At 34.6% G+C, this 72089-nt stretch overlaps 1 protein-coding gene across 10 annotated transcripts; it reads left to right on the top strand.

Moving 5' to 3' along the window:
• Positions 1-12017: 12017 nt before the first annotated feature.
• Positions 12018-69728, top strand: LOC136033189 (protein MON2 homolog). 10 transcript variants are annotated; one of them, XR_010618881.1, is made up of 7 exons: positions 12018-12139; positions 41080-41173; positions 43276-43474; positions 46012-46194; positions 47160-47404; positions 51992-52132; positions 69510-69727. XR_010618881.1 is itself a non-coding variant. In XM_065713895.1 (5 exons), the coding sequence occupies exons 3-5, from the start codon at positions 43370-43372 to the stop codon at positions 69549-69551; spliced, it is 330 nt and encodes a 109-aa protein (XP_065569967.1). In that variant the 5' UTR covers positions 12018-12139; positions 41080-41173; positions 43276-43369; the 3' UTR covers positions 69552-69728. The 10 variants fall into 10 exon arrangements, 2 of the variants coding, with proteins under 2 accessions (XP_065569967.1, XP_065569966.1); XR_010618882.1 differs by having other exon boundaries at positions 51992-52222; XR_010618880.1 differs by having other exon boundaries at positions 51992-52240.
• Positions 69729-72089: the final 2361 nt, after the last annotated feature.

Here is a 72089-nt window from a genome sequence, read left to right as displayed (position 1 = left end):
TTCAACAGTAAAATCTATAGGCTTGGGGGTTCCACTGCAACCACAGATATGAATTTTAACAATGATCTTGATGACATACTGGTTTTACTATGGAATTGCAGAACTGGCTCTTTATTCGTTTTCTTTTCATCTGATGCTGTTTTTCTCTTGGTGTTCTTTTCTAACTTCTTGAGTTGTAGATATACACTTAAAAAAAAAAATGGATTTCCAACAAGAAAATGTGTTGAACTATCAATTGCTTAAAAAAAAAATTATAATTGAATTTTCAGCAAAGGTGTAAAAAACGTTTAAAGTCCAGCGAAAAGTTTGATATTTCATGTTCTCTTGACTTTCCAATACCCAATTTTTCAAAGTCCAACCAATTAGTTTGGAATTCCAATGAAAGAATTTTATATTTTACACTCTGCTGACTTTCCAAAAAAAAAATTTGAAAATCCAACGAGAAAGCTAAATATTCTACGTTTTCCTGATTATTCTAGCAAATAATATTGAAAATAAGATACGAAATTATTTTTTAATAAGAGTTTTTTTTTCAATTTGCACCTCAAGGTACGAATAGGAATTGAATAAGAAACCGTCGGTTTAAAAAAAAAAGAAAAACGAATGTTGGAATTCTTCAGATTCTGTGAAATTAATATAAAAATGAGCCCCTTCAGTGGAGCCAAAACTAGGAATCTTCGGGTTGAAGCCTGATTGGTAAAAGAAATCGATTGATAAGCTGCATTTCAAAACCAAAATGCTGTATTACAAGATAATCAGCCTTTGATATGTATATTTTCCTAAGGTGATGACGCTGAAATTTTAGCTTGCAGTTAGCTTTTTTAAATCAAAAGTTCCTCGTGTTCGTTCAATATATTGGTATTTCAGCTGTTGTAGCATTTTTTTTTGTCAAAAGCTGTACATAGTATCTCATTTCTCAAAAATTATTTTTAACTTTTCTTACTTGAGGTACTAAGAAAATGTACCAAAAGTATTGAGAGTTTTCAATCTTTGCGTTTATTCTCTTGAAGCTTTTTTCCCTTGTATTATAAAATTTTAAGCTTCAATTATTTTCTTTTTTGCATTTTACCATTCTATCCAAAGAAGTAATTCAGCCTGTGTATTTCTTGTCGTGATAGTTTGGCCAAAATTCTGTTTTGTTCACAAAAATTATTTTGCTTATTGAAGAGATCTCATTGTGTTTTCTGTTACTTGTGAATTTTTTTTTTGTTGTATTATGAAGTCAATACATTAAGAAATAGCTGAGAACCGCGTCCATTAAAACTAGGTGACGAGAAAAAAAAAGGTTTTCAGTTAAAAGTCTTAACATCCGAAATAATCATAAAAGTTCAAAATATATAGCTGCCACTTAGCTTAAGGTAATTTTTAGATTAAATAATCTTGCTTCAAAATAGGTTTCTAAAGAGATAAACATAAAGAAAACATAATATTTAGTGACAAATTAAAAAAATATCACTTATTAGGGCAGTAGGGCATGGGGAAGTGGCTTTATTTGTGTATGGCTATAGCTTTCGGAAGGGCATGGAGAGGCGGCAACTCTGTTGAAAGGTGTAAATTCAGAGGGAAAACTGAAACTGTAAGGAATAATAACATATTAGGATTCGCCTCGAGGGCTCGGCTGGGAAATGGCCCCTTTGTCTTTTTTATCTAGCTTTCATCTAAAATAGCAGCAGTCACAATTAAATGGTCCAACTTTGATCCTAGGTCTGAACACATAATCTTTGATTCCAAAAGTCTCGAGTTTGAAAATTCTATGGACGAATTCGTTTCCAAGTAAACAGTTTTACTTCCGCACCATAAGTTTGTCAATGCAAAAGCTTAGCGTCAGAAAAAAAACATGAGTTCAAAATATTTAGCTGCCATACAGCTTAAAAAAGAAACGAAAGATTAACTCGATATTAGGAGAGGCCAGAGCTATGGGCTGCCATACAGCTTAAGGTATTTCTTTTATATTTCAAACTTAAAAGCAGAAAAAAATGTCAAGTATTCCCGCCTGCCGGGTAGGTTTATTCTTCTTCCCTGCAAATGTTGAGGGGAGATCAACAAAATTGAGACTCTTCCAGAAGTTTAAAGAAAAAACGATGAGAATAGCTTTGGACTGAAAATTCAGTATTAATTCTGCATCTAGATATAGCATTCTTCGTGAAACAAGCTTTCGTACGCGCTCACTATAAAGTGGAATCTCAAAAGTGGATTATTTCGGTAGAATTTTCTGGGGCTTGTTCGGGCTTGTTTTGAAAACCCCTGGGCGTTTTTCTGCGTTGACAATCTGGCAACAGTGTTAGCAGTCAACGGATAAACTTGTCTGACTGCTTTCCCCCGGATACAACGGTTGCTATGCCATGTTTAGACTTATGTTGTTATGTTGTTATGCCATGTAGTGAATGATAGCGTGATAATTGCTTAAATTAATTGTTACAATAAAATCTTGGATACAAAGGAGTGAGTTCTGCGTTCGAGCTAGTTCCTGAGGAATCCTGATGTGGGTGTTAGCCGTGGTCTTTTAACGGTTTATGCAAACTGCACGCTGTAAACTAGCGTGGGTAAAAAATAAGTTTTTGCAAATGTAGGTGACTTGTATTATTTTGATAAAGTCAGAATGGGAAAGAAAGCCAGACGCAACCGGACAGAAGCTGAGTTATCGGATCCTGTTATGAATTCTACTAGTAATTCGGATGCGAGTGTCAATGCGGACTGCCAGAAAACGAATGCAGAGAATATCATAAAATTTTGGAAATGGTCCAATCTATAAATGTGAACATGGAAACCCTAAAGCAGAGTGTAATTCAGAACGATTTGGGTGCAGTTAACAGTCGTGTTATGGTGCTAGAAAATAAAAGTAGTGCAACGGACAATGAAATTGCAACAGTGAAATCGGAATTTCTAGCTCTGCAAAGTATTGTAAAAGCCCAGTCACAGCTGATTAAGAAATGCAATGAGGAAATGAATGTGGTTGTGTCCCAGTCTCTTGTTGATGAAAATCGGGACAAGTTGCATAATTTGCTGTTTTGGGGCCTTAATGATGTACCCTTGAATGAGGCTGCATCTCGGGTTTCCGAGGTGATTGTAGCTGGTTTGTCACTCCCAACTGACAAGTTGCCACCATTCACTGTGGTTCACTGTTCCAAGAATTTTGTTAAAATTAGGGTGGACAGTGTCCAGGCACGTTTCTTGATTCTAAATAATGCGAAAAAAATTAAAAGGGAAAGAGTTCGGTGTTTATAAGTCTGTTTTTATTAGTGATGATGTCTCACCGCGTGTACGGGTTTTGCGTAAAGAATTACTTGGGTTACGTAAGCGTTTGGTGGATAAAGGTGTGGAATGCTGGGTACCTCCTACCCTACCACCCAGCATCTCTGTTTAAAAGGACAACCGTGTTATTAAAGTGCCTTGGTACAATGCTAAGAGTTTGTTGGATTCTTAATTTTTTTTTTGCTGTTGTTAAAATTAGTGAGTGTTTGTTTGTTATTGAAAAAATCAAATAAAAAAAAATACAAAAAAAATAAATAAAAAATAAAACTTGCTATTTTGTCGCGATAATTATGGTTGTGTGATTGTGGGAATTAGTAGCCGTTGTATTTGGTAACTTGTATATGGATTCGTTACGGGCAAACCAAATACGGCCTGTTTCTTTTTTTGTTGTTTTTTTTTCCGAGATGGAAAGTGTCATTCTTTTGTTGTTTGTTGTATTCTATTTTGTTCTTGTTTAGTTGTTTTTCTTTTCTTTTTTGTTTTGTTGTGGAGATGAGGCCATATTACTTTGTTGTAAAACTGTATGAATATGGTTGATGGTGATCGTGGCACCCCGGGCAACAGCCGTCTTAAAAATTTGGAAGCTTCATTTGTGGATTTTGGTAGTATGTTTACGGAGCAGCTCCACCGGAATTATGATATTGGGATTGCTGCTCAATATGTTTCTTGTAATTCAAAGTACCTATTTAAAGGTGGTTTGAGGTCCGGGAATAGTGGTGGTGATTCTGAAGATCTCAGAGTTTTCCATCTCAACTGCCAGGGTTTGAATTCATCTTTTAATTTTTTAAGCGAGATATGTGAACTTTCCATTTTTCAGGTTATTGGTCTCACAGAAACATGGCTAAATGAGCATAACTCTGCTCTCTTGGATATTCCAGGGTATACATTTTATCATAGGAATCGTCAATTTCGTCAACATGGAGGTATTGGAGCTTATATACGGGGCGATATCGAGGTTTTGGTAAGAAGTGATCTAGTGCTGTTTCACGAGATGTTATTTGAGCCACTTATCCTTCAGCTCAGGCTTAAGCCAAAAGATGTTTATGTCGTTGTACTATATAGACCGCCATCTGGGCCTATACGGCCTTTTTGGATATTTTGGAGGAACAGTTGGATAAACTACCTACTGGTTCGCACCCATTCTTCATGCTTGGGGACTTTAATATTGACCTTAACGATATGAATTCGAATACTCCTATGGACTTCCTACAGCTTTGCATGTCATATAGTTTATTTCCCACTATTAATATTTGTATGCGTGTTACCACTTTAACGGCAAAGCTACTTGATAATATTTTTTCTAATTATAAATTTTCAGATACAGGGGTTTTTGTTACTGATGTTTCTGACCATTTTGGGATTTCGGCAAGTTTTAAAGTTTGTTTCCCGAGGCAGCAAGGCCCTAGACTGAAAATGAATATGTTACCTGTGCTCAACCAGGGTAACTTAGAAAAGTTTAAACAAGAGGTTTCTAATGTTGATTGGAATAATAAAGTTGAAAATCTAGATGATATAAATATAAGTTTTCAGAGATTTTATGATGCATTGATCTCAATTTTGAGTAAAACTTGTGTAATGAATCGGACAAGGTCAAGGAAAAAGATGCCCAAAAAGCCGTGGTTGTCACCTAGTCTTCTGCGGTGCATAAATAAGAAAGACCAGTTATATAGGGATTCTATAAGGAATGAAAATGATCCAGTTTGCACAAGAGTTTATAAAAATTATAGAAATGCTCTTAATAAACTTTTGAGAAACGCGAAGAAAAAATATTTTGAGTGTAAATTTAAAGATGATTGTGGTAATCCAGCTAAAACTTGGAAAATTATTAAGAGTGTTATATCTTCAACATATCCGGTTCTGCCTGGTAAAGTTACTACAAGTGATGGGTTAAAATCGAATGAGCCTGATGTAATTTGTAATGCCCTTTCGGAACATTTTGCAACTGTTGGGGCTCGATTTTCTCGTACTACAGTAGCTTCTGATAATGATCCTCTGCTTGATACTTTTATGGGTACTGCTGTCGATGTATCAATGTATCTAAGACCTGTCACTCATGATGAAGTTCGTAAGATTATCTTTGAGATGAAAAGTTCTTCGGCTGGGAGTGATTCCATTAACATTCTTGTTTTAAAAGCCGCGTTTCCAAGCATTTCACATATATTAACGTCCCTTATTAATGCTTGTTTTAAGCAAGGGAAGTTCCCCAATTGTCTTAAAATTGCAAGAATATCCTATGTTTAAGGGTGGTAACAAGAATGATTTGGGGAATTATAGACCAATTTCATTATTACCTGTTGTTTCACGAGTTTTAGAAAAATGTATTAATATTAGAATTTATGAGAATTTGGAGCGTCATAAACTTCTACATCCAAATCAGTTTGGTTTCAGGAAGGGCAGAACAACAGAAATGGCGATTTCATTTATTACTACTATAATTAATGATGCTCTTGATAAAAAGCTGGTGTATTTTTAGACTTAATGAAGGCGTTTGACACTGTTGACCATCGAATATTATTAAAAAAAATGTGAATTTTATGGATTAAGGGGTGCTACATTGGGTTTGCTTTGCAGTTATCTTCAAAATAGACAGCAGTATGTCAATTGACAAGGATTTTTGTCTAGTAAAAATGTTGTTAATTGGGGGGTTCCCCAAGGATCCGTACTGGGTCCGACTCTGTTTTTAATTTTTATTAATGATCTACCGCATGTTGTGAAAGCTCTGCCCAGAATTGACGACTTTGTTGACAATGGTCTGAGTAAGACCCAGCTAACTATGCCCTTGTTTGCTGATGATACAACCTTGGTGTGTGTTGCCCCTACAGAACAACTGCTCATGTCAACGATAAATGCAGCAATGAGCAGTATATGTACATGGCTTAAAATAAACCACCTTGACCTGAATATAGATAAGTCAAATTTTGTTATTTTCTCCTGATCTCCGAATTTTTACCCTTGGTTTACGGAAATGATTTCGGAGCGGGGAATTATTAAACGAACAAGATTCACCAAATACCTCGGAATCAATGTTGATGAAACCCTATCATTTAAAGATCATGTGAAGTCTGTTTCGAAAATATTGTCACGTAACTTAGGTATCATGCGCAAATTAAAACATATTTCCCCCCAAATGTTCTACGATTGTTGTATTTTTCCCTGATTCACCCTTACATTTTGTATTGCTCGTCGATTTAGCTTGGTACTTTCCCTTCGATAGTTCGTCCAATCCGTGTGATCCAGAATAATGCTATCCGAGTTTCTTGTGGTGTTGGGAACCAGGAGTCTTTGAGGTCTGTGTATAGAGATTTAAATATAATGCCTGGAGCTGGATTACGTGATTTTTATATATAAGTATTACAGTGATAGCCTTCCTGATTGTTTTACAGGAATATTTTGTGAGAGGTCTGATGTTCACCACACATTACTCGGATACGAGGTAATACTGAGGTTCCTCGATTAGTTTCAAGTAGGTCTTCTTTTTCACTTATTTACAGAGCTTCAAAATTTTGGAGTAAACTGAGTATAGATATCAAGGAAATAGGTAGCCTTGGCCAGTTTAAATCTGATTTACGTGTGGAGTTGCTCGGTAGGTTTCATCCAGATCTCTCCACTCTAAGCGTTTTCCATGATTTCCACCACCACCCCCTCCAGCTCCCCCTAATGACACTGGATCCAGTCGGGATTTAAAATAAGGGATCTGAGTTACAAGGTATTTCTAAATATCAAATTTCATTAAAATCCAATCACTCCTTTGTAAGTTTAAAATGCCTCATTTTTTCTGTTATGGATCCGTTTTTTTTTGTTTTTCCAGTTCGGATCCGTTCTGGTTATGTCAATCATGCATCTAGTACTTGTGCTTATTTTTCACTCCAAGTTTCATCCCAATCCCTCCACTCTAAGCGTTTTCCCCGAAAGTCAACAAAACACAAAAAGAGCCAAAGGAATAATTTACAGACTGCAAAGTTCAGAAAGTTTATATTGACCTCATATAACACTAACTAAAAAGAAGCAAAATGACTTACCTCTCACGTACTGTTGCTTCAAAATTTCGATCTGACTGACCTTGCTCAGGATTCACGGTTACAGTATACGAAAGGTTGAGCTTTGAATAAAACATAAGCTTTGATATCGGCCAGCGTATGATTTAGTTTGGTAAGTACAGCCAAATTCCTTCTAAGCGAAGCCGAATCACTTTAAGTCATCTACCGCACTCTTGTTTACACTGTTTGAAGTTTTATATGATACAATTCAAAAGAGAGAGGCAAAACTTGTAATACACAAGGATATGACTTGGAAAAAGCAAGAAAATAATTAATTACAGAAGGGATTTTTTTCTTTTATATTCACTTCAAATCCCAATAGACACCTAAACTTGACAAATAAACAAGCAATATTTTCAACTAAAGAAAGTTTTCAAGCAACCACCAAACCCCCTTGGCAATAATTATTGGGCTCATCCCTAGAAGATCTTAGAATTTCCATTGTAGTTTAGGGGGATCCCTAAGCTTGAATCAGTTTCTGGCATCAATATCTAATGAACATTAAAACACTTTACCTCTTTTGATCAAAAATATATCCACAAGTCTTGTATAAACCATTTTTTCCTCTGAAGTACCATTTCTGATGCAATTAACCTTCAAGAAAGTTTTCGACCATGAAGGGATAGTGGGCGTGAAGAGGGGACAGCCCTCGCCCCCCTCTTGTACGGTATAAATTCTACTCATTTTGCGGTTTAATCTTACCCTTTACTTTCATAGTAACAGCCTAGACCAGGAATATTTCCATGAGTCAAAACTGATGAAATATCAATTTCATCCGTTTTCCAATGTGTCCATAAAGTTTCTATTGTACTCCTCCATAATAACCCCCCCCCCCAAAAAAAAAACAAAAAACAAATGTCCTGGTTATTTTCCTGTGGATTATATATCAATTTCTACCTCTGTCTTCCCCTCGTCATTGCCTTAGAACTAATTCTGTTTTTATATGAAGGCTCAATGAGAGCTGGGATGTTTTGGCATTAAAATACACCCTTTGATGAATATTTATCCCTCCCTAAGTGTAAAAGAATTAGGGAACCCTTTTATTCCTTGAAATCTAGACATTTTAATTTTCAACCAAATGAGCCTTCTTTAAACTTAAACATCAATCCCTTCCAAAATAATCTTAAATACCCACCGGGCGTAACTTAAAATCCTTGCCCTCAAGCTCTGGGGGTGTGTTCCAGCCCCAAAACATTTTTGTATGATATTTGGACTGTTTTGAACAAAATGGCTATCTCAAAATGTCTTTTAGTTGTATTTCGAAAAAAAAGATGTGTGCAAATTGGGGAAGGGAGGATAGCTGACCTGGATCTCTTTGACTCTCAAAAAGGACTGTGAGGGATGGGAGTCATCCTCAAAGACATAATTTCCAGACATTTCAACTGCGCTGAACAAAATTGCTATCTCAAGATTTTGATTGGAGGCGTCTGGGGAAATGATGGTCGTGGGAGGGGAGATGAATTCTTCCTCCAGTCACTTTTGACTATTAGAATGGACACTAACCCTCTCAATTTTAAATTGAATGAGCCATTCAATATTTCTACGACAACTTATATACGACTTGCCTTGGTCTAAAAAAAAAAAAAAATAATAATAATAAAAATGATACATTATGCCATGGCCAACATCGTTCTTTACTAAGGCAGCGTTATTGCGATGCACTGCCTATGACAGTCACTCTAATGGATAAAGTTTACATCTTTTTTGTTTCTGTTTTATTAGACTCCATCATGTTCCATTTTCTTATATACTCCATGGAAGGGGGGGGGTGTTGTCCGATGGGTACTTTCCGCGAGGGGGTTCGGGTAAACACTGGCCACAACTATTAAGAACCATGCAGATGTTTTTTACGAGGGAGTTTTATGCAGGGGAGGGGGAGATTGCCTAGGGTATTTTCAGTGGGAAGAATTACCATGAATTCCTCTCCCGAATTCTTTTTTTGTCAAAATTCCTCCTTACATACGGAGAGAGTGTTGAAGTGGAATTGTCCCGAGGAAAGTTTCAGCAGGAAAAAAGTTTAATGGCAAGATTATCCCTTGGGAAGCGTTTTTAATATAAGTTTCAATGGTATAAGTTTTCTCAGGGGTAATTCCATCAAAACGAAGGTCCATAAGATCGAGAGAGGTTTCATTGGAACAAAAATTTTAAACACCTTTTTAAGCCACCACTACTAGGGCTACTACTTGCCCCCTTCCACACTAGGACAAATAATAAAGCTGTAACCTGAAAGTGTACGCGGAAACTAAGAAGAATTAGACAAGTCCCAAAGACTCAATTAGATTTTATCAATAGGCGGATTGAGGGTTAGAAAATTAAGGAATTGAAACGTAATCCTTTTGGTATCTTAAATTACTTCATGTATAATAATCTACGACCCTTTGGCATACACCTTGTGTATACATCAAGTCGTAGTCAACCCAATTCTGTTAATAAGATTCAATGTGGAATTCACACTCCTAAGTAACAGGAAATAATTTTGTGTCCAAAGATAACGGTATTTTTAAACAAGATATGGACGTAATCGAATGAAAAACAATGGCATTAGAGGACATTTTCTTATGTAATAAAAAAGGCAGTATCTTTTTTACAAATACATATAACAATGATTTACCAATCCTTGATCATCATTGGGTTTATAGGCTGTAATATGGTCAAAAAAAAAAAGGTTTGTCGTGTTAATAGAGTTCGTTTTCGAAAAAAAACTAAAAACTAAGTTTTTGAAGAAATTAGATGACATAAATAAAATCTACTTCGAAAGTTTCTTTTAGATAATCAAGCTGTTTCAAACTATATGCCATTCATATTTTCATTTATCTCTATGATCTTGAAAAAGAGCTTTTTAGAAAATAGATTCGATTTGATAGTTTATTTTTTTATTATCTCTATTATCTCTTAAATTGGAAGTATTGTAAAACCATAAATTGTAAGTAACTGAAAAACGAGATGTTTATCAAAAGTTATCCGTTAATATTTGGCAAACAACACAAGCATTCTGTCCTTTTAATAGAATATTTTAATAGGTGAGTCCCGGAGAGATTTTTACAAGAAAAGATCTTTTTGGGGAATTGGTGAGAGGATTAATTATGAAAAATTAGAAAAAATGAGGTATTTTTAGCTTACAAAGGAGTGATCAGATATTAATGAAATTTCACATTTAGAAGAACCTCGTAACTTGGATCTTTATTTTAAATTCTAGCCTGATCAAGTGTCATTGGGGGGAGAGGAACTGATAATCTTGGAAAAGGGTTAGAGTGGAGAGATCAAAATGAAACTTGGTGGATAGAATAAGCAAATATCGTAGATACGTGATTTACTTAACCGGACTGGATCCGTTCTCTTTGGTTGAATTAGGAGGGGGTCCAGTGCTTTGGCGATTTTGGTGCTTCTGGAGGGGCTAGGACGATGAAAATTGTTAGGCATCTTAGGGACCTGCACAAATTGACTGGATAAAATCGTTTTCCCTGATTCGACCATCTGGGGGGGGGTGAAGGGAGAGGAAAAAACTAGAAAAAACGAGGTATTTTTAACTTACGAGTGGTCGATTGGATTTTGATGAATTTTGATATTTAGAAGGACCTCGTGTCTCAGAGCTCTTATTTTAAATCCCGACTGACATTAAGCCTCTGATTTTCCTTTTAAATCTATCTATTGATTCTTAGATTTTATTTAAAGCTCATGCCATATCAGCTCTTGGCTCTTGAATCTTCTGACTTCGTCCCAAGTGCCATGTGAGCTTTTAGCTCTTGTTGTATTGGCAATTAAAATTATTCTCAACTATCTTATTTGCTTCCCCCCCCCCCACTTGGTTGAATTGGGGAAGATATTATTCCTAATTTATTCTAGTCTAGTTCATGATACGCCTGCCAACTGCCATCGTCCTAGTTTATCTGGAAATGGCCAAACTAGCAAAAGCAGGATACACCACTTTAAATCTGTTCCAATTTTTATATTTTTAACGCTCCAGGCCCTTTAAAAAAAAAACTACTAGGTGTCACTTAAGATTTTGTTTCTGTTTTCTGGTAATTAAATCAGAAGAAATATACTGGCCAAATTTTTAATCATTTTTCAAAGATTCCTTGTACACAAATTCATCTTGCTGACATGTCTGGTCATAGAGCAATATCTCTTTTCATAACATAGAATAATTAATTTTGCATTGAATTTATCGACTTTCACCTTAAAATAAGCGATTAAGCATTCAAAAGATAGTTCCGATCGGAATATTATTTGAAAAACAAACAAAATAATGAATATTTTGCTCTTAGTTCCCTCATAGCTTCAGGAATTAATACGTTTCGGTTGTCCATTTTGAAAAATAAATCCTAAGAAGTAAATATTTCATCTCAATTTAGGCATAAACATACGTTTTAGCAGAGTGGGTGGATTCAGGAGATGGCAGGGGGCCCTGTGCCGCCAAGATTCTTAAGTCCCCCTCATTCCTAGTTTTTCTCTTTATTCAACTCGTTTTTGAATAAATTTGTTAATTTGGTCAATTATCGGAACCTTTCTCACTCCCCCCCCCAATATTTTGCTCATCGGTGTTCTTTTCACAATGGGCCCTCCAGATTTTGTTGTAGATCCGCCCCTGTTTTGGCACCTTTGAATGGAAACAAGTTTCCCTAAGGCTTTTAGATTTTAGATGTTTACCTTTCACGTATCTAATGAGAATCCGAGAGCGTATTGCGTATATCACCCTGAAAAATTCCTGTTTCCACGAAGGTTCTTTAGGCGAAAGTATCCGATTGGCTGGAATTGTTCCATCGAATTTTCAGCCATCTTCATCTGAAGACTTTATCAGTGAGACTTTGAGGAAAACTAAGTTTGGACTAATATGATAAAACAATAAAATTGTGAGTGAAATTATTTAAATAATTTATAGACAATTTTAAAACAGAAAAAAGGAGAAGTTTAAAACATAAATAATTACAAAGGAGAAATAAAACAGAAAAAAGGAATACCTTTAAAACCGAAAAAGGATTGTTTTCAGCTTCATAACTTTGCTCAATTCTATTTTATAAGGTTTTAAAGATAAGCAAATACATTTCCTAAATTTTGAAAAAAAACATTGATATGACTCAAAATTCTACTCAAATACCAGGAATTGCATTTTTAGAACTAAAGGCAGAGAAAAAGCAACTAGTAACTGAAAATCAAGGTAAAATGTTGTTTTGTCAAAATTTCAATAGGTATAGCAAAAAACCTGTCATGTAGCAAATTTCAAGGCCCTCAAGAGGAAGAAAGGGTGAAGGTGGGTACTTTAAAATACCTTCCCAGGACATACTTTAGCCTGTAGACCCATCCCTGAAAGTTTCATTTTCCTAACCTAAAGCCTTTCTGAGATAGCAAGAAGTCAATCAACTAGAATTTTACCAAAAAGGATGTAAAAAAGTAGTTTACTAACTTCTCTTTCAATTTTTGAAAGTATCGGGAGACATTCGGGTGATAAGGATAGACCTACTTCAAATGCTCGGTAAAATTCTTTGTTTGTCGACTGACGAAATTACAGATCGGGACACTGGGACACAAATGATGACCGAGAAACAGGGAATATAAATGACGAACGGGACACAGGGACAAAACTACAACGTGGACACCGGGGGGCACAGGGGGGATATATAAATGACGACCGGGACACAGCAAATGTTCGATTAGCAATCACCATCAACAAAGCTCAAGGGCAATCATTAGAATAATGAGGTATAGATTTGAATACGGATTGTTTTTCCCATGGACAGTTATATGTTGCATGTTCAAGAGTCGGTAAACCTTACAATCTATTTATATGCACTGACAATGGGACAGCGAAGAATGTTGTATATTCGCAAGTTTTACGTAGTTAAAAACATATATATATATATATATATATATATATATATATATATATATATATATATATATATATATATATATATATATATATATATATATATATATATATATATATCTATCTAAATTCGCAGATGGGACACAGGGACACAACTACAATGGCACTTAACTAATATGGTGCGAAAAAAGCTAAAAAAAAAAAGAAAAAACCTAAAAAGAAAAAACTTTAAAAAGAAGCAAAAAAACAAAAAGGTAAAAAACTAAAAAGAAAAAAAGCTAAAAAAATATAAAAAAGCTGCAAAACTAAAAAAAAAACTAAAAAAGAAACCTATATATATATATATATATATATATATATATATATATATATATATATATATATATATATATATATATATATAAAAATAAGTTGTTTGTTGGCATGTTTGTTTGTTTGTGGGTTTGCATATGACGTCATTATAAGTATATAAAGCTTTGTATATGACGTCATTATAAGATGGCAGTACAGACCGGGACACCGGGAAACAGGGAATATACAACTACAACGGCGACGCTGGGGGGCACAAGGGGATATATAAATGACGACGGGGACACAAGGAATGTTCGATTTGCAATCACCATCAACAAAGCTCAAGGGCAATCATTAGAATAATGAGATATAGATCTGAATACCGATTGTTTTTCCCATGGACAATTATATATTGTATGTTCAAGAGTCGGTAAACCTGACAATCTATTTATATGCACAGACAATGGGACAGCGAAGAATGTTGTATATTCGCAAGTTTTACGTGGTTATAACATATATATATCTATCTATTTTCACAGGTGGGACACAGGGACAAATTACAATGGCACGTAAATAATATGGCGCGTAACGACTTATGTGCGTGGGGGGGCTTGGGGGGTGAAGCACCCCCTCCAACTAGTTGGGGTGGCGCGAAGCGCCACCCCAACAGCTAGTATATATATATATATATATCATGAAAAGAGAAATCACCAATGCTACAGCACAAACACAAAAAAAAGAAAAAAAAGAGACAGAAGGAGAAAAGGAAGACTGTTTTCCTAAATTAGTGATTAATATAGACCAGCACTTGAATGAGGCCTTAACCCTACTCATCCATACAATCACATAGGTCAAACAGCATAGCCACACACAATCAACCATAAAGAATAATCCATGGACAGGCAGTCATGTCGTCAATAAGTATAAGTCGTCATTTACCGAACAATAGAAAAAAATAATATAGACAAATAATTCAGAGGCAACACCCAACATAAGGGCTCATCAGGAGAATACACTGGCCTATATAGGGTTTCGCCACTCTAATATACTCTAATATATATATATATATATATATATATATATATATATATATATATATATATATATATATAAACGGGAGAAAGATCAGTGCTACCGATCCAAAAAAAAAGTAATTTTCCTAGTTGTTCAAGATGAGGGACTGTAATTTCCCTATTCTGTGTTTTTGACCATACTAATTCGAATGATTCACTTTTTATTTTGATCTAGATATTGTCATTTTAAACGGTGTTCAGGTTTTTTTTCTGAAGTCACCATAAATATATTTGGTAAAACACTGAAGTAACAGAAACTGCATTTTTCAAAACTACTATATTTGTAAGCTTTTGGATGCAGGGAAAAAATTAAAATTAATTTTAGATTGATCAAATTGTGAAACATGAAAATGGGGCCTAAATGCATTTCTTTCTAATAGGCTTGAAATCTAGGTAGAAATAAATAAACTAAACACAAGATATTTTTGAAAAGAGTGTCATATGACACCTGAAACTAAATAAAAAAAATCGGCTACAAAAAAAGCAACAAGTGATTAGTTCCATCAGCTTTGTGAGACGAAAATATAAAAAGAACGGTTGTTTTCCCCGATTCAGCTTAGCTTAAGAAGCTTGCGCACAAAGATAAAGCAGTCTAAACAAAAATAATTGAAAATGTTGTTGCATTGATTCTTAATATGCAAGTTCTTTTGTCTTCGATCAGCTTGTAAATGAGTCTAGAAGAAGCCAATCATGATTGCAGCACTAACTTCATCATAGATAAAAAGCAAATAACTGCCAACTTAAGCCAAAACTTCAGAGATGCGTTAAGGCGAACAAATGGTTCGGCTATATGTATTTCATAGTGACGAAAGACAAGTTAAGGTAAAACAAATCAAACAACTTGAAAGTGATACCGATGATAAAAAAAAAAACGACGTTCAAAGGACTATCGTTTCCCAGTTGCAACATCTTTTCCACATAAATAATAATTTAGTGCTTCTGTTCAAAACAGCAATCGAATTGATGCCTACTGATACGCAACTATCAACGAAATGGCAATCGTTACGGTCGGTGATTTGTATATGACATCAAAGACTTTGTATATGACGTCATTATAAGTATATAAGAAGGCGTTTCAAAGAGAAGTTTTTATTAAACTCATCGATGCTACGAAGTCCTACAATATCCTACGATTTTTTGGGATGGAGCTGACAGCTATCACTTTTATATTAAGCTGATAAATCCAGCCACTAACAAAGAAATGGATAAGAAATGCAGCTCAATGAAATATTATGCTTATAGATTAATGATTCGTCATTTATTACATTTATATATCCATCTTGGGATTAGATACAACAGCTTTTACATCCTGGACAATCGCCAGTTCATAGACATGACATTACGGCCCGCGTCTTCCGGCATAAGTTGCTCCCCTTCATCTCCTACAGAGTTAAGGGAGAAATACAAATCGCCAATGGCTGAGAATATACTCCACAGAATACGGCTAGAAAGGTCAGATATGACCTTGGACTTCACAACAGAAATTTGTAACCGCACTTTAGTTATGATTGAAGATTTGTGCTTATCTGTTGCAAACAAACTTCTCAAGCATCTATTTCTACATGTGTAGAATGGAATCGTGAACAAAGTTCCAACACAATTGATCTATTGTCATATGTTACAGACCGGGACACAAGGAATATAAATGACGACCGGGACACTCAAAGAGAAATTACTGACCGGGACACCAGGACACAAACGACAAGCGGGACACAGGGAACATAAATGACGACTGGGACACTCAAAGAGAAATTACAGACCGAGACACTGGGACAGAAATGACGACCGGGACACAGGGACACAACTACAACGGGGAGGCTGGAAGGGCACATGGGGGATATATAAATGACGAAGGGGACACAGGGAATATTCGATTAGCAATTACCATCATTAAAGCCCAAGGGCAATCATTAGAAAAATGCGATATAGATCTGAATACGGATCGTTTTCCCATGGACAATTATATGTTGCATGTTCAAGAGTCGGTAATCCTGACAATCTATTTATATGCACAGACAATGGGACAGCGAAGAATATAGCATATTCGTAAGTTTTACGTAGTTAAAAACATATATATATATATATATATATATATATATATATATATATATATATATATATATATATATATATATATATATATATATATATATATATATATATATATATATATATATATATATATATATATATATATATATATATATATATATATATATATATATATATATATATATATATGTATATATTTATATATTTATATATATATATATATATATATATATATATATATATATATATATATATATATATATATATATATATATATATATATATATATATATATATATATATATATATATATATATATATATATATATATATATATATATATATATATATATATATATATATGCATATATATCTATCTATATAAAAATAAGTTGTCTGTCTGTCTGTGGGTCTGTGGATCTGTGGATCAGGTGACGTCATGTTTCGGCTAACGTCATGAAATTAGTTGCCGTCATTTTTGTTATGACGATGCTTAGTATATTGTAAAACACATTAATTTGGTTAATAATATACCATTTAAAACACCAAAATGAACATGCTGGAGTAGTCACTCGGTGAGAGAGGGTGTCAGAACGGAGAATGAAGGTCCCAGGTTCAAATCCTGGTTAGGCTAAAAAAGGTAAAAACTAAAAAAAAACTGAAAAAACTAAAAAAAGGCAAAAACTACAAAAAAAACTAAAAACTAATAAAAAAATAAAAAAACCGAAAAACTAAAAAAACTAAAGAAACTAAAAAAAGGAAAAAACTTAAAAAACTAAAAACTAAAAAAAACTAAAAAAAGGAAAAATGGAAAATAGAAGAGAAAAAGAATACTAGTAAAATTAAAAATAAAAATAAAAAAAATAAAAAAGATAAAAAGCTAAAAAAAGGTAAAAACCAATAAAAAACTAAAAAGAAAAAAAGGTAAAAAACTAAAAAAAAATTCATCTAAAAAACTAAAAAAACTAAAAAACGTAAAAACTAAAAGAACTAAAAAAGTAAAAAAAAACTAAAAAAAGGAAAAAACTGAAAAATAAGCGGGATATAAAACAGGGGGATATAAATGACGACCGGGACACCGGGACATAAGGAATATAAATGAATCAGAAAACACAACTCATGTTTCCAAATGACGTCGTTTGGAGCCCAAATTGAAAATCCAGATCAAATTATGTCTACTTTCAAAGTAAAAGGGTAAATTTATCATTATCATAAATTTATCATAGAGCAGGGTCTCTTCTACCATTCTCAGGCGAGAATCATAAATTTTTACAATTGTACTTCATCAGTGATAGAAATTCTGAATTGAATGCACGTTGCGAAATTTCTCCCAACATTGAAAGGACAATCGTTTCCCAATTACAACATCTTTTCCACGAAAATAATAATTTAGTGCGTCTGTTCAAAACAGCCATCGATTTGATGCCTACTTATACGCATAAAATTGTTATTTCCGCTGACAAAACGCCTCCTGGCCAACATGTGCGTAGATACAATGCTCCAACTATCGACGAAGTGGCCATCGTTATGGTCGGTGATCAGTTTTTACCTCGAGATATTATTCTCAGGGTTTCCACTACACGTGCTACAACTAAAAATAGGCCTACCAATAATACTTTTAAGAAATATAAACCCACCAAAGCTTTGCTATGGCACTCGACCTGCCGTAAAAAAACAATGGAAAACCTAATAGAGGCCACAATCTTGACAGGGCCTTTTGAGGGTGAGGCTGTTCTTATTCCTCGCATTCCCAAGATTCCAACGGATCTGCCTTTTCAATTTAAAAGATTGCAATTCCCAATTCGATTAGCATTTGCAATCACCATTAACAAAGCTCAAGGTCAATCATTAGAAAAATGTGGTATAGATCTTAATACTGATTGTTTTTCCCATTGACAATTGTACGTTGCATGTTCGAGGGTTGGTAAGCCTGACAATCTATTTATATGCAGCGACAATTGGACAGCGAAGAATGTTGTATATTTGCAAGTTTTACGCAGTTAATTCGTATTTTATCTATCTATCTATCTATCTATCTATCTATATAAAAACGAGTTGTATGTATGCATGTTTGTTTGTTTGTAAAAAGAGCGTTTGCATATGATGTCATTATTAGTACATACGGCTTTGTATATGCAGAGACAATGGGAAAGCCAAGAATGTTGTATATTCGCAATTTTTACGTAGTTTAACTCCTGCAGACGAAATGAATGCTTGCCTAAAAAATTCTAATTTATAGGCACACGTAAAAATATTAAAATTAACTACAAATATGCGTGTCCGATTGCAAAACGATGACTCTGGTCAAACAGTAGACTCAATTTCAGGACGTATACAACTACCTGCTGATTTCTGTAATTTAGTGACGTCCAAAAATGAATTGATTGAAAAAGTATTTCCGAATATTCTAAAAAATTATAAAAATAATAAATGGCTAAGTGAACGAGCGATTCTCGCACCCAAAAATATAGACGTCCACGAAATCAACAATATTGTTTTGAACAAGATTCGAGACCAGGCAGTCCTTTACAAGTCAGTCACACAGTTTTGGAACCAAATGAAGCGGTTAATTATCCATCTGAATTTTTAAATTCCATAGATCCTTCAGGGTTTCCACCACACGTGCTACAACTAAAAATAGGCGTACCAATAATACTTTTAAGAAATATCAACCCACCAAAGCTTTGCAATGGCACGCGACTTGCCGTAAAAAAAAACAATGGAAAACCTAATAGAGGCCACAATCTTGACAGGGCCTTATGAGGGTGAGGCTGTTCTTATTCCTCGCATTCCCATGATTCCAACGGATCTGCTTTTTCAATTTAAAAGATTGCAATTCCCAATTCGATTAGTATTTGCAATCACCATTAACAAAGCTCAAGGTCAATCATTAGAAAAATGTGGTATAGATCTTAATCCTGATTGTTTTTCCCATGGACAATTGTACGTTGCATGTTCGAGGGTCGGTAAACCTGACAATGTATTTATATGCAGCGACAATTGGACAGCGAAGAATGTTGTTTATTCGCAAGTTTTACGCAGTTAATTTGTATTGTATCTATCTATATAAAAACGAGTTATGTGGATGCATGTTTGTTTGTTTGTAAAAAGAGCGTTTGTATATGACGTCATTATTAGTACATACGGCTTTGCATATGCACAGACAATGGGAAAGCCAAGAATGTTGTTTATTCGCAATTTTTGCGTAGTTTGAAACACATATATAAATCTATCTATATTCACAGGTGGGACACAGGGACACAACTACAATGGCGCATAACTAATATGGCGCGTAACGACTTACGCGCGCGGGGGGGCTTGGGGGGTGCGAAGCGCCCCACCAACTAGGTGTTGGGGTGGCGCGAAGCGCCACCCCAACAGCTAGTATATATATGTATATATATATAAATAAGTTGTCTGTCTGTGGATCAGGTGACGTCATGTTTCTGTGTCGACTGACGTCATGAAGTTAGTTGTCGTCATTTTTGCTTTGACGGTGACGTCATTAAAGATATTTAAGACATATGTTCGCGTAGAAATCTATTAATGTTTAAGTTTAAGATGACTGATGAACTTACAATGGCAAAAGCCGATGAAGATGCTCAAAGAGTCTATGCCATAAAACTTGCTGCTGATAGAGAAAGTCAGAAAAGAAAGCGTGCCGAGGAATCAAAAGTACAGCAAGGAAACAGGCTTGAGGCTAAAGAACGCAAAACTGCGCAGTTAGATGAAGATCCACCTGGACAGCGAGAGTCAAAACATATCAAAACTGAAAATGATAGCGATGATGATTGGGTTTGGGATTTTGACTTGGATAAGGTCATCAATGCCTACCAGATTTTAGTTAAAAAAACAAAGGTTCGGCGATATGCATTTCATAGTGAAGCTGAAAAATAAAGAAGAAAAAGAAAACTGAAAAAAGAAAAAATGTAAGAAACTAAAAAATACTAAAAAGAAAAAACACTCAAAGAGAAATTACAGACCGGGACACAAATGACGACCGGGACAGAGGGAATATAAATAACGACCGGGACACTCAAAGAGAAATTACAGACTGGGATACCGGGACACAAATGACGACCGGGACACAGGGAATATAAATGACGACCAGGACACAGGTATTTAAGAATATCGTTCAAAGACAAATTTTTAATTGTAAGAAGACCGTTGAAAGAGAAATTTCTAATTGTAAAATGACTAAAGAACCTACAATGGCAACGGTACCACCATCGAAGTAGATAACCAGTGGGTTTACGGCCAACCTACCATCTTCAAAGATACCACGATACGAAGACTACACCGTTCACCCCAATCAACATGAATGCTTCTTTCTACGCCTGCTTTTGGTGACTGTACCCGGTCCGACATCTTTTGAGTATTTGAGAACTGTAAACGGTACTATACATGACACTTACCGTAGTGTATGCCAAGCTCTGAATTTATTGGAGAATGACCAACACTGGGATAACTGCATCAATGACGCGTGCGCAACGTCAACCCCAAGTCAAATTCGTGCACTTGCTCTCCATCAGCTCCTACAGAGTTATGGGAAAAATATAAGTCAAAAATGTCCGAAGATATACTCCATCGAAAACAGTTAGAGACGTCAGATATGACTTTTGATTTTACATCAGAAATTTATAACTACACTTTAGTTATTATAGAAGATTTGTGCGTACGTATGGCAAACAAACCTCTTCAGGATTTGGGAATGCCTTCACACGATGTAAAATAAATTTAAGTGTGCTTCTGTGTGGGCGAGTCTCTAGCATCACCTGTTTTTGCAGTAAATTCTTATTCCAGCTTCCTGAGTTAATTCTGAAAAATGGCTTCGAGAAAGATTAGTATAGCTTGAACATATCAAACAGTTCGTGGTAACGAACTGTAGTAAGGAGCGACCCGGCTCAATAGTAACCAAAACTCTAAAAAATGGAATTTTGATACCAATAGCTACACCAAAAGAATCGCATTTTAATGCTGGTTTTAATTATATAAGTTTCATCAAGTTTAGTCTTACCCATCAAAAGTTACGAGCCTGATAAAATTTGTGTTATTTTAGAAAATAGGGGGAAACGCCCCCTAAAAGTCATAGAATCTTAACGAAAATCACACCATCAGATTCAGCGTATCAGAGAACTCTACTGTAGAAGTTTCGATCTCCTATCTACAAAAATGTGGAATTTTGCATTTTTGGCCAGAAGGCAGATCACGGATGCGTGTTTATTTGTTTTTTGTTTTTTTTTTTCCCCAGGGGTGATCGTATCGACTCAGTTGTCCTAGAATGTTGCAAAAGGGCTCATTCTAACGGAAATGAAAAGTTCTAGTGCCCTTTTTAAGTGACCAAAAAAATTGGAGGGCACTTAGGCCCCCTCCCACTCTAATTATTTTCCCAAAGTCAACGGATCAAAATTCTGAGATAGCCATTTTATTCAACGTAGTCGAAAAACCTTATAACTATGTCTTTGGGGACGACTTACTCCCCCACAGTCCCCGTGGGATGGGCAACAAGTTACAAACTTTGACCTGTGCTTACATATAGTAATGGTTATTGGGAAGTATACAGGCGTTTTCAGGAGGATTTTTTTGGTTTGGGGGAGGGGGATATTCTGGGGGAACTTTCCTTCGAGAATTTGTAATGGGAGAAGAAAATTTCCATGAAGGGAGAGCAGGATTTACTAGCATTATTTAAAAAAAAAAACAATTAAAAAATAAAAGTGAAAAAGCTTTTTCAGCTGGAAGTAAGGAACAGCAATAAAACTTAAAACAAACAGAAATTATTACCCATATGAGGGGCTCACCTCCTTCTAATACCTCGCTCTTTACGCTAAAGTATTTTCAGTAATTTCAACTACTTATTCTACGGCTTTTGTGATTCAGGGGGTCATTCTTAATGAATTGGGATAAAATTTAAGCTTTAGTGTAAAGAGCGAGGTACTGACGATGGGGCGAATCCCCTCATCTGTGTAATAAAAACATGAGAATACAAAAGTTCTTTACGTAAGCTAATTTATAAGTTACGTAAATCTTTTACCAATAAAAAGATTCGTAAAAACTTAAAAGTTCTAGTTGCCTTTTTAATTAACCAAAAAATCGGGGGGCAACTAGGCTTCGTCCCCCGCTCTTTTTTTCTCAAAATCATTCGATCAAAATTATGAGAAAGCCATTGAGCCAAAAAAAAAATATACAAATTTCGTTTTGATTATTCCTCTGCGGAGAGCCAAAATCAAAACATGCATTGATTCAAAAACGTTCAGAAATTAAATAAAAAAAACAAGTTTTTTTAACTGAAAGTAAGGAGCGACATTAAAACTTAAAACACACAGAAATTACTTCGTATATGAAAGAGGCTGCTTCCTCATCAACGCCCCGCTCTTTACGCTAAAGTTTTTTACTGTTTTAAAAAGAAGAATTGAGAGAAAGAGTCAAACTTTAGCGTAAAGAGTGGGGCGTTGATGAGGAAGCAGCCTCTTTCATATACGAAGTAATTTCTGTGCGTTTTAAGTTTTAATGTCGCTCCTTACTTTCAGTTAAAAAACTTGTTTTTTTTATTTAATTCAGTCTTGAATCTGAGTTCAAAGTGAACACACCTGGATTAAATTGGATATTTTATGAACTTATTAATTCAGTAAGCCCTTTTTAGCTTAAGAATTGTGAACTATTTCAACACTCGGCTATAAGCTCTCATCGAATGAAAATTAGTTCATTATAATTCAAGGTTTCGCAATAGCTGGTTAAGGATAAAGTGACGTGTAACCTTGACCTACATTAGAGGATTATCAAAAGAACTATTTGTGCATGAATTGTAGAACAAAAATATCGAGGTATTATTATTAAATTAATTGAACCAGCGTGATGCCTGTTACCAGTGACGGTAATCCTTCGCCGGCATTGAATTTTATACAGAGCAATTTGCTAGCTGGAGCAGAGGATGACGTGATTAAAAGGCATAGAGTGGAGTTTTTTTTTACTCTAATTCGGTCAAGGTGGCAAAGACGTTATTGTGGCAGCTTTGTCCGGGTCATGAAGATTGACCTATTCGGAAGGGAAATAATGCATTGGTTAGCCATTTCAGCGACATAATTACTTTATTGAAATCTCTTGACGAGACTGACACTGATGTCCCGACATTCTTTATAAAGCGTCCTACGAAAGTACCCTGCCTCCCTGCCACTGCCTACACCTCTTTATTCTCAAAATTTAATGAGCTCCATCAAGTTGTTTTGGGAATGTCTTCAAAACTTGACAATTATGAACTGAGCTTCCCCCAATTACCCAAGCCGGCTTCAGTGCTTGATTTGCATGCAACAGTTATCGTCTCAAAGGTGCCGGACGCCTTATCTGACCCTCTTAAGCGAAAAGCTGCTATAGACCAAATTACTAAACATGAATTAGTACATAGCGTAAAGCCCATGAATGACAAGTGGTATATTAATATGGACAAGTCTGCTACGGAGGACTTCTGCTCGTCAATCCAGAACATAATCTCCGGTACTACAACAAAAGTGGTTTCCAAGCGGTTTTTTGGTATATCGTAATATTTCTACCGACGTTGACATTACGGTACTCGGAATCCAACACGGTATCAAAGATGCTAAGAGATTGGGCCCATCTAAGTCTGTGAAAATCGAGTTTTTGGATTCTTTTGCGCAATCTACGTTTTTCAAGCATGGCCTCAGAGTGGGCTATGAAATTTTTCCTGTTTACGAGTTTAAGGACCTACCCAAATGCTGTTTTAAATGCCGATCACTAGACCATCTACAGTACTTCTGTCCCAGCGTTCTCCCGAAATTTGCTCGTTGTGGAGCGCATCACACATCAACAAAAGATGAGCCATGCATTCCTGATCCCAATTGTGCCAATTGTGGCAAAAAACACCCTTCCTATAGCTTTTCCTGCCCCGTTATTAAGAATCGAATAAAGTGCAAATCCATCTTTCAACCATGAGTGCATCAATCTCAGTTATTTCGTTCAATATAAATGGCACCAAAGATAAGGATTTTGTTATGAGTTGTACGGTTCCTACGATTTGGTATGTTTCCAGGAGCATCTTCTCACTGCTTGAAGTTTGAATTTTTTGCGTCGAAGTCAGCATCATACTGCGTTCCTGAGTCCAGCAAAAGCTACTGGCGGTCGCCCTTCCGGCGGACTAGTCTGTGTCATTAAATGGGACATTCATCTACCCTCCCCAGTATTCTTCTACTCCGACGATTTTTTTTGGCTATGCGTGTCGGCAGAATTGTATTTATAAACTCTTATCTCCCATAGGAAAGATACTCAATCAGATCCTTAACTAAATTCGGAAAGGCGTGTGGTCTGCTTAAGAATCTTGTGAATCAGGTACTGTTAAACTCTCTGCAGTATATAATAATTGGGGACCTAAATACTGATATTAATCGATCTTCTGTGAGAAGCGCATTGATTTTTGAGTGTCTTCCTTCGTACCACGTTATGCCCAAATCCCACAATTTTTCATTGACCATGTTATTTGCTCGCCTGGTATTATCTCTTCTTCTGCTTCTGTTCATGTTAACGAGCAAGATACTGACCACATGCCAATTTCAGCGACATTTACAATGGATATTGTTCTATCGGAAACTAATTGCTCGCAAGAAAAATCGAAGCGGTTTGAAAAAAGTAATTGGAGCAAAGCCAATATACCGCACTATATCTCTACCTTGATAACCCTTCTTTCTACCATACGTGTTCCATATCATCTTCTTCAGCGCCAGGTACCTACGAATGGTAAAGCCGATATTGACTGTTATTATAACAAAATTGTGATGTGTATGAAAAGGGCAGAAAAAGCTGCCGTACCTCGACAACATATTCGTAAAAGAAGACAAAAACCTATCTGGTCAATGGACCCTTGTTTAAAGTCGATAAAAAATAAAGCAAAATTATGGCTCCAGATATGGAATGAATGTGGTCGGCCAAGTTCTGGGTGTGTCGCTGATATCAAACGTAAAACTAAAACCAATTATAAACGTTATCTGAGGTCGGCACGTTACCGCGGTATGGATTTCCCTGTAAGTAGGGAGGATTGGCGAAAAGTGATCAATTCTGACAAGATAAATGATGAAACTATGACAAGTAATTGCCTTCCACCTTCAGCTTGGTATAAACATTATTCTTAGATTTTTTCAGTGATTAATTATTCAGTACATTCTGTATATACTCGCCTTCTTACCCCCCCCCCTTTTAATACAACGTTTTCGCAACGCCATATAGTGCCCATATCTTTTTCTTCCGTAATTAATGCTGTTAAAAGTTTAAAATCTGATTCAATAGATAAGGATGGTATTTCTAAGATGCATATGCCGATTGAATGCACCCACCTTATATCTCACTTTCAGCTTCTTTTTCAAATGTGTCTATGTACTTCATACGTACCTGAGAGTTTTCTGTGTGGCACTGTTTCGTCAATTTTAAAAAGGGGAAAGTCACCGACTGATTGTTCTTGCTATCGACCTATTACTGTATCTTGTAATATTAGTAAGGTTTTTGAGTATATCCTTCTACCATTTTTGACTAAAAATATTATTGAGGATGAGAACCAATTTGGTTTTCGGAGTGGGGTGGGTTGTCAGCATGCGCATAAGATTCCGTCTTCTCTATTGGCTGATAACTCTTCCAAGGGAAATGGTCTTTATATTTGTGCTTTGCATCTTTTGAAAGCGTTTGATAGTGTGGTCCATAGTCAGCTCATTTTTTCCTTGTATAATTCTGGGGTCAATCTCTGTTATAATGCTTCTTAGGTTTTGGTATTCAAATTCGTTTCTTCAATTTAGATCTGCACCAGACACTATTATAAGAATGCGAAGGGGAGTTAGGCAGGGTGGTGTTCTGTCCCCTACGCTTTTTAAGATTTGTATTTCTAGTGTGCTGGTTAAGATTTCAGGTACATACCTTTCTGGTCTTGCGGATGTTTCTTATCTTGCGTATGCTGACGACTTACTTCTGATTAGCCGTTCCAAAAAGGGTCTTTCCAAAATGGTCTCTATAGTTTCTGATGCTTTCTCTGATATTGGCCTTTCAATTAATATAGATAAATGTGAGTTTCTTCCCTATAACTGTACTACTGCTACTCCCCTTCACTGTAATAACTCCACTATCCCTCTTGTTGATTGTATTCATTGGTTTGGCATCTCTATTACTAACAATCTTTTGAGCTTACGTCAGCGTACTGTTTGTGATATAAGTAAAAAGATTCAGATTGGTTATGCAAAAATTGTTGCAAATAGAGGGAAGTATAATAGACGTGCGCTGGCTAAGCTTTATTCTACTTTATGTGATCATTCTGTCCTTTATGCTTCAGGTCTTTTCCCCCTTCTTAATAATGGTAATTTAAAAAGAATTCGGATGAATTATTTCAAATTTTGCAAATTTCTTCTGTATCTTCCACCTTGGACAAAAAACCGGACTCTTGTTAAAAAAATTTCAGTTCCTGATATAACTTTAAAGTCGAAGATTCTTCACAGAAAACTCTCCAGTACAGCTTCTGCGCGCCTATCCCTTCACCACCGTCTTATCTGTTTTTTTCGTTGACTTTGTGTGTGTATTTGTTTTTCTCTTTGTATTTTTTGAATTATCATTTTTTGTGTGTATTGTTTAATTTTTTGTATTAACGTAAACAATTTATATTGTCATTACTTTTCATTTTTTTTATGTTTTGTTTTGCTTTTTTTGTGTGTATTTAATTGTTTGTACTCCACATTTGAATACTTTTATAGTGTTGTTGTGGGTAAGAAATAAATTATTATTATTATTATTATTCCATATCCAGTTTCTTGTACCAAAAAATGATTCAATATAAGGTCGCTCAATATTTGGAATAGAACAATTGCTGCCTCATACACCGGGCTATCTTTTGTAACCGAACAACCTGCAACTGCTCAGCTAAAAGAATTGCTAATTATTTCTTATTTGTTAGTTCAAAGTAATCGTCTACTAATCAAATTTTTATTCTTTCTCCCTACCTGAAATTCTTAATACTCCTTCATTTTAGTATTTAGTTCGCCTTAATTACGCACAACTGAAATTGTTTCAAAAGGCGATAACTACATCTTTAGGGAAAAATATACATTGAGTAATTGATAATAGATCTCTATGAATGGAGCAGGCCTAAACATTTTCACAAATACTTGAGATAAATTGACTTTTGATGCACGGGCCTAATTTACTATGAGACAGGGGTGGGGACAATTTTCCCCCAGACTCCAGTTAACCCGCTCTCCAGCTGAAATTCAGCGTCTTAGAAAACCCGGTCAAAACCAAGATAGATTTACATAATTCAAGCTTCCAAAGAAACACATCCCGTGTTTCGCTAGTATAACTTTGCCTTTATGACACTATATGGCCCACTTTTCATTCAGTCATTTTCTCTTGACTTTGGGGAATTGGCTCCAACTTTGCCCACTCCCAAGGATTTTGAAAAAATTACACCCCCTACTTTGATGTACCTTCAGTACCTTCAGGTACCCCAGAAATGTAACTAAATCTTATTATTAGTGCACCTTATGTTAGATAAAATCTTGGAGCTAGCTAAATCTTCAGATTAAATAAATCGCACAGTGAAATGGAGTTTTGCTATTGAAACTTTGCAAACGTAAAATTGTGAAATTTACAATATAAATTGCAGTATTTAGCTTTGTTTTAGTATTAGCAATATTTAGTCATGTTGGAACAAACAAGGTCCAACATGTTCACGTTGCTACTAATAAATTGGCAATTTTTTCCTCAAATCATAAAGATTGAAAATCTTTATGATTGAGACGGCTAACTTCCTACTAGAGGTTGGGCATGGGAGTGGTGGTATGGTGAAAGAATGTTTTACCGGCTTGATTTCTCCAAAACAAAGAAACAAATCAAAGAAATAAAGAACGAGAAAAAGAATAAAAAAAAGAAATAAAACAATGAAATAGATAAGGCAAACGAGTCTACGGTCAGTATGAGAAAAAAGAAGAGAAACGGTCAAACGGATATTTTGCCTATATAAAGGAAAGGCGTCTTCAGCGTTAAAAGAAAAAAAAATGGACAAAAACTTAATTCTCAAATCAAGAAAACAAAATAAAACAAACAAACCAATATACATATTTTTGCACTCATATTTTTGTATGTAATTTAATATATTTAGATACAACTTACTAAAACATTATTTATGTAATCGTTATTATTATAGTCTATTAATTAATTATTTCAAACATTATTTATGTCATCAAACTATCAATATAATCTATTCAATTAAATATTTATTGTAAAATTTTTGTTTAGTCAATTATTTATTAGAAAACTTAATCAAATAAAATTTATTTGAATCACGTGTAATTGTGTCTTTTATCTCTGAGTGACTCGGAGTCAAGTAATTCTTCTGTGAGTTGGAAACTAGAGTTAATACCACGTTTAAATATTACGTATACAAGAACTGATCTGACATACAAAATACTTACGTACAATAATATATATATATATATATATATATATATATATATATATATATATATATATAGGCTATGTAATTGTTACTCACATATAGAATTAGCGAACTAGTCCACTAATTGTATATTGGCAGAGGATAGGGACTTAAATTCGAGAAGTCAGTAAAAATAAGGAATAATGAACCTTTGAAATAAAAAAAAAAATTGCAAGAACTAGTTACATATCACCAAATGATGGCGCTATAAAATTAGACATGGCTTTTATGTCACTGTTTTTGAAATACATGCGCTATCCTTGATTGAAGGAGCTCATAGATGTCAGAGTTAACAAATAATAAACACTTGCCATATTTCTGCTCTTTAGGAATTTTTATATCGGAAATACAAGACGCTAAAAGGGAGTTTTGTTCGAATTACTATCGCCATAGAAAATGACCTCTAAGCGGAGACTATACCGAAAGATGATTCTGCAGGTTGTTACAAAAGAATGTACAATAAACCTTTAACTTAGAAAAAGAAAATCCAAGGACTAGTTACATATCCGCAAATGATGGCACCATAAAACCATATGTACAAAAGAATGACATACGCACAGAATGATATCTAAATACTTCCTCTGTAACAGTATAGCTCGTTATTTCATCACCAAGTTGCATTAAGGCCGTGATTAAGTGAACTTGAAAACATCGAGCTTCAGAATTGAAGTAAGGTTAGCCTTCTGTCTTTTAATTCTCTAGAGATCGTCGATTGTCAAAACTTCAAATAGCACCAATTATCAAGTCTTGTCAAAGGTTTTGATTGACAGCTTCCTTTGGTGAGATGCTTCAGCCGAGAAATAATAATATATTTGACAGTGTCTTGCAAAGCTTGGTTACCGACCAAGGGAGATTAGAAAATGAGCAAAAGAGCACTATCATTCTCAAGTACAAAATGCCCATGTATATGCAACTGTGACGGCATGCATAGAATGCATTTTAAAATTTATTGTTTTTTCCACTTTATTTCCTAGGGATAGGCTATTTAAAATACCTCATTTCATTAATTCGAAACTAAACAGCGAACTTAGTTGAAAGCTTTCTTCGAGGATTCTTAGAAAACCAAAGTTTTCTTACAAATTAAATTAAAAAAAAAATAAAACTGAAAGTAAGGAGTGACATTAAAACTTAAGACGAACAGAAATTACTTCGTATATGAAAGGGACTGCTTCCTCATGAACGCCCCGCTCTTTACGCTGAAGTTTTTTACTGTTTTAAAAAATAGAGTTAAGAGGAAGAGTCAGACTTTAGCGTGAAGACCGGGGCATTGATGAGGAGACAGCCGCTTTCATATATGAAGTAATTTCTGTTCGTTTTATGTTTTAATGTCACTCCTTACTTTCAGTTAAAAACACTTGTTTTTATTTAATTTAATTTCTTAACGTTTTTTAATCAATGCATGTTTTGATTTATGCTCTCCACAGATGAATAATTAAAACGGAATTTGGGTATTTATTTTTTTGGCTAAATGGGTTTCTCATAGTTTTGATCAAACGATTTTGAGAAAAAAATAGGAGCGGGGAAGGAGGTATAGTTGCTCTCCGATTATTTGGTTACCTGAAAAGGCAACTAGAACTTTTAATTTCTTACGAATTTTTTTATTAGTAAAATTATTAGTAAAAATAAATTTTACTAGTTAAAGACATACGTAACTTACAAATTAGCTTACTTAAGGAACTTCTGTATTCTCACATTTTTATTACATATATGAGGGGGGCTCACCCCCTCAACAGTACCTCCCTCTTCACACTAGAGCTTAAATTTTGTCCCGATTTCTTAAGAATGACCCCTGAATTACAAAAGCCGTAGAATAAATAGTTGAAATTCTAAAAATACTTAAGCGTAGAGAGCGAGGTATTAGGAGGAGGTGAGCCCCTCATATGCGTAATAATTTCTGTTCCTTTTAAGTTTTAATGCTGCTCCTCACTTTCAGTTGAAAAAACTTTGTCATATTTATTTTTTCATTGTTTTTTTTTAATAATAGTAGGAAATCCTGCGCTCCCTTCATGGAAATTTTCTTCCTCCATGAAAAGTTTCCCCAGCATATCCCTCTCTTCTCAACCCTGCCCCAGACCAAATGAAAACGCCCCTGAAGACGTCTGTACACTTATAAGGATTTAGTTATAAGGATTTCCGACTACGCTGAATAAAATGGCTATCTCAGAATTTTGATCCGGTTACTTTGGAAAAATAATTAGCGTGGGACGGGGGCCTAGGTGCCCTCCGAGATTTTGGTCACTTAAAGGCACTAGAACTTTTCATTTCCGTTAGAATGAGCCCTTTTGCAGCATTCTAGGGCCACTGGGTTGATACGATCACCCCTGAAAAAAAAACAACAACAAATAAACACGCATCTGTGATCTGCCTTCTGACAAAAAATACAAAATTCCACATTTTTGCAGATAGGAGCTTGAAATTTCTACAGTAGTGTTCTATGACTTTTAGGCAGATCACGGATGCGTGTTTATTTGTTTTTTTTTTGTTTTGTTTTTTTTCCAGGGGTGATCATATCCACCAAATTGTCCTAGAATGTTGCGAGAGGGCTCATTCAAACGGAAATGAAAAGTTCTAGTGCCCTTTTTAAGCGACCAAAAAAATTGGAGGGCACCTAGGCCCCCTCCCACGCTAATTATTTTCCCAAAGTCAACGGATCAAAATTCTGAGATAGCCATTTTATTCAACGTAGTCGAAAAACCTTATAACTATGTCTTTGGAGACGACTTACTCCTCCATAGTCTCCGTGGGAGGGGTTACAAGTTAAAAACTTTGACCAGTGCTTACATATAGTAATGGTTATTGGGAAGTGTACAGGTGTTTTCAGGAGAATTTTTTGGTCGGGGAGAGGGGTCGAAAAGAGGGGGATATACTGGGGGAACTTTCCATCGAGGACTTGGTCATGGGGGAAGAAAATTTCCATGAAGGGAGCGCAGGATTTACTAACATTATTAAAAAAAAAACAATGAAAAAATATATATGAAAAAGTTTTTTTTCAGCTGGAAGTAAGGAGCAGCATCAAAACTTAAAACGAACAGAAATTATTACCCATATGAGGGGCTCACCTCCTCCTAATACCTCGCTCTTTACGCTAAAGTATTTTTAGTAATGTCAACTATTTATTCTACGGCTTTTGTGATTCAGGGGTCATTCTTAATTAATTGGGCCAAAATTTAAGGTTTAGTGTAAAGAGAGAGGTACTGACGACGGGGTGAACCCTCTCATATGTGTAATAAAAATATGAGAATAAAAAATTCTTCACGTAAGCTAGTTTATAAGTTACGTATATCTTTTACTTATAAAACCATTCGTAAAAAATTAAATTTCTAGTTGCCTTTTTTTATTAACCAAAAAATTGGAGGGCAACTAGGCTTCCTCCCCCGCTCTTTTTTCCCAAAATCATTCGATCAAAATTATGAGTAAGCCATTCAGCAAAAAAAAAAAAAATTCAAATTTCGTTTCAATTATTACTCTGCGGAGAGCCAAAATCAAAACATGCATTTATTCAAAAACATTCAGAAATTAAATAAAAAAACAAGTTTTTTCAACTGAAAGTAAGGAGCGACATTAAAACTTAAAACGGACACAAATTACTTCGTATATAAAAGGGGCTGCTTCCTCATCAACGCCCCGCTCTTTACGCTAAAGTTTTTTACTGTTTTAAAAAGAAGAGTTGGGAGAAAGAGTCAAACTTTAGCGTAAAGAGCGGGGCGTTGATGAAGAAGCAGCCCCTTTTATATACGAAGTAATTTCTGTTCGTTTTAAGTTTTAATGTCGCTCCTTACTTTCAGTTGAAAAAACTTGTTTTTTTATTTAATATATTTAAAATCAGCATTAAAATGCGATTCTTTTGATGTAGCTATTGGTACCAAAATTCCATTTTTTAGAGTTTCGGTTACTATTGAGCCGGGTCGCTCTTTACTACAGTTCGTTACTACGAACTGTTTGATAAAGTTGGAGGACAAGCAATATAAACAAAGGTATTTTATTTCAAATGACAATACAATTAAGTATGTAACTACAAAGAAGGATAGAATGTAAGGAAAATGAATTTTCCTGTTACCGGTACTAGACGATTAATCTTATAAGTACGGCTCTTGTATTGGAACCCCCTGTGGAACTTTGGGATCAAAGCATCAATGAAGAATCCTTTCAGCTTGGGAAAAATCTTTTCGGTCCAAAAGCCTGGATTGCGGTCTATCTTTTCAATGTAGAAGTCTTTCTGGGTAAAAATCATGAAAAAGCAAGTATATAGCTGAGCACATTCAAGCTGACTGATTGTACTTGGTAAAAGCAGTCGTGGCCTCGTTTGGGGTTGACCAGTCCATTCTTTCCAACTTCCATGCAATAGTCCGCCTTAGACTCTTTTCGGTTCTTTATCCACTAGCCTATCCCCAAATTTCTCGCAGTTTCGCAGTTCCATACCTCGCTTTGATTTAATTTTCCCCATGATTTCGGCTTTGTGTGCATAACTTTCCTGAAGGCTCCTGACTATTTCTCATTTCTAGGTTTCTTCATTGCATTGAAATAATTCATGAAAATTTCACACTATTAACAAGCAGCTGATTATTCCAGCTTGTCATTTTCGTCTCTAGGGGTTATTATCGGCGATCTGAAACGATTCTTTATGGCAACCGACTTGTAAAAATTTCAGGTAGCTGAAAATATTCTAGGGGACTGTTAGAAAACAGGAAAATACATCAAAAAATGGTTCCAATCATCTTATAGGTTATTGTCTTCTGCACATGATAGTACCAATTTTGTTCCAAAAGCAATATCCTTCATAGAGTACACTTGTGAAAAATACCTAGACATTTTCTAAGATTTCTAAGCAATTAGAGGAAATAGAACAAAATCCTTTCAAACATTTTGTAGCATCTTCAAGAAGCTATGGCCTGATATTAAAAGCGGCATCTTCCGCCAATGAATACTTGAGTACTTTTTAAATATAAATTTTCAATTTAACATGGGATTTTCGAGTTCCATCAGTTCACTTAATCACCCCCTTAAATGCTTAGTAGGAAAATACTTTTTTTTTACTATTAAGCCTGCAAGCGAAGAGTTAAAGGAATCATTTCATCGAAAAAAACTGCATATATCAATAAACCTTGCCAATAATGACTGGAAAAAAGAACTGATGTTATCTTTCTTAATATGCAGTCTTAAAAACTGTAAATTAGAATATTCATGCTTGTGCCTATCCCAAATGTTCTAAGTGAGACCAGAACCAGATAGAAAAAACTGAGTAATTAAAAAAAATATATATATATTTAAAAAAGTAGCACTTTCCTGGTACACAGCCTTGGCTGCACCGTTTTTCCCCAGTCCCTCCACATAGGAAGGGTGGTTTTAGATATTTAAAAGGGTCTTTTTTGATCAGAAATTAACATTTCTGGTCTTCATAAAGGCCGGGAAGTGACTGTAGAGCCACCTAGTATCACTTTGAAATACTTTCTTTATAATTTTTTAATCAATAAATTAAATTAGAAATTCCAAAACTGACACCATTGCCTGACTTATACCTGCAAGCAGAGGGATCTATAAATTGAAAAGTAGCTGTCTAAAAATCGTCCTTTTTTACAATTTTGACCACCTCCCTCCCCCTCTAAGTGCTAAAACAGTGTATGTATGTACAATTTTATAGCAGGGTATCTAACAAATATGTTGAAAGAGATTCTTCATCAGTAGTAAGGCGAATTTTTGCCTTCATTGCCGAAGTTCTTAATGCAGCTTTAAGCTAAGCTTTAATGCAGCTATTGCCGAAGTTAACCTAATGCAGCTTTAAGCTAATTGTTACCTTGGTTTACACAGCACTTTCATTAAAGCCTGAACCTGTGCACGCATTCAGCAAAATATGTTTTAGGAAGGGTGTCAAAAACAAACATGTCAAAAGGCATAAATTACAAACAGGCATGAAATCAATTTATCCTCAATTACCAATTAGCTAATATAAGATGTGAAATGAAAAGCAAACACTGATTACTATTGATGAAGGAACGAAAAGTTATCAGAATAGAAAAAACAATGAATCATAAAGCCTCACTTTAAAAAAAAGCAGTATCATTAAATAATGATTGTGCTACTCCCCCAGAACCTTCTGAAGGCTAAATAGTCATTATGCTTTACTGTCAACTATATGAAACATTAAATCTAAAGTTTTATTCAGTCCATTGGTTACAAGTGTGATTGAAAGCCCCCCCCCACCAAACCCCTCTGATGGCTAGACAGTCATTATGCATTACTGTCAACTATATGAAACATTAAATCTGAAGTTTTATTCAGCCCATTGAAAGAAATATATAAATTTATTGTTATAATAAAACAACGTTTTATGCTACAATGATTTATAAAAACAAAAAATTATTGGAAGTTTAAGTGTCACTTATTTTGTTGTGTTATCATAAAAAAGATAAAAAATTCAAAATATACACTGTTTTAACTTAACATCAACCTTGGTGGAAGTCAAATAACATTTTTGAATATTTACCTGTTGTATTTTGCTTTTTGGACTTCTATATTGTAATATTAATCACATATTTATTCTGAATAATTTCTTAATCCTTCAATAGAACCTGGGACAGAAAAAGCCAAATATACAGTTATGCAAAATACAGTAGATATCTAACTTATATATTTTAAGTATCACGCTTAAGTATCACATAAAAGCTTACTTTTACTGAGACAGGGTTTTCCTCACTCTTTTGGAACAACAGGCTTAGTTTCTGCAAGTCCATTGTGGTATGCTAAATCGTTGACAAACTTGATCGACTACCTAGTTAAAAAAAAGAACAGCAATTTTTACTTGGCGTTACATGGGGATGAGCCGTAGAATTCCAGAAGGAGGGAGATAATCATTTTGGTATACTTTTTAGTAGTTATTAAAAAAAATTGAAAGAAGCCCTTCAAAACTCTGAAAACTACTATGAAACAATCATAAATACTTACTTTTCGCATTGCTAAAGGCACATTGCTTCAATACCCTTCTCCTCTGATGGACAAATATACTGCTCACTGTATATACTGCCACCATATCTACCACAGTAAGCGCTGACATTTTATAATGATGGATACTGCTCAAGCAATGAAGAAAAGAGTGGAAAATTTGGTAAAGAGAATGCAAAAATTAGAAAGAATTTCTTATAGTAATTCTGTCAAATCCCCCAGCGTAACATTTCGTCTGGAAAATTCACCACCCGGACATTCCCCTCCTCAAGTAAGACTGCCTATTGAATTCTCCCAAACCATAACCCCCCCTGAAAATATCTGTTTAATTCCCAATAACAAATACGATACGTAGACAATGGTCAAATTTCATAGCTTACAGACCTTTCCCCTCTGACTGTGGAGGGTTATTTTACACCTTAAAGACATAGTTATTTTGATCTTTCGACTATACTGAACAAAATGGCTATCTCCAAAATTTTGACCAGATAATTTTGGGGGGAAATTACCAGGTAAGGGAGTCCAATAATTTTTGATTGCTTAAAAGGGCACTAAAACTTTTAATTTAAACGCAATCACCTCTGAAAAAAAATAAACATGCATCTGTTATCTGTCTTCTGGCAAAAGTAGTAAAATTCCGCAATTTGTATATAGGAGGTTGAAACTTCTACAACAGGGTTCCCTGGTACGCTGAACATGATAGTGTGATTTTCATTAAGACTCCTTGAATTTTACTTTACGGGTTGTTTCTTCCCTATGTCAAGTCAGAAAAAATTTCTCATACTCGTAACTTTTGATGCATAACATTAAACTTGACGAATCTTAAATATTGAGAATCAGAATAATAAACCGTTTTTTAAGTATCAAATGACATTAAGATTCAATTTTTTAGAGTTTTAGTTGCTATTGAGCAAAGTCACCTCTTACTAACAACAGTTTGTTACCGTGAACTGTTGAACATGAACTGTTTGATCAAGAGCAGAAAAGCCCATCAGCGATACAACCAACTGACAGTAGTCAAGACCCGCATATTTCTTATGTAAGGTTGTAGCCAAGTTATCCAACTCTTTTAAATCTACCATAATTGTTCAGACACTGCACATGGTAACAAACTGAAAGTAAGGAGCAACCCTGCTCAAGAACAGCCAAATTTTAAATACAGAATTTTGATATCAACAGATACATCAAAAGAATTGGCTTATTGTACTAATTCAAAAACTTGAAAGCCAGAGAAAATTTGCCTGACTTTCAAAAAAACGAGAAAACACTCCTAAGAGCCAATGTATATTAATGAAAATTACACAATCAGATTTAGCATATCAGAGATCCCAAATGTAAAGGTTTCAATCTCCACTCTTCAAAAATGTAGAGAATTGCTTTTTTTTTACCAAAAGACGGATCACAAATACTTGTTAATTGTTAGTTTGCTTCCCCCAGGGGTGATTGTATCAAACCACTGGTTGTAGAATATCGAGAGAGGGTTCATTCCAACATATATTAAACTTCTAGTTCCCATTTTAAGTGAGAAAAATATTGGAGGACGGCTAATCCCCCCTTCCTACACCCCTCTTTTTGATAAAGTAGTTTGATCAAAATTGAGAGATAGCCATTTTGATCAGCATAGTGGAAAGGCCCAATAATCATGCCTCTAAAGATAATCTGAAAATTACCCGAATTCCTATACAATTTTTTTATTAGTCTTACTTTCTTTTTGATAACTCAGTTTATATGTGGAGAAGTTAATGGTAAATGTTTGGGATAAATTTTCACCAGGATTAAATTGTCCAGAGAATATTTCTGTGGAGGAGGAGCTGGATTTCCTGGCATTATCTAAAAAACGATCAGAAATTAAATGCAAAAACAAGCTTTTTGAACTATGCTAAGGTTTGGCTTTTTGTCCCAGTACTACAAGGACGACTCCCAAAAAACTAGGCCCAGTTAATTAGAACAATAAGAAAAATTCTAAAAGGAATTGAAAACTTTAGCAAGAAGAACAAGGTATGGAAGACGGGGTAATCCCCCTTGTATTGGTTAATTTCTGTTCATTTGAAGTTTTATTGTTGCTTCTTACTTTCAGTTGAAAAAATTTAACATGATTTAGACATGGGTGCAATAAGCATGGATGCAAGCGGCACCACTTGTAACATGTCCTTTATTTGAGACATCGTTTCATGTCTTTTAATGGAGAAAATCTTTGGTAAATTTTGATGTTCTCAATTCATTAAAAAGCTACAAGATGAATAAACCTTCACTATCTTTGCTAGAAGGTGAACATGCCATGCAATGTACTGGATTCAAAGCATTCTTATTGCTACATTTGTATATTGCAGCCCTGCCCTTCTCCCAGGAATGGTGCCCGATATAGTCTTTAGCTGTACATAAAACTTGGTATTGCTTGAATGGTTGAAAACACATTTGTTTCCGATTTTATACCCTTTCCGAATATCACGTTTTCTACTCTTGTCAAAACACCTCCTCCCTCCAATGGTTCCGGATATAGGCTTGGGTAATGCATATATATATATATATATATATATATATATATATATATATATATATATATATATATATATATATATATGCATATACATATATATATATATATATATATATATATATATATATATATATATATATATATATATATATATATATATATATATATATATATATATATATATATATATATATATATAGCTTTTTTGAATAAATAAATAAATAGTTTTTTTGAAGCTACTGAAAGTACTTTAGCAAAAGAGTGAGGTATTGAGGAGGGGACAAACCCCCTCATCTTTGCTTTTAACATCAATAACAATACTCCTATATACCCTAGTATCTTGTAATGATCCGGCTTGTCTTTGGTTTGCTAGTCTCAGGGTGTTAAGGTGAAATTTTCAAGGAATTTTGAGAGAGGAAGATGAACTAAATCAGAACAAGCCCTCTGTATGCAGGTTGTCAAATGGGCGTAACAGCAATATCTCAGGAACAGTTTGGTGCGTGAAGTTGAAGCTAATAGGGCTTGTTGTGAGTGATCGGTTTGCTATTCTCATGGTATTAAGGTGAAATTTTCAAGAAATTTTGAGAGGGGAAGATGAACTAAATCAGAACAAGCCCTCTGTATGCAGGTTGTCAAATGGGTGTAACAGCAGTATATCAGGAACAGTTTGGTGTGTGAAGTTGAAACTAATATTGCTTGTTGTGAGTGATGTTGAACTAGCCAAAGGAAAATATTTGCATCTTAACGCCACTGCTACTGTTACTAAAACAACATACATTAAAATTTTTTCACTTTTCTTGCTTTCATAAATAAAAAATTATCAAAACTTTAAGGAATAAATATCAGTGCATGCCAGTTAAAGTGACAATCCAGTCTTTTTTTTTTTTTTTTTTTTTTTTTTTTCTTTTTTTTTTTTTTTTTTTTTTTTTTTTTTTTTTTTTGGTAAAGTGCAAATTATGCTCTGGGATTGAGAAGGCATTGGGGTTATCAGTTCTACTCATGTTAATTTTTGCTTCTTTTGAGTTTGACTTGGTTATTTATTGTCACTTCTGTTCGTTTTGAGTTTCATTTATTTATTGATAGTGATTTGTGGTAGTTTTAAGCTTGGAAGATTATTTGACTTTATTTCTGATTATTCTTGGCTTAATTTAGCTCTTTACTTTTCTTTGAAAAACTTATTTTGCGCAATTATTTTTTGAATTAGTAACATACGAAGACTTGTAAGAAAATGGTAGATTACTATACACGCATGTTTGAGGGTGTCAACAGGATGGTTTCCACCCTTTAGAAGGCCAAAAATTAAGTAAATTTTCAACTGTACGTCGAAAAATATAACCCCTCTCCATCCACTCATACTTCTATTAGCAAACCTAAAATTACATAAAGCTATTGAAGACTGTCTGAATATTCAAATTTGCCCACAATTTAGATCAAAATTCAACATTTGTATGCTTAGGCTATGCAGAAAAAAAAATCCTAATACTGACCATAGTAAAACTATGTAAACTAAAAAACGAGTGAAAAATATAAAAAAATAGTTTTCAGAAAGGAAGATTTTTAAACAAAAGTAACATTAAAACTTAAGACAAGCAGAAATAAAACCTTTTAATACAGTGGCACTAATTAACGGAAATAGGGAAGGGAGAGGGGGCATTTTTTATTTTTCAAGGAAGATACCAAAAAAGTGTTTTCCAAAATCCTGGGCTACAAAACCTGTATTTGACACCATTATTGTAACAATTCAAACTTAAAACAAACAAAAATTACTATCAAAAATTTGGAAGAACCGGAAGATAAGTCTTCAAACCAAGATTAGAATCATAGAAGCTACAGTAATGATAGTGATCAGATATGGCTCTGAAACCTCTGAAAAATTGATGAAGATTTGCTAGATGTTTTCCAGAGAAATTGCCTACGGATTGTTCTAGGTACCCAACTGACTGACCGTATTTCAAATTGTAGGCTATATGAAAAATGTGGTTCAATCCCACTTTCTAGGGCTATAATGAAAGAAAGGTTGGGAGGGCTAGGACATGTTTCGTGGATGAAGGATGACAGATTGCCAAATATTGTCCTTTTCGGCCAACCGTCTAGGGCTAATCGGAAAGCAGGTCTACCATGATTGGTGTTGGAGGATGTCATAAAGAAAGATTAAAAGGAAATGGAAACTTCCTGGGAGGGTGTAAAAAGGGAGGCTTTGAATAGACTGCGCTGAAGGAGAGTGTGTGTAGCTGTGTTGGCCTCAGGTGGCTAGCTATGGTAAGTTGTTAATAGTAGTAGTAGTTAGTAGTAGAATATATTTGTGATAATTTAGAAATTTTATTATGTACCTTAGTTTTTATGGGCGAAGGTAGCCAGATAATTCAAATTGTTTTTCCGTGTTTCCTATAGTCTGTGTTCAATTTGACTGTTTATTTTTCCGTTGTATCAATATCTCAGAAAGAATAATTTCTCTAATTATTTGGAGAATCTATTGAATAAGCAATTATCTTGTGAGTAATTTCTAATTCATTGATGGTATTTTTATAACTGAAGAATCAAATTTTTACTTATCATTTGTTGAGTTTCCAATAATTTAAAAAAAAAAGAAAAAAGAAAACAATGTTGAGCCATTCCACTAATTAATTAAGAATAGTGATTTCTTTTAGGGATCCCAGAAATTGAGCAGATATGTGATGAAGATGCAGGCTGTTATGTTTTACAAAATGAACAAGCTTCTATTTCTTCAGCATTTATCCATTGGTAAGTTTATCTTTTCCTCCCCCCTCTTCTGATTACACATCACATTTATGGTTATCCTCTTATTTTTTACATTATTAGTATAAAATTTCTCTTCTTGTTCTTTTAATGAAGTTGCCCCCCCCTCCCAGAAATGGATTCCTGCAAACATTTTTCGACCTATATATTACGCCTTTAACTAGGACAAATTCAAAGAGCATAAAAAGAATCGCGTAGTTTGTGCAGCATCACCAATCAACTGACCAGGGTTGCCAAGAGAAAGTCCTAACTTTAAAGCAATGAAAAGATGCATGTAAAACGTTTTGATTTAAGATGTTAATCTTGTGTACTAACTAGACAGTGCAACTGTTAATTCTGACAACTTAAATATCTCAACATCCCTAGATTTATAGCTAATAAAGTCAACATGTGGTCCATATAAGAGATGTACCTTGATGTTATGGTCTCTAAACGCTATTTCAGTGAAATAGTGGCTTCGCGCCACTGTTTCACCGACTCGTATTTTTATCTGATTTGCTGAAAACGTTGGATAGTGGCGTCTCCCCTCTTCCATACGTGACGCCCCGGCTGGCACATACAGTATATGTAACTGACAGAGCTCTTTATTCCAAATGAGCAAGCTATAGTTTAAGTAAAGACAGTTTTCAAAAAATCATTCATTTTTCCCGTCTGAAGTAATTCAGGCTGGAAAAAACAAATAAAAAAAAAAAAAAAAACAACTATGGAGTAAAATCATAGTTTGGTACCACAAAATAGCAGAAAACGTCATTTTCCCATGACACAATTTCTTTGGGCACCTTTAAAAGACCATAGAACTTTTATTTTCCACTCGAATGAGGTCCTCCCCATCTTTTAGGAAGATTAGCTTTAAACGATCGCCCCTGAAAAAAAAAAAATTGCCTCTATGATCATTTCTCTGGGGGAAAAGAATGCGAAATTTCGATGTTTTTTTTTCATAAAAGCTTTAAGCCTCCCCACTAGGGTTTCCTAATACGATGAATCTAAATGTGTGTTTTTTTATAAAGATCATTTGCTCTTTTGTGGGTTTTATCCCCACTTTTTAAAATCAGCCAAATTTTTCAGGCTTGTGGTGTTTGATGGATAGGTCTAACATTAAACTTAATAGACTTTATGCATTTGGAATCAGCATAAAAAGCCAATTCTTTTGATGTATTAATTACTATCAAAAGCGTTTTTTAGAGTTTTGGGTACTATTTTCCTGATGGATTCTTGTATTTTGGAATATAGGTAGAAGTTTTATAATCATGTACTTTTTATTCTTTTTTTTGTCTTAATTTGCCTTTGGCTGCTTAATTTTACCCGTGGGAATATTTGTCAGGGGAGGGGAATACGCTGGACCCCAATTTTGTGGTAGGCTACTGACTAAATTTTGAAACGAAGCACCACATATGCTATAGTTTGTACAAATTTGTCTTGTATGAAAATTTTCAATCAAAAACCATATCATGACAGGTTCAACCTCGAATTTTGGCTCTTTTCTAAAATTGGTAAGATGTTGCATATATGTGTTTTTTACAATAAGTAGTAAAAACCAATATTTCGTACATACCTATAAACTCATTTTGAAATCAACAGTGGGAATTTGTTTTGAAATTTGACATTAAGGAAATATATTCAAATAAATCTGTAGATCGTTTTTTCATTAATAAAATGCAAGATGAGCCGTGTTATCAATATCAGTATGTTCATGCAATATTTTGACTATTTATTGATAGAGAGAAAATTTACGACTGCTAATAACTTCCTGCAGCATGAAGCTGTTTGAGGCCAACATAGCTACTCTTGCTGCGCCTCCCCTAATCTATTCAAAGGCTATTCAGCACTTTGCTGAACATAGCCAGAAATTTGGATTTCTTGCAACATGTTAGCAAATTAGTAATTTATGGGGCTTTCTTTTTTAAATAAACATATCAATTATGATAAGTAGAGTACTTATTATAAAGATATTTTTTCGGACGGGTAGCCTTCAAGTTAAACGCCCCCCCCCACTCCGTAAGTATACCCCTTGGTGTGATTACACATGTTCCTTGATATTCCACAATTTAGTTACTGTTAGACTGATATTTTTTGTTAAATAATTTCAGGCATATCAATGGTAACATTGTACACTTTGTTGAAGAATCTCTACGCTGTAACCTGTCAAATAATTCGGTAAGAATTATATTTCCCAATCGCATCATGGCTGGTGGAGTGAAGTTTTTTGAATCAACTAGACACATAGATGCATTGGTCGTTACAACAGCTTCAGTCCATAGAATCATACTACAGAGAAACAACGGCGAGGTTAGTTATTTTCTTTGCTGTTTAATTCAAATATCTAGTTGCAACAACTTTTGTTGCATAGAATCACATGTAACAGTTAACATGTTACACTTATAAATGGTTATAATGGATATGTAGCTGATGATAGCTATGATAGCTTATATTCATAGAATTCTACTGGAGACAGAAATGGCAAGGTCAGTTATTTTCTGATGCTGTTTTGTTGAATGTTTATTGTTACAGTAGCTTCTGCTGAATAGAATCATATGTAACAGTTGAGACGTTAAAGTTATAGGTATTTACAGTGGATATGTAGCTGATGACAGTTAAAACAGCTTCTGTTGATAGAATCATACTGCAGAGAAAAAAGCGAGGTCAGTTATCTGCTACATAGAATGTAGCTAACTTTTACTGAATAGAATTATATGTAACAGTTGATATGTTATAGTTATTGATACTGTTGATACGTAGTTGGTGATAGTTATAACAGTTTCTGTTCATAGAATCCAGCTGTACAGAAACAGTGACAAGGTTGTTTCTCGTGTTGTTTTGTTTAAACTTTATTTAAGTATCTCAAGATTTGTTCATCTATGATCAAGCAAAAACATTCTAGATGGAGACAAATTCTCAAATTCAATTAAAAGCAGTTATTAGTGTTGGTAATGAATATTTTCGTAAAAAGAGTACGTGTTGAAATTTACTTACCTTAAACTCGATTGTTATAGGAGAGGGTGAGATTTTTGTGTCCCAAGCTGTGGGACTAAATACTTTCATTGTACTTTTTAATTTGGCTAATAAAGTAAAACTAAGAAAAAATTTTTGAGAAAAAAAAGAAGCTCAAATTTATTTCTCAATATCATAAGCTAAACCTGTCAGAGCTTGTAGAGTCTTGTCTTCATTATGGCCTTTTTAGGCCAAGTCGGCCGAGTGAAATATCTTTTCGTTCACCTGATTTGACGTCCCATGCAAGCTAACTTCAAGTATTCGTTTGCTTGTTTTTTTCCTTCTCCCATTTTATAAGTTTTTTTTATATATTTTTAATGTAAATTTTATTCCATTCTTTTTTTTTAGTTTTATCAGTTTTTACCTTTTTAACTTTCTGAAATTTTGCAGCTTTATATTTTAACTAATGAATGGTTTTGCCATTCTAATATTGTTGTTTTTGGCATTTTCGCCAGTATTTAGTTCTTGTGTTTTTTTATGATCTTTTTTTTTGGTTTTAAAGACTCCAAAATGCGAACTCTGCCCTTCGGGCCTTGTGAAAGGAATTTTTTGAAATAAATATCTTACCTTATGTGACTGATTAGCCTTGTGAGCCTAAAAAAGCATCAATGAGACTAGAGCTACCAGAAAAATAAAAAAAAACCGGGTGACTTCGCTTGGAAAAGCCATAGTGAAGACATGGGTAAAATAAAAATCTCATTGTTTTCAAGTCAGTTTTGAAATATGCTCTGACAAAAGACAGGAAATGATTTTACAAAGGGTTCCAAAGTAATGTGGTTACAGCTTGTGTGTTGTTATGAGACTAAAGAAATGGGGAACAGAATGGAACAGCAAATTTTATGCTTTCTAGGGTGCTTCCAGGATTTTTGCTGGGGGGGGGGGGGGTTGTTACAAATAAACTTCAAAAAATCTAAAATTTGTTTATATGCATTTTTGCTAAGATTTTACGACTCGGAGAAAAACTTTAGGTAGGGGGCAGGGTTCAAACCCTGTAACACCGATGGAAACAATGCTACTTCACAGCAGTTTTCAGTTTCGACAGCTTGTGATGAAACTAAAGCTTTACCAAAATTCCATTCACCAGTAGGCAATTGCTGAACCAAAATAGGCTATGGGCTGGTGTTAAGGACTTGGCCCCCCTATTTTCTCCATTTTACTCAGTTCATCAAAACTTGCTAATTTATATTTTCCATCTTTTTAAATTCTAAGTAGAGCTAGAATAAACATAAACTTAAAAAGAAAGATTTATCATAAGTCCTGTTTAACAGATTGGATTTGTTTTCCTCTACTTTTTCTCGTGATTGAAATATCGTCTGCAGTCGGTGCCGTTGCAAAATGCTCTGTGGAATTCACAGCCCAAACCTTAGCCCTTTTCAGGCAAAAATTATCAAAGTTAATTTATTGCTCAACTTTGATGAAATAAGCCTTTCATTTATTCAGGCTTGTTTTTTTTGCTTTGTTTGATTCAGCGTATCACCTGCATAGTTAAGAGTTAATTAAAAAGATTAATTTCTCTTCTTTTTTGAGCACTGAAGACAGCTGGGGGAAAGTCCGTAACGACATATCTGCCTCTATCATTTTTTTGTCATTTTTATCATTTTTTTTATTGTTTGTCCCTCTATCATTTTCATTTCTTTTTGTTCTTTTTTGTCTGTATCATTTTCGCTTCTTTTTGTCCGCAGGCTGACATTACCCTCATTTTATCCATGACCAATTTTACCTGTTACAATGCTAGTTTCATAAGGCTTTTAGCTTCATTTTTGAGTAAGAATTTTAGTTTTGTTGCATGTTTTTTAAAGGTAAGGATTAAATATTGTCAATTAATTTGTTTTTAGTTATGTCTTAGTGCCATCCAGAAACTTACCGTCAACGGGTTATTAGATGAGAAAAACGCTAAACATTTGAGTGATAAATTATGGATGTTAACAGAAGGGACAATCGAAGAGGTTCATGTTCTAAAAACAGTTACACTCTTGCTAACAACAAGTGGCATTGCCCATGGTATCACACTTTCAAAAGTAAGCATTTTTTTTTAAAATCAGTATTCCAAGTATGCGCTAGGAGCTTAGTCTTTAGTATAATCTCACGCCCTGCTAAGCATAGAGGGGGATGCTTGTGTGAAGAGGGAAAATGGGGCTCTCTCAATGTCCCCTCTCTCCTCCCAAATAAATAATTTGTTAAGACTTTAGCCAGGTGTCTTATATATTTTCATAAGCTTTGCTAGATTTTGAGTTTCCTGAAACTCACCCATCCGCAAATATTAACCCATTTCTAAAACAAATAACTGCGTCCAGCCTGAATTGAATGAAAAAAGTTTTTTTTTACTTAAATTACGAAGATACATTAAAACCAAAAATGAACAGATATTATTTTTTATACGAAGGGGTTGCCCTCCTCCTCAATACCTTGCTCTTTACACTGAAGCTTTTAACGCTTTAAAAAAAAAGCTTCATGTTCTAATCACGGCCCTTGTGTTTCTGTGGCCATTCTTAAAAAAATAGAACAAACATTCAAACTTTAGCGTAAAGACCAAGGCAATGAGGAGGAGGGTAGTCCCTTCATTATACAGAATAATTTCTGTTCGTTTTAAGTTTTAATGTTGCTCCTTACTTTCAGTTAAAAAGCCTTTTTGTACATGTAATTTTTGATAGTTTTTCAAATAATGCCGGTAAATCTGGCTCTCCGTCCATGAAATATTCCCCTCTGTTCCATCTTCACTGAAGCTTTGAGTGAAATTCGGTGGAAGAGTAGCAGATGTAGCTGTGTTGACCTCGAGTGCCAAAGTGTTGTGATGAGCTGTTTATGGTAGTAGGAGTTCAAATTCTTACCCTAAGCAAGATTTCGATAAATAATACATTTCAGCCATGTTGTATAGTGCAGAAAATATAATTTAACAGGAAGTAGTTACTAAAACCCCTTTTTTCAGGGAAATTATATTGTACCATTTGAAAATTTACAATTAAACGTTTGTTTTCATTTTCAGTGTCTCGTTATATGTTTTAACTTGCATTTCAATCGTGGAACCAGACTGTCGCTAATACTGCGAGGGCCACAGTACGTCAGTTAGTTTCTCTTGTTTTCGAACGAGTTTTGTCGGAAGACAAGCCTACGGACAGCAGAGAACCGAGAGAAGATACCGAATCCAACTTGGAAGAATCGAAAGCATTAAAAGAGGTGTCACCGAAGAGTCTGCAGCCATTTGCTGGTGATGAATTTCTAATTTTTCAAGTAAACTCCTTTTTTCCTGCTTCAAAGGACATATTTTACTTTAAATAGTTGGCAAGTGTCCACAACGTTTAGACAATCATTAATACAAAAACAAGCATGTGACATCACACTTAGTGTATCTGAATTTTTTGTTGTACAATGACAGACTGTTGGTTTCTGATACTCATAACACAGTATATGTTTCTTTTTGTGTTCGGCATCCGACAGGTGCTTTGGCTGGTATTTCACTTTTCAAACAGTTCGTGGTAGCGAACTATAGTAAGAAGCAACCCGGCTCAATAGTAACCAAAACTCTAAAAAACGGAATTTTGATACCAATAAATACATCAAACGAATTGCATTTTAATGCTGATTTTAAATATGTAAGTTTCATCAAGTTTAGTCTTACCCATCAAAAGTTACAAGCCTGAGAAAAATTTTCCTTATTTTCGAAAATAGGGGGAAACACCCCCCTTCTTATCTTAACTATCGTCTAATCTTAACTATCGTCCATCAGATTCATTCATCATTAACACGATCAGATTCAGCATATAAGAGAACCTTACTGTAGAAGTTTCAAGCTCCTATCTACAAAAATGTGGAATTATATATTTTTTTCCAGAAGGCAGATCACTGATGCGTGTTTATTTTTTTTTCCCAGGGGTGATCGTATCGACTGAGTGGTTCTATAATGTCTCGAGAGGGCTCATTCTAACGGAAATGAAAAGTTCGAGTGCCCTTTATAAGTGACCAAAAATTGGAGGGCACCTAGGCCCCCTCCCAGGCTAATTATTTTCCCAAAGTCACCGGATCAAAGTTCTGAGATAGCCATTTAATTCATCATCGTCGAAAAACCTTATACGTATATTTTTGGGGACAAATTACTCCCCCACAGTCCCCGTGGGAGGGGCTACAAGTTACACACTTTGACCAGTGCTTACATATAGTAATGGTTATTGGGCATTGTACAGATATCTTCAGGGGTATTTTTTGGTTGGGGGAGGGATTGACAAGAGGGGGATGTGTTGGGGGAACTTTCCATGGAGGAATTTTTCATGGGGGAAAAATTTTCCGTGAACGGAGCGCAGGATTTTCTAGTATTATTTAAAAAAAAAAACAATGAAAAAATAAATATGTAAAACTTTTTTTCAACTAAAGTAAGGAGCAGCATCAAAACTTAAAACGAACAGAAATTTTTACACACATGAGGGGCTCACCTCCCCCTAATACCTCACTCTTTACACTAAAGTATTTTTAGTCATTTCAACTATTTACTCTACGGCCTTTGTAATTCAGGGGTCATTCGTAAGGAATTGGGACAAAATTTAACCTTAAGTGTAAAGAGCGAGGTACTGACGAGGGGATGAACCCCCTCATTTGCAAGTAATAAAAACATACGAATACAGAAGTTCGTTACTTAAGCTAACTCGTAAGTTACGCATATCTTTTACTAATGAAAACATTCGTAAGGAATTAAAAGTTCTAGTTGCCTTTTTAAGTAACCAAAACATTGACGGGCAACTAGGCCTCCTTCCCCGCTCCTTTTTTTCAAAATCATTCGATCAAAACTATGAGAAAACCATTTAGCCAAAAAAAAACAAATATGGAAACTTTGTTTTAATAATTCGTCTGCGGAGAGCCAAAATCAAAACATGCATTAATTCAAAAACGTATAGAAATTAAATAAAGAAAACAAGTTTTCTGACTGAAGGTAAGGAGCGACATTAAAACTTAAAACGAACAGAAATTACTTCGTATATGAAAGGGGTGGCTCCCTTCTCAACACCCTGCTCTTTACGCTAAAGTTTTTTACTGTTTTAAAAAGTAAAGTTGAGAGATAGAGTCAAAATTTTGCGTAAAGAGCGGGGTGTTGAGGAGGAAGCAGCCTCTTTCATATGCGTAGTAATTTCTGTCCGTTTTAAGTTTTAATGTCGCTCCTTACTTTCAATTAAAAAAACTTGTTTTTTTATTTAATAAGTTGTATGATCCATCCTTATCTGTAATAAGAAGGCCATATATAGAAGCATTTTAGTGCATAGGTGGACATGGTGGAGTCCTCTGCTCCTCCTTTCATGATCCTCCTTTCCCTCTCCTGCCTACTTTCCCTCTCGTACCGACCTCTTAAATTGACATGCGGAATTTCGTTCGGGAAAAGATCGTTGAGGGGTCAGTTAGAGAATGGTACGGTCTCAAATGTTTAATTGTTAATTATCAATATTAATACGCCTGAACGCCATTGCATCGATCCATATCTCAATCATTCACACCACGCTTCAGTCCATTTGACACATTGATCTTAGAATTCGCACGTCAACAACCGACTAGAATGGTACAAGTTGAAAGTAATGTTCTTGTAATTATGTCACCTGAATACAATATTTGGATAGGCCTCGATGTTTTAGGTTTTCTGCACGCTATGATCATCTGCTCTGTATAACGAGGACGGTGTATAATCAATATTGACTCAGTTTAGGCATTTCAAAAATATTAAATGATTAACGTCTTGTCATGTGTAAGATTAATTCCTAAATGATGCCTGAATCATCATGATATGAAAAAAGTAAAAAAAAAAATCATTATATATGGGAGGTACAATAAGATTAGATCTGTTTTTATTTTAGAAACGACTTTCACAAGCAATAATTGCCAAATTTACGCCTATTGTCAAATGAAAAATACAGTTTATAAGGTAAATTATTAATCTTAGTGACGCAAAACAGACGTAAAAGACACAAAAATACACAAAAAATTATGTCTCATCAAAAAAAATTATTTGACAAATAATTAGAGGAAAAATGAAAAAAAATGAAAAAAGATTATAAATGACAATTTATTTACTAATGATTAATGACTAATGAAATATTGCGGCTTATATTAGAATTCGTTGGCTCAAGTACTACAAACAGAAATTAGGGTAAAAAAACGAGCAAATCTAGAGGAGAAAGAAAATCGGCAAAAAAGTGAAATGTAAGTTTAAAAAAGAAAATTCATCGATCAGTTAAATTGAATAGGGACTAGAGAGATGAAGTTGGGCCCCAGGGACCTTCCTGGGATCCTTTTCTCTAGATTATAAACCCTTGCATGATTCTGTTTTTGAAAATGTGTATCGTGTCTATCCTTCTGCAAAATGCATCTATAGGTGTCTATAAGAATACGGCTATAACACGCATTTATATACTGTGTGAGTAACGTATCTTCATTAGGCTGTCAACATGGGACTTGCATTAAATAATTTAAAATTTTTATATCGCCAGCAATTCAGTTAAGACATATTAAGATAATTTAATATATATAAACTTTGGGCTGAAGACGGCCCTTGGACATAGGGCCAGAATATCCACTGAATTGAATTCCATTGTCTTGGAAGAAAAAAGGGAAAAATAAAATCATATATATATATATATATATATATATATATATATATATATATATATATATATATATATATATATATATATATATATATATATATATATATATATATATATATATATATATATATATATATATATATACTATTGATGTCTAATATTTATGATATTGTCCAAAGTGTAGCCACTGGCCGTTTTGGCCAGTGCCTTGACCCTGAGGCAGAGCATTGCTTGGGATACCCTTCCGAGACTGGACGAATTGAGGTCAGTAATTGCTGCCCAAGTGGTCAATCCAACACCAAATTCAAAAATTTCTAACGGCCATTTGTAAATGAAACTTCTGAACTGAAAGTTTCAATAACGATAAACGATATGACTATTATATTAATCTTAAGTGAAGAAACATGCTATAATGTGTTTGAGAATGCGTGTGTCGGACGATATGAGATGTGCCGAGCTTGGAATAAATTTTTTTTTTTTAAATTGGCGTTTATTTTTTAAGACAATTGTCTTTGATAATGAATTATTTTACTAAAAGAATAGTTGGTTTCATTGTAGCGCAATGGTAACCCTGAACTTGTTATCAGGAGTATCGTCAGCGACCTAAGAAACCGTAATTAATTAAGTTAGGGGAAATTGTTTTATAATTTTATCATGTTTTTTGTGATTTATTCTGATTTTTCACATGATGAGTTTCTTGTACTAGGGGTATTACTATTATCAGTTTGAAAATTATTTCTTTTGTAGCAATTTTGTATGTTAACAAATATAAAATCGAAGGTTAAGTCGGTAGTGAATGGTATTTTAGTGGGAATTCTGTGATTGGTTAGTGAACTGTGTTAGGGACTTGTGCAACCACCTCAACAAGTAGTGATCAAAATATATTTAGTAATTAAAATTAATCAATAAAAGAAACAAATTAGTAACATTGGATTTTCTAGTTACAACTCTTCTGTTGTAGGGCTAATATTATTTGTTTATCTGTTCTTGATAATACCTTGAAAAGTTAAAACCTGATCGAGAAATAAGAGAAATTTCTTCAAATATCAGTCTGTCTCTCTTTCTATTAAAGCCTTCAGCCAGATCATTGCGCGGTGACTTTAACTCAAAAGGGTAAAGATACATTTACCCTATAGAATTTTTTTTTAAAGAGAATCATTTTTTTTTAATGTCAAACATGAGTATAATAATATTTTTGTAGAGTTTGGGTCATGTTATTATCCATTGATTTTTTTAGAAATTGAATTCTCAATGCCCTATAAGAAAAGTCGAAAGCTGAATAGCAGTGATAGGGCCATGAAACACAAGAATCTGTCTCCATTTTGGGCTCATTGGAACCTGAATCACTTAATGATGAAGAAGATGGCGCTTCAGACTGGTTAGAGGAAATGGACCATATATAATATATATGGACCATATAATATATTCACCATATAAATATATTTTGAATGGAACATAGCATTGCAATGTAATGTGAAAACAGCAGGTTAATCTTGAAGCAAATTTCTTAGCCTCCAATCAGCAGTGGTTTAAACTTATTCAAAAGTCGACCATAGATTACTGAAGGCAAGTGATGATACACTGTATCATCACTTGCTATAGTGAAGTGGCTGAGTTGAATAATAGTTGAATCGAATGGTGCTGTATTTATTACCCCTATTCCTTATTTTCCCCCAAATATTCCCCCTTACGGACAGCTCCCCTTTGGAAAATTTTCCCAACGTTTAAAATTGAGCAGTCAAAGAAAAAGCATGACTAGTCACAGTTGCAATTGCTGCCACGTGCGCAACTAGTCACCGTTGGAATATTCACTTTTGCACGTAGTCGCAGTTTCAAATGTTTGAACTTGTAGTCGCAAGTAGTTGTGGTCACAGTCATAAGCAATAGCAGCTGCAAACAGTCACAGCCACAGGTAGTTGCAGTCGTAAATAGTCACAGTCATAAGCATTCATAGTCAGAAAGAGTTGTAGTTGCAGGAAATGGGGACCACAAGAAGTTGCAGTCAGAGTTGCATGTGGTCTCAGTCAGGGGTATAAGCAGTCGCAAACCTTCAGAGCTAGAAGTAGTCACAAGTGGTACCATTCACAAATAGTCATAGTCACAGCTATAAGGGGTCGTAGTCATTCAGAATTAGTCTTCGCAGCTATAACAAATAATCGTAGTCCTGATTAGTATCAGTCACAAGTAGTCACTGTCACAGTTACAAGAAGTCAGAGTTGCAGTCTCAAGTATTCGCAAAAGTATCAGTAGTTGCAAGTAGTCATAGTCAAAAATGTTCACAGTAGTAGCAGAAGTAGTGTTCAGAAGTGGTTGCGGTCGCAGTTGCAAGTAATCTGATTCACAAGTAGTCACAGTCACAAGCAGTTTGAAGTCACAGTTGCAGAGCTCTAATGCTAGTTTTGAAGCAGGCAGAAATGTCGTATGAAGAGCTACTGACAAAGTCTAAAATGCAAACTCTGGAAAAAAGAAGAGAGAAACCGCATGGATTTTGGAAGAAAATCTCTAATCTACCCAATCCACAAAACCCTTTTCCCCCCTCAATCCACAACAAAACGACTCCCGCGCAGGGTTGCGCTACCTGTTGAGAAACTTCAGCCGGTACGCTATGCCCACCAGCGGTTAGCAAAGAGCTTTATACCTAGTTTTGTGAAAATGTATAACGAAAGTCAGGAAGGTTGATTAGTGTTTTGTTTTCTTTGTTTTTGTCTTTTTTTTTGCGTCGCTTATTAATGAGACTATATTAAAGACATTTGGCAGTGCCATAAAAATTTCGGTGAAAATAAAAGTTCATCTATCTCTCTATCATGCGCGAGTAATCAAAGGCAAGGGTAGTCGTAGTTTTAGCTGTAGATGTAGCAGCACAAATAGTAGCACCAGTCTTGGTCATAGTCACAATTGCGGTAGTAGCAGCGGTAGTGATATTCGCAGTCGCAAGTAATCGTAGTCCCAAGTAATCGTAGTCCCAAGTAGTTGAACTCTTTGTCATAGATAGTTACGGCCATAATAAAAAATAATAGTAGTTGTAATTAAACGCAGCCACATGTAGTCACAAGTAGTCACAGTCAGAAGTAATCTTAGTCTCAAGTAGTTAAAGTCGCCAATAGTTGTGGTTGCAAGTAATTACAGCCAAAGCTTGGGCTTTTTTGCTGAATGTGGAGGGGTTGATGTACAAAATTCAAGTTCTGCTATTAAGGTTCAATTTTTGCTCATCAGCTTACAGTTTAGTTTTTCTGGCCAATATCTGGCCAATAATCAAAACACATATTTTGTGTTCTGATGGAAATTCGAAAACTCTCAGTGGTGTTATTCATCCTTCTAAAGAGGAGAGACACCGTGAATATGCTTTGACACAGAATTCCGTGATACAAGACAATAGCTGAAAATTTTATACAGCTGAAAAATACAATTGTGCACTCACTCTGTGTGAAAACATGAGAAACACCGAGTCTGACTGAGGATTTTGGAGATTTGACACGAAAATGATTAGCGATATCTGTATTTTTTTTTATTGTAGGCCTATTTCTTACTAAACGGGTAGTACTAACTGGGCTTCCGGCACAAATGACTTGGAGTCCAGTTTTCACGTGTCGTTAAAGGGACTTTCTGATTAGACACGAAAAAATCCTTCTACAAGGAGGACCATGGACAGGGCTGATTAACCCACATAGCCTATTAGGTTTTTCCCTTTCCTCATCGCGAACCTCTCCTATGTGCCCGTTCAAACTTTGGTGCCCGTTCGATTAGAAACTAAGAGTTTAAATACTTTTTTTATATGTCAAAAGTCGTTGGAGGCTAACCAGCCCATGTCCTAAAACTGATTTTAATACCTTGTGTTTATTTTTACCCCTTAAGATGTCTGATCGGCATTTTGAGGTACCTATTTTTTACTTTTTCTGTGCTGCTCAATTTTTCATATGGGGGAGTTTTCCATGGGGGAATTTTCGTGCGAAATTGACCAGTGGAATGAATTTTCGGGGGAGTGAAAAGCCAGCTCCCCACTGTATCCAATTATGCTTCTGTTTATACGAACTGCCATAATCTCTATTGGGACTGTTTGTATTATTGAAGCTTGTCGAAAATCCACTGATCAAAGCTCTTTTAAAATTACACAGATCATTTATTGCTTTCTGTCCATGTAAATTTCAAGAAGTGTTTTAGATTTTTGCACCACTCGATTCGGAATTTTAACTTCTCTTAAGTTTTGGGCTAATTTTATCGGACTAAACCAATGTGTAATTTGGCTTGTTTATTTTTTGGCGTTACATTCAAATTTTGAATAATCATAAATAGCCTTTTGGAACTTTTTTGCAATTTGTTTGGAACTTGGCCTAGGTAAAATTCTGGATAAAATTCTATTTTGGTGACTTCTTGCTATCTTGGAAAAGGGTTAGTTAAGGAAAAATGAAACTTTCGGGGATGTGTCTACAGGCTAAAGTAGACTATGTCCTGGTATTTTGAAGTACCTACCTTTACTCTCTCTCCCTCTAGAGGATCCTGATCTATGATGACCTTTAAAAATACATGTGTTATAAAATTGAAACTTCAATCCAGATGGAAAAAAAAAGATTTAAAATTCTATTTAAATTTGTCTCTATTTTGGAATATTACTGAGTTAGCTTAGGGGGATAGAACTCTGAGCAATGCACACATGAACACAAAAAAACATAAGAAAATTTGCAGGGTGTGCAAAGGCTTGGAACATTTCCTCTAATGCAGGTAGGAAACTGAAGTCTGAACATTAGGAAAAGCTTGCCTTGGATATCAAGGAAAACCCCAAAGCTTCCTGGAGACATGTTTCTGCTAAATATCCTAACCATCACACAATTCTTGACCTCAGACCAATTGGTAGGCTACCTATTGAAATTTTGACAAAACAACATTTTACCTTAATTTTCAGTTACTAGTTGCTTATTCTCTGCATTTAGTTCTGAAAATGCAATTCATGTTATTTGAGTAGAGTTTTGAGCCATATCAATGTTTTTTTTTTCAAAATTTAGGAAATGTATTTGCATATCTTTAAAACCTTATAAAATGGAATTGAGCAAAGTTATGAAGCTGAAAACAATTTTGTTGTACTTCAATTAAGCAGACAATCTATTTTGCAAGGTTTCACTTTTATAACACACATATTTTTAAAGGTCATCAAAGGTCAGGGCCCTCTAGAGGAAGGAGTGGAGGTAGTTGCTTCAAAATACCTTCCCAGGACATACTTTAGTCTGTAGATTCATCCCTGAAAGTTTCATTTTCCTAACCTAAACCCTTTCTGAGATAGCAAGAAGTCAAGTAACTACAATTTTACCAAATGTTGTATTGTCAAAATTACAATAGGTATAGGACCTGTCAAGTAAACAAGTTTGTAAGATTTAGAAACCAGAAGAGGGTTTACCTAAAAGCTTGGCAAAATCTACCCTGAGTATGTATTTAGTCCTTGATTCACTACTGAAAGTTTCATTTTCCTAACCTGAGCCCTATCCAAGATAGCAAAAAGTAGCTAAATTAGAATTTTAGGTGTAAATGTAGGCTATTACCATAGAGAATCTTTATCTTCACTTCTTTTGTTGTATTTCCAGTTTTTCAATCACATTACTAATATTCCAATTCCAGAATTTGTATGAGGGTATACAGACTGCATACAGTCTTTTCACCCCTTTGACTTCAAGATGGCACTAGCAATCCTTCTTTTTCATCTCTCTTCCCTTCTGTTTGGTTTGTGGGAAGTGTGAGTACTTGAGCTGCCTGTCCCCAGCAGTTTAAGGCCAAGAGGCCAGCTGGTACCAATATGGCTCTTCCTACTTGCTCTTGCTCTCTTCTGCACAGTAGATCTTCATTGATAAATTAGCTTGTTTTCCATTGTCTTTTTCATAATTTGGATCATCACCCTATAAATCGGCCTTTCAGTGTTAGGAGGTAGTTGTAAGATGATGATAGATTCAAACATTTCTTCAATCTTTAGTTTTTTACAAATTATCTTAATCTTATTAGTTTTGGGTGCAAGTAAATGGCAATCAAAAAATATGTGTTGGGGAGTTTCCTCTGTTGTTAAACACCACCTGCATAGTGGTGAATGATATAAATTCCATTGAAATCAGACAGAATTCAGAAAAAGATATCCTGATTTCAGTCTATAATACCACTGTGTGTCTTCTCTAGAGCAAAATGGGGAATTTCAAAATGGTAGACACTTTATTTGTCCACAGCATTTCATAATATCTTGTAGGTTCCCCAATTTTGATTCTGGTTGGGGCTCAATATTTGCTGCTTCATTTGCTAGCCTATGAGCAGTCACGTTATGAATCAGTCCTTTATGACTGATTCATAATAGCAGGAATATGCTGGAAGCAAACAAAAATACCACATTTATTTAATCTTTGTAGATCATCTCTTATTAATTTTAAATCTGAATAAGGAGCCTCATAATTTATTTTTCTTATTAATTGAATTGCAGAATTTGAATCTGTAAGGATTAACACATTCTTTGGCAAAAGGTTTAGTCTGGTCATAGTTTCAAGTGCTTTATATATAGCAAATAACTCTGCTGACAGAATTGAAGTTTGGGATGGAAGAGTTGCTGATATATTCAAGGAAACATGAGGAATACACACCCCTGCTCCTGCTCTTGATCCTTACTGAATTTGATTTTACTGAACCATCTGTGAAGGCTAGAATATGTTCAGGAAAGTGTGATGATATCTTATTAGCAAAGATTTGACAGACATACAGATCTGAATAATGTGACTTGTCTCTAGAAACTAACTGAAGATGACATTCAGGAGCCACCATTTCCCAAGGTGGAGATTTTGGAAAAGGGTAACTATCCACATGTTCACTTTTCCAGTTTGGGTAATCTTTTAGATAATGGCTAAAAGAAGATAGTAGGTGTTGAGGCTTAGCAGGATTTCCAAAATTGGAGGGAAAAACTGTATGAATTTTGCCATATGTTTGTATTTTTGTGAAGTAGCAGTTTCTCTGCATAGTAGCCCTGTCTTTCAGAGCAGGTAGTCCAGAGAGTTCTTTGAGCTTAACCACTGTAGTATGTTTGTGGAGCCCCAAAGCAATTCTGACGGCTGAATTTTGGAGTGTCTCAAGGGTATTGAATAAAGTAACCGGAATGTTTGTAAGAAATTGAATGCCATATTCCAATTTAGATTGAATATATGTTTTGTAAAAGTCAACAATCAACTTTGGTGAAGATCCCCATTTAGATCCTGCAAGTTGTTTCAGGATGGTTAGCTGTTTTAAAATTGTTATTCTCAACATCATTAAATATGGTTGCCACTTTAAACAAGAATCAAGAATCATGCCCAGTAGCCAAACTGAAGGCTCATAGACTATCTCACTCTCCTCTATCCTTAACGGTTTCGGAAGGGTTACTTGTCGTTTATGGAACACAATTGCTTTTGTTTTTGGTATAGAAATGGGCAGTCCAAAAGCTTTAGAAAACAGGCACACATCATATATGTCTTCCTGAATGATGTTTTGGAGTAAAGTTATATTCTTATGTCTGTTCCACACAAGAAGATCATCTTCTGATATATTCTGAAATATATAATGTAAATAAATGAGGGCTTATGACAGTTCCTTGTGGGAGACCATCTTCAACTTGATTTCTTACAGACAGTATTTCATTAATCTGTACTTGAAAAGAACAATCACATAATAAATCCCTTATAATTGAGATCACCAGAGGTGGAAAATTTTTATTATGCATAATTTCTTGTAACTTTTTGCGTTTTACATTCCCATATGCATCTGTCCAATCAAACAATACAGCAATACCAACTTCGCCCTCCTGTAAAGCATCTGTCATATCTGTTTCTATTCTGGTTATGTTGTCCATTGCACTATGACTCTTTCTAAAACCTGTCTGAGATTGGGGTATTATTTGATTTACCTCTGCACAACCATTCTAATCTCCTTAAAATCATTTGCTCAAATATTTTGCCCATTGTAGAGAGAACAGATATTGGTCTGTAAGATACAGGATCTTCTGGTGGTTTTCCAGGTTTGAGGATTGGGTAAATAAGTGCAATTTTCCAGGGCATAGGAAATTTCCCTTCTCTCCAAGCGTTATTACATACTTCCAGGAGTTTAGCTAAAAAAATGTCAGGTGTTTCAATCAACCACTTGATGTGTATCTGATCATATCCTGGGGCTAAATTTAAGTTGCATCTTTCAATAGCTGTCTATAACTCAGATAACTATAAAGGTAACACTAACAACTTCTTATGTTGTGCTACAGAAGGGAGGACAAATACAGGTGGATTTGGCAAAACAATGTCTAGAGGTTTTTTCATGAATGTATTTGCAAAAATATCAGCTGTTAGAAAATCAGAAGTTACTAGTTGACCCTGGTGTTTTATTTCATATTTGCAATCATCAAGTGTCATTCTCTTGCTTACGTGTTGGTGAATCTTAGATACTGCAGTTTGATGATCTATGTTAGTCATAAATTTTTCCCATGCCTCTCTTTTGGCCTGTAAACATGTTTTTTTTTACTTTTGCTGAGCTACGTTTATATTCAATTGTAGTGCTCATTGATGGATATCTTTGAAATGCCTTTTTTGCTATGTTCTTAGCTTCCACTGCAGTAGAGCATAGTTCATTCCACCAATTTTTAATTCTCTTATTGCCAGTTGGAGCCCAGGTGTTGGGGCTTGTCTTGGGAATTTCTATGTGAGCAGCATCCATCATAATTTTGATAAGTATTTTTACTTTATCATCAATTTGTGAAAAATCTTCAAGTAAATTATAATTGGCTTCTTGCAGGATTTGTCTGAACATTGGCCAATTACCTTTCTTGTGGATAAGCTTTCTTTTTCCAGGTTTAGTTTGGTGAGTCATATTAGAGATTGTACTCTTAATAGTGCAATGGTCACTTTGTAGATCTGTTAATCTACTAATTGAAACCTGGTCAACAGCAGCAGCAGGACCTAGTTGAATATCAATGGTTGAAATTTTTTTATTTTTTATATTATAATATGTTGGCAAATTATATGGTGTTAGAACTGCTATTTGATTATTTTCTAACAGTAATCTTTCAACATTTTTCCCAGCTCGGTTTGATTGTTCAATATCTTCCCAATGAGGGCTATGAGTATTTAGGTCACCAAAAAATAAAGGAGTTGTGACCCTCTGCTTCTGTTGATAAAATATTATATATATATCAGTATCCCCCTTTGGGTTATACATAGATTTAATTACTAAAGTGTCTCCTGAGCTTAAAGTGATTGATACTCCTACCACATCTATTTCATGGTCATGTTGCTTTAATGGTAATGGACAGTGAACTATTTTCTCAGCTATAAAAATGAGCACTCCACCCCCTTTTCTGCCAGAATCTCTATCTTTTCGATAGCATTTGTATCCTGGTATGGACACTTTTTTCAGATTATTTAAATGTGTTTCTTGGAGACAAATTACATCCACTTTTTCTTTATTAATATATGAGCAAAGTTCCATCATTTTTGTATTATTAAGTGAAAATGCGTTCCACTGTAACACTATCAGTTTATCTATATCACTAACAATGTTAATTAGTTGGGGGGTTTGTTTTCTAATCATTGGGGAGCTTGAATATTTTTGGCTGCATCAATAGCAATTAGTTTCTTAAATTCATCTCTAACTTCTTTCAGCAATGACTCTGGAAAGTGCTTTTCTAGTGTTTTCTCACATAGTTCGTTTTTCATTTGTGTGTCATAATTTGATGATCAAATAAGCTCCTGGGTAATAATAAATTTTGTCAAGTTTCTTAGTTGATTACCAACTAAGATTGTGGGTGTTGGAGGTTCGATGTTGCTTCTTTGAGGTTCATTACCCCTAATAGATAAGAATGTAGGTCTTTTGGGTTGAGAGGGGGATACACCTGCAGGAATTCTTCCTACTTTGTGGTCAAGTCTGTGGAAAGAAGGGCAAGCTATACTTATGGTTTGCTCACTAGTTGATAGGGAGTAGGTCTCATTGAAGTTGGTAGCAGGAATTTTTTTCCACACCCGCTGTGGTTGTTTTCTCAGCTCTTGGACTGGAGTTGGTCTCTTTGAAGGTGTATTGACAAAGTTTATATGAGGCTGACTAGGTTCTTTCCTCATAGCATTAGCAATTATGGGTACTGGTATTCTTTTCTCCTGAGCTATTTTTACAATGTGACTTCCTTGTTTGTATTTAGGACAAACATTTCTGTCATCAGAAAGATGTGAGCCTCCACAGTTCATACATTTTGTTGGGTTATGGCAGTTGCTCTCAGAGTGACCCCTTGATGTACAGTTTTTACAAACAACAGCAGTGGCAAATGGACAGAATTTTTGTGTGTGCCCTAGTTTCAAGTAGTGTTTGCTTTGTATGGGTTTTTCATCATAGAGTCTAAAGGCAACTCTTCAACCAAACAAGAATAAGTTTTCTGGTGAATAATCTCCTTCAAATGCACAAAGAACAGTTACTTGCTACTATCTCATTGTTTTCATTTCTTTTTTTTAGGCTTGTTATTGACTTCAGTGGGTAAGATAAAAGGGAACTATCAGTAAGACCTTCTTGGATGTCATTGTCTGTATATAAACTGGGTATATTATAAATGGCCAGTCTAGTTTCTTTTTGAATCAGTTGTTCTTTTGGCTTAGAAGTTACTTTCATATTACCAATATGTGTTAAGTCCAGCAGAGAGGTCAGACAGGCTGCATCATTGGCAAATATTTCAGCTTCTCCATTTCTGTTAATGAATAGGTTGAATTCCTTTCTTAACTTCTTGAAAATGTTCATCCTCAAAAAGTCAATATGTTTTTTTGGTTCAAATTATAGGGGTTTGAAACTGGTATTTTTCTGGACGGGTGAGATTACAACAGCAAACATTGGAATGGATAATTCATAACGGGGGTTGGAGCTGTTGACTCATCTGTTGGTACAGAAAGATTGGGACCATCAACCTTTCTCTTTTTTTATTCTTTTTCTTGAGTTTTTGAACTACTTGGAAGTCATCCCATGCCAGATGGTTCTCATCATCTGGTAATTGACAGTTTGGTTCACTCCACTGAGGTGAACCCACGGAAATCATTGTGCCATCACCAGATGTAGATGGTCTTGATGGCTGTCTAGCCGTGGCCTTTTCAGTTTTATCGTTTTCATTTTTTGCAGGCTTAGTGACTTGAGAAGGAGACATGGCATTATTACTCTTAGGCTTAGCATGGCTCCCCTCTAGATAGGGATCTGGTGGATCTGGCTTAGACATAAGTCTAGGAACTTCAAAATATCTGAAAGGCGTTAAACCTTTTAAATAAAGAAATGACAATAATTGAAGAAAAGATAAAGCTTTAGATACTCCACTGCCAAAGCAGTATAATTATCAAATATAATATTTGTAAATATATGTTTTCATATTTGTGTCTATTCTCCAAGTTTTGAAAATTCTTTATAAAACAAACACCCGAGAGCCATCTAGCTAATCTAACATAACCTAGTGCATCAATATATGCCTATTAATATTTTTTTGGTGTATGGTAGTGATTGTGTTTAACTTTATATGTAGACTATTTGAAAATGGGTAAATGGAGGCGAATCTATGTTTATTTTTCATTATTTTGTTAAAGAAATTATTCAACAGTGAAAGAAGCAATGATAAAGGTTCTCCCACTGCAAAATATGTCAACTTGATTATTTTCCATATTATAAAGTAAGACTTGTTTTCTTGACATGTCCCCTTATGTAGTGGAATGGTCATATATTTACACCAAATTTTACCTTGACTGCTATTAAATCTGGTTAATATTTAGTTATTTACCTCTTCTGAAGGAAACTTGCTAAACAATTAAATGCTTTTGGGTAAGATTCCAAGTACTTAAACAGCTAATCACCACTTAAAGTGTTGAATCAATATAAAATCTACATCATAATACCTAGAAATTGGGTAATTTTTTTTCTTTCTTCTTTAATTTAGCAATGAAGAAACTGAACACATCACTTGATGCTTTTTTTATGCTGTTTCCACATAGGTTATAATAATTGCTTCAGGGGCAAAGTCCCTTTTAAGCCCTTAAAAAGGCCTTAACAGATAACTTATATTGATAGAAATCTAGACAAGCTACTTTTGGCTATCTTAGAAAGAGGCTAGGTTGAGAAAATGAAACTTCCAGTAATGAATCCAGGGCCAAAAGTATACTTTGGGAAGGTATTGCTGGGCTACAATGTTACCCTCTCCTGATTTCTAAGGCTTAGAAGTTTGCCTACTTGACAGGTCTATACCAATTGGAATTGAAAAAAAAAAATATATACTTTAAGTTCTGGTTTTCAGTTTATTTTTCTGTGATTTTAGTTTTGAAAATACAATTCCTATTATCTGAGAAGAATTTTTAAGCCATATAAATGAATTGTTTTCTAAATTTAAGGAATATATTTTTAGATCTTTGAAACCTCATAAATTGGGATTAAACTATTCCATAGGTCTTGTATAGGACATTCAGACAGGTTTTTTTTAATTTTTAATTACCTATTTGATAACTGAATGAAGTGTGGCAAATAATAAATTCTATCTTTTGTTGTAACCTGTTATAGCACAGTGGATTGATGCTCTGCTTGGCAATATGGAGCCCAGGGTTCCATCCCTGCTGCAACAAGGGTGCTTGCTACTTGTCCCTGTAAAAACACCCAGCAACTGAAATGCCAATTCAACACCCAGTGCGCCAGCAATGGCTCTGGAGGATCTTTATCCTTTTTTTATTTTTATCTTTGTTTTGTGTCATTGAAATATAAACAAAAAGTAAAGGTCTTGTACAGGATAGAGAAAAATGCAAAATATCAAAATTAAAAGTTTACATTTAAAAGTCTGTGAAGTTTGAATATTTAAAACCTATTCAACCCTACATAGTTAATTTTGACAATCTTAAGTTAAATCTTAGCTTATTGTTTTTCATAATATACATGTACTTTAATAATGTTTTAACTTTCAAAAGTCAAGGTCTCATACACAACATTGAAAAAGTCTTGTACAGGACACTGAATTTTTTACATTACTAGTACCATTTAGCCAAAAATTATGTACATATATAAAAAATAACACTTTTAAATACAGTATGGATATTAATCCTACACATTTAAGTTTAAAATAACTAAATTCATAGGTTAAGTTTTCATATTTTAAAAGATTAACAGCAAGCAAACAGTTACAAATATGTAAGCAATTAATATCCACCAAATTAAATGAATATTACTTGATAATTTACATAGATAAATTTATTTAAGAATGAAATAGCAAAAATTATGATATAAGTATATATATAATATATAAATAAGTTGTATGTGTGTTATGTCTGTCTGTCTGTCTGTCCGCATATGACGTCTGAATTATTTCATCGTATACCAATTCAAAAACGAATGTATTCAAGCCCGGAGTAGCTGAGTAGGTAACGCGTTATGTTCCAGGTTCTAGGTCCGAGAGGTTGCAGGCTCGAACCTTGGCTAGGCAAAAAGTAAAAAAAAAAACTAAAAAGAAAAAACTAAAAAAAAAACTAAAAAAACTAAAATTATGGTAAAAACTACAAAAAAAAAACTAAAAAGAAAAAAAACCCAAAAACTAATAAAAAACTAAAAAAGGTAATAAACTAAAAAAACTGAAAAATAAAAAAAAATAAAAAAAGGAAAAAAACTGAAAAATAAAGGAGAAAAAACCTCAAGGGCAATCATTAGAATCATGAGGTATAACTAAAAAAAGCTAAAAAAAGGTAAAAACTAAAAAAAAGACCAATTCAAAAACGAATGTATATACAGACCGGGACACAAATGACGACCAGGACACAGGAAATATAAATGACGACCGGGACACTCAAAGAGACACACACAAATGACGACCGGGACACAGGGAATATAAATGACGACTGGGACACAGGGACACAACTACAACGGGGACGCCGGGGGGCACAGGGGGATATATAAATGACGACGGCGACACAGGGAATGTTCGATTAGCAATCACCATCAACATAGTTCAAGGGCAATCATTAGAATCATGAGGTATAGATCTGAATACGGATTGTTTTTCCCATGGACAATTATATGTTGCCTGTTCAAGAGTTGGTAAACCTGACAATCTATTTATATGCACAGACAATGGGACAGCGAAGAATGTTGTATATTCGCAAGTTTTACGTAGTTAAAAACATATATATATATATATATATATCTATCTATATTCATAGGTGGGACACAGCGACACAACTACAATGGCGCGTAACGACTTACGCGCGCGGGGGGGGCTTGGGAGGGGCGCGAAGCGCCCCCACCAACTACGTGTTGGGGTGGCGCGCGCCACCCCAACAGCTAGTATATATATATATACATATATATATATATATATATATATATATATATATATATATATATATATATATATATATATATATATATATATATATATGTGTGTGTCTTTGTTTGCAAACAAATATATTTTTCAATATGTGTTTGCAAATTTGTTAGAAACAGTTTCTCAAAAATATTTTACGTAAATTGCAAAGCAGCTGTTTTGAGTTTTAGTTTCACTTTTATTTTTATTTGAAAAACTTAGTTTTTCTTAGATTAATTTTTGCCTGTTTTTAGGTTCTAAAAATATGGACAATAAACCTTATAAAAAGTTTTTTTTCGCCCTGGCAAAGGAAATAATAAAGTTAACATGAGTTTTTTCTAAAATATGGGATCAAATATAGGTTTAATTTTACATCTCTCTCATAACCAGTAGGTAAAACGAATGTATTAAATATCCAGTCTGTGCCTGCTTTCACCATCCAATCTTGTCTAACTAGGCTATCCCTGTAGCACCATCAATCTTAATGTTTGATCCAATGGCTAAATTGACAGTTACTAAAAAATGGTCTTAGCTAGCCTTGATAAACTTGATGTTAACAAATCCAAGGGATCAGATACACTCAAGGCCTCTGAAGAATTGCTGAAATGTTCTCAGTTCTCCCCTGTGTAGACTCTTCCAGTTGTCCCTACAAACTAGAGAAATACTGTCTGATGAGAAACCATCCTATATCACACCAATCCACAAAATGCCCCAAAGATCAAGCAGAAAATTACCATTACTTCTGCAGTTGCATAGGTGCTCAAGAGGTTTTTCAACAGATCTCTAATTCAGCACTGGGAAAATTAACAACATTCTCACTTCCACTCAACATGGCTTCAGATCTTTAAGAACCACTGATACTAATCTAATACGGACATATGAGTATGTTACATCATTGTTGGATGAGGATTTACCTGTCAACATGGAGCTCCTGGACCTCTCAAAAGCATTTGACAGGGTTTATCATGAATTCCCTTTCAACAAACTAAAAATGGCAGCTGTTGATGATGGTATTATCAAGTGGATGCAAAGTTTCTTTTCAGAAAGAACACAAGTTGTAAGAGTTCATGACTCCCAAGGTGTCCCTCATTTCTCCTCTTCTGCAACTGTTTTAAGCAGCATTCCCCAGGGGACCATTCTTGGACCAAGTCTTTTCAACTCATTATACATTTCTTCTTGGGAATTGGGTTCATACATGGCTCCTTTATTTTAATAATGATAAATGCCATGTGATCTACTTTGGCATTCACAATACGCATAAGCAGTACCATCTTCAAGTAACCCCCTTTTGGCAGTCTCTGAAAAGAGATCTTGGAGTCATTGTTGATTGTCAATTTAAGCTCAGCATCCATGCAAAATGTTTACCATCAAATGCCCTCTTATATCTTGGAATGATCAGAAGAACTATCCCCAGCAGATGCCCAAGTGTGTCCATGAAGAACTTGAAGGATCTAGTTCACCTGGACCAAGAGGGAACTGTCCCTGGTGTCACCCTACTTCAAGAAGGACAAAGAAATGCTAGAAAGAGTTCAACAAAGAGCAACCAAAATGGTTGAAGGCCTCAAACAAATGCCACAAAAGAACATTTACATCACTTGAAACTTCTTACTCTTGGTTTGACCAAGATGGTTTCACCTAGCAAGTAATTAAAGCTTTTTATTGTAAAAAAAAATTGGTCTTGAAACATCTTTTGGGGTCATGCACTCTTTGTTATAATTTGTACAGGTCAAACCATTTAGCATGTCACCTAGCTTTGTGTCATTGCTTAGTTACTATGATAGTAATGAAGACTAAAAGTGACAATAAAGATACAACTTGTACATTCATAAAAGATATATTAAACATTAAATACTAGTTCTTTTAGGGTTGTAACAAGAAAAACAGAACAAAGAGATATAAATGCATAGAAAACGTTTCAAATGAGGGTTTTAAATATAGGCAATAAAGCATTAACTAATCTCTGTTTCTTTTTAACAATAGTGTTCTAATAAACAGTGTCAACTTTGATAAAATCTCAAAAATTTACAAAACAAAATTTTACTTTTCACAACAATGTAATGTATCTTTCCACTTTTAAGGGTCAATATATTTTACTAGAATTATATAATTCCCAATTTTATAAGAAAAAGTCTATTTCTTTATTTCTACTCCTGCCATATCTATTTATTAGATGGTCAATGCCTACCTCAATGTTTTGGTGAATGTTTATAATGGCTAGTCCTGTCAGTTTAGAGCTCTTATTAGTATTTCCTCTTCTATTCATCCTAAAATATTTGAATACAGACCAAAATTGTCATAAAAATATAAACTCTGATAAAGATGCATGTTACTAAGTGTCAAAAAATAAGTATACGAGTCAAAATCTCCTTAAAAAACAATTAATTATGTGTTTGTTATCTTTGCATTTTATAGGTATAGATTGGTCACTTAAAAATCTTGAGGCTTTTCAATATTCAACTCAAATGTTTAAATCTCAATATTTCTGTTGACCACAACATTTGAAATCTGATTCAGATTTAGTATTAAGTAAGAGAAGTTTCTAGTAAAAATTTTCATTTATAAACAACTAATTGCAGAAATATTATTGGATGGCATGTATCAAAATAAGTATTAAATTCCTCTTTGGTATATATAACAGTTTAGACAATTTTATGGACAAATATATACAACCACTATGTAAAAACATATATTTTGTGACTGGTTGGTATTGAGAATGTGAGAAATTCTGAAGTAATATTCTTGTTGCATTCTTTTTTGTTGGTTAACTCAAGTTGTGTGAGTTTCCACTTTTTATCAACATTTTATTAGTAAATGCTTGAAAAAAAATTGATGCCATTCCACTGATTCAAACTCAAAATTCAGAGACCATCTATACTATACGTCTATACTAGCTAGATAAAAAATAAGTATATAGTTATTTGCCTTCTTTTATATACAATTTTTTGAAAATCTATTCTTCTTAAATGATTACTCTGACCTTTTACTCATATACTTAGTTTTAAGTATATACTTATACAAACCTTTATTAAAGTTCTAAAGAGTATGCCCTTTATACTCTTTTGTACCCCAAGTACACAGTACTCGGGGTACTGTGTTTGATCTAAAACAAAAGATGGAACTCGAATATAAACGCCATCTTCTTGCCGTTTGGTACTCCTGTTAAACTTTTCTGAAAAGTAATAGTGAGTGGCAAAAAGTGATCAATTCTGCCAAGTTTCCAGATACAAGTTCTAGTGATATTATACCTTGTCCATCTTGGATTGAACATTATTCAAATATATTTTCAAAAGTTAATTATGCAGTGCATAAGCGTTTCTCACGTTTGCTGGGAAAAATTTGCCGTCACGTTTATGTCAGAGACATGTGATTCCAGTTGGTATTAACCAAGCGACATATAGCAATTGCAAATTCTGTCAGTCTGTCTGTCTGTCTGTCCTGGTTTTGCTATGGACCTTGAATGGTATTTTTTTTTCCTCACTTGACAAATTTTTGCAGAAATATATTTTTAAACTTTTGGTTACCATGGGCTTTTTGTGTTTTGGGGCCCCATCAAGGACTCAAAATGTTGTTTACCCCAGAAACAATTATTGAATTATGAAAGAAAAATTGATTGAAGAAAAAACGGGTTTAATGTCTATAAAGCAGTGAACAAAAATAAAGTATATAAACTACACTTTAACTAAAAAAATAAATAAAAATACTCTGAATATTTCGGCCCCACATCCAGGAGCCTCTCTCAGTGGAAAAAATTACAAACCAACAATTTAAGACTTTTTTTAAGACATCATAAGTAAAATGTCACGACAAATAAAACACCACAAAAAATATAAACAATAAAATAAATAAGAAACAAACATTATAAAACAAAACTCCTGCACTGACGGTAATAACTTTAGAATAAAACTAAAGCAATTGTATATAATGAAACTTTCCTCTTGCCACATTTGGTGTATAAATGGGAATCTATTAAAAATGAAAATTATTCATTTCACATTTCTTGTGAAGGTTGCTTTTTTTGTGTTGCAACAAAATAACTTGCTTTTTAGTCCCTTTAGGAGCTTCACTCAAAAAGATATCCATTGATTTGTTCACTTTTACTCTAACTAGGATTGTGGTAAAAAGGGAAAAATTACCTTTTACAAATTGGTTTTAATATTCTTTTCACTTGCAAGTTCAATTTAAATCCCAAAAGTGGACCCCATATTGACACTTGGGCATAATTCTGTATGACAACATTCTAGTTGAATGGCTATGCAGAGGAAAATATCTTAATGTTCTCAGGTGGAGGGAGGGGGGCTCACCATAATAAATGACCCAAAGGAAATGTACACACAGGTGTTTGACCATGAGATCTTGCATATGAGTCACTACACTATATTGAGTATAGTGAATGCTAAATCAAATGCAAATATTTTGTAATAATTTATGACTATTTTAGTTCCTGACCAATCAACATGAAATACGAAAGGTTTCGCGGTGATGTCTGGATGGACAGGGAGTCTGAGAAGTTCAGGAAGCTTTTTATTCGAGGTCTTGACTACAAAACTACAGAAGCTACACTAAAATCCCATTTTGAGCAATGGGGGGAAATTGTTGATGTTGCTGTAATGAGAGATCCAAAAAGGTAAATTACGTTTTATATCTGTTTTATCATAGCCTATTTATAGCATGATATGTCACAAGCACTCAATACTTGGTGTTTCATGTTTGTTTTACCATTATTGATAAACAGTTGTTTGCAAAAGGGAGGTTTGTCTAGGTTTGCAAGATGCAGAAAAAAAATTGGTGTGTAAAGTCCCAATTTCTAGCTGTGTCTCGGACTGAGAAAATAAGATATTCAAGGGGAAAGGAGAAAGTTCAAAATATCATTGGAATCACATAAGATAGGATAGAACAGATTGAATCTATTGATAGAGCTTGCTTTATGCAGAGAAATAAGGTGTAAACCTAGATTTTTCAGTATATTTGATTATCAACTCAACTCCGTTAGCATTTTGAAGTCTTTAAACAATCAACACACACACATGCTGTATATTTCCACCATGCTTGGCATGTGCTTATGTAAAACATGCTTCTCATGTATGTGAGTTCTGAGAATGGGTGTCCCCCCTCATTATTCATATAAGTAATGATTCAATTCTTGAGGCTCTCTTTTTGGCTGGATAATAAGAAATTCAATGACTTCTGGTATAGAAGTGTCTGGTATGTGGGTAGGTTGCAACTTTGCTTTCAGAGGATTTTTCTCTTTTTTTGTAGTATCTAAAGCAGCATTTACTCTTTTGAAATGATATTTTTTTTTTAGGCAATAGCTCACTTTGGGAAGTTGAAGCATGCTAAGAAATCAACTTGAATTTGACAATATATGTTGTTATGAAAATCCTCAGATTTGTTAATTCTGGGTTTAACTCTTTAAGGTTAATCCCTATCACTAGTAATTTGGTAAAAAACCATAATGATAAAGGTGTGAATTCATGTTTTGGACTTTTGTCATATCCAGGGTTTTAAAGGTACTTTTGATAATTTACCAACAACGTGTATGTTAAGATATATGTTAAGAAATGGACATATATAGATTCTTAACATATGTTATATATTCTAATTCTTCAGTTGGCACTTAGAGTCAAACATCAAATTGATTGTTTTGTTCCACAAAAAGAAAAAAATAGTAAGATCCATTTAAGTTTAAAACAAAACAACTGATGCTGAAATATCACTCTAACCTGCTTGGCTTGATGGTTGATAAACAATTAGACTAGACCATCTAGAAGTTTCTGCAATATGCTCAATGTTTAAGTGCAATAATCGTTATTGAATTTACCAAATTAGTAGCCAGGTGGCAAAAAAATGTCCTTTTTTTATGGCACTTGGTATCTACCAAGTAACATATAGCATTTGCAAATTCTGTCGGTTGGTCTGTCTGTCCTGGTTTTGCTAGTTTAGGCACTTCTAGGTAAGCTAGGACAATGAAATTTGGCAGGCGTATCAGGAACCAGACCAGATTAAATCAGAAATTATCGTTTTCCTGATTCGACAATCTGGGGGGGGGGAGTGGGGGGATGGTTAAATTGGAAAAATTAAACTTACGAACGGGTGATCAGATCTTAATGAAATTTGATGTAAGGATGTCGTGTCTCGGAGCTCCTATTTTTGATCCCGACCGGATCCGGTGACAGTGGGGGGGGGAGTTAGGGGGACCTAAAATCTTGGAAAACGCTTAGAGTGGAGGGATCTGGATGAAACTTGGTGAAAAAAATAAGCACAAGTAGTAGATACATGATTGACATAACCAGAAGGGATTCGCTCTCTTTGGAGGAGTTTTTTTTTAATTCTAAAAAATTAGAAAAAATGAGGTATTTTTACTTACAAAGGAGTGATCGGATCTTAATGAAGTTTCATATTTAGAAGGACCTCGTAACTCAGCCTCTTATTTTAAATCCCGACCAAATCCAGTGTCATGGGGGGACCGGAAATCTTGGAAAACACTTAAATTGGAGAGATCAGGATGAAACTTGGTGGGAAGGATAAGCACACGTCCAAGACTCGCGACTGACATAACCGGATCTGCTCTCTTTGGTTGAGTTGGGGGGGGGGGTGCAGTAATTTGGAAAAATTAGAAAAATGAGGTATTCGTAACTTACGAAAGGGTGATCAGATCTTCATGAAAATTGATATTTAGAAGGATCTTGTGCTTTAGAACTCTCATTTTAATTCCCGACCAGATCCGATGACATTGGGGAGAGTTGGAGGGGGAAGCCGGAATTCTTGGAAAACCTGAAAATCGAGGTATCTTACAATTGGGTGATTGTATCTTAATGGAACTTGATATATAGAAGAATCTTATGTCTCAAATGCTCCATTGTCAATTCGAGTTGGATCTGGGGACATAAGAGGGTTGGAGGGGGGAAACAGAAATCTTGGAAAATGCTTTGAGTGGAGAGATCGGGATGAAACTTGATGGGAAGAATAAGCACAAGTTATAGATACGTGACTGACATTATTGGAACGGATCTGTTCTCTA

This window comes from Artemia franciscana, chromosome 11 (genome assembly GCF_032884065.1).
Source record: "Artemia franciscana chromosome 11, ASM3288406v1, whole genome shotgun sequence".
Classification (NCBI taxonomy): domain Eukaryota; kingdom Metazoa; phylum Arthropoda; class Branchiopoda; order Anostraca; family Artemiidae; genus Artemia; species Artemia franciscana.
This window is presented reverse-complemented; position numbering and strand designations above follow the sequence as displayed.

Coding starts and splice junctions, on each gene's coding strand:
- LOC136033189 (XM_065713894.1), top strand. CDS start 43,370: ATGGCTGGTGGAGTGAAGTTTTTTGAATCAACTAGACACATAGATGCA. Junction 43,475..46,011: donor TACAGAGAAACAACGGCGAG/GTTAGTTATTTT, acceptor ATTTGTTTTTAG/TTATGTCTTAGTGCCATCCA. Junction 46,195..47,159: donor ATGGTATCACACTTTCAAAA/GTAAGCATTTTT, acceptor TTTCATTTTCAG/TGTCTCGTTATATGTTTTAA.